The sequence below is a fragment of the Apteryx mantelli genome, chromosome 1, assembly GCF_036417845.1.
Source record: "Apteryx mantelli isolate bAptMan1 chromosome 1, bAptMan1.hap1, whole genome shotgun sequence".
Taxonomy (NCBI): domain Eukaryota; kingdom Metazoa; phylum Chordata; class Aves; order Apterygiformes; family Apterygidae; genus Apteryx; species Apteryx mantelli.
Window position 1 is genome coordinate 51,609,573 of NC_089978.1, and position 72,089 is coordinate 51,681,661.

The window sequence follows — 72,089 nt, forward strand, 5'->3', positions numbered from 1 at the left end:
CAATGAAACATTTATTAAGGAAGGGGCTAGATGGAAAGATCCATTCACCTCCTTCCAGAGACTTCCCTAGTCACTAAGCACTAGTTTCTTCTTGCTCTTTGTAGCTGACACCACTAAGACATGTGGGGCCACATACACACATGAAGAAACCCCTGAACTGTCCAACATATCTAGATGGTCTGGCAAATTTTCTCTAACATCTACGAGAGATTCTCACCCCTCTGAAGCAGCAGCCAGGGCCTGGCAGAGTGCCCTAGGGTACTCGAGCTGTCCCTAGATGTCTTGTTTAAGCGCCTGGATCTCCCTCCTGCTGATGACGGCACTGGCGTGAAGACTCTGACAAAGCTCTAGAGAAGATTCAGGAAAGGACCATGAAAGTGATGATTACAAATTTGGAAAACATGCTTTTATTGTGAAGGTCTTACTGAGTGATGTGATCAATCAAGATGCTAAACACAAAAATTGCTAGACCTATGTATCAAAAAGCCTCATAAGGGAATGTGAGTGCAACTTAAGAAATTCTAAATGTGTGGGTTCAACGTCCTATCTGATGGTTTATGTACTTATATCTGGTGGGGGGAGCAGATAGAAGCTGCTTTCAATGTGACAAAAAATAGTGGTTGCATTTGGGTCTACCACTTCTCAGGTATATTTCCTCTCTATGATGAAGTCATTCCATGGCAGACTCCCAAAGGTAAAAATGTTACATATACATATATATATTAGCTTTGATTGTCATCTACTTAACTTTTGCTTCCTTACTGTTTAGAGATCTGCAAGATGCATGCCAAAAACATCATAACTGCAGAACTGAAACAAATCTTATTTCTTTTACTAGTTTGTACCACATGGGATACATCTATTTATATATATATATATGAGAATAGATAATCATATTGTAAATAAAAACACAAAGATTTAATACCTGTATTTTAATAGAAGGTATTTCAATATGTCTAAATGATAAACATGAACTGAAAAATATGGATTTATTATATTTTAGTGTATTAGAAGTACCAATAACAATAAATAGTTTTATTAGAAACTGGTTGCTTTCTTTGTAAACTCTAGACTGGCCATCTGAATCTCAAAATGAATAAGCAATATCTAGGCTTTGAAGAAGGAAATGTTAAGTCTCCACAGAGGCTATGATGAGATTTTCCTGGTGACTGCAGGACTGCTGCTCAGGGACTTCTGAGAATCCCTGAGAAAAACCAGTAAAGCAAATGGCCTTATAACAAACACTGTTTTGACATTTTGAGGGCTTTCTAGCATACCTAGTACCCTGACTGTTATAATAACTTCTGTTTAAATACTACAGATCCTATTGAGAGAAACTTATTATTGCAACAAGTGGAAGTATTTGTAAGACATAGCTTATAAAGGAATATCCCTATCTAGAGAGACATTTGGCTCAAGACCTTTACACTCTCCCTAGGACTTACCAGATATTACCAATTGATTAAAGTAATTTTTTTATTTTGCAAATCAAGTTATGATTTTTGCAGCAAACTGAGTGACTCCCTAAGCATTTTGTATCAAATTCCCCACAGAAGGTTCACTGATAGGTATCCTGTGAATTGTTCTACACATCATTCAAGAGTCTTAGGATTTACAGATGAGATTCTTGCACTTCTAGATCCTACATCCTTTACATTTTTTGTAAGAATGGTAAATATTTCATCCATAAGAACAGACATTTTTACATAAGGTAAATGCTGTGCAACTCATTATTAAAGCTTAGACTCTAGAGGTTGAAGTTGACAGTGCAAAGCAAAGTCTTTGCAATAGGTCTGTATCAGCAGTAATGTGGTAAAGCAGACTGTGTATGAATGACTGTTTAGGAGCTAATGTCTTCTGGACGTGACAGGTGTACTTGCATGGTGGTGATTTTGAGGGCAAATAACGATTCTGATCATAGTTTGTTTCTTCTCATTACAATGTGTAATGTACAAAAAGCAAACCTTATCATTTATATATATATTTTAAAATTAGCCTTTTTACAAATTTATTTATCATGACTGCTAAGAGAAAATGGTAGCTAGCAGGTTAAATAATGACTTAAATTGATAGAAAAGGAAGTAAAGGGTGCTAATTACCTCTTACTACTGCACTGACATGATTCATTCCTTTTGTCCTTCACTTGTAAATAGGACAGTCCTTATGTCGCACAACCCCTCTACCCCCAAAATGGACAAATCAGGCCTTTTATATATTTCAGCATACACCCCCCCCCCCAAAAAAAAATCAAACTTTCAGATCCATTTTCTATTTTATCTTAGACACGTTCCTACCTGCAGACTGATATTATAATGGCCTGAAGAAGTATGTAATAACTGTTGCTAATACAGAGTGGCAGAATGAAGCTTATATATGCTATACAAATATACATATACCCATATATGTGAAAGCAATTATGGTTGACAAAACTATCTTCAAAATAATTAAAAAAAATAAAATAACTGTATAACTTAATTTACCTCAGTGCTTTAGACAGATTGGAAGAATAAGAATGCTTCTCCTTGTAAAGCTTCAGACATAATGCTTTGATCCTCGTCACCTTCATTCATGCTTAAACTACCTTAAACTCATAAGGCTCTCATGAGAATTGATGCAACTGAGTGTTCGGTTAAGTTTAGCCTACACCAAGCCATAAAAAACAAGGTCTACCACTCCATAAGTAACATTATACTGTCTCCCTCAGACAAATCTGAGACAGTTCCTTGACTTCTGGTCCATATACTGTTAAGCAATATGTAGATTTTGCTTGAAGAGTAACATTTATAAGTCAAAATAATCTGTAAAGAAGGGATAAAACACTCTGCCAGACTGAGTATCAGATTGTTAAGCATCCATCTTAACCTCCAACCTCTTTATTTATTCACTTAATTTGCTATTTACTTATTTTGGCTATAAAGATTGGCAAAGGTAGGAAGAACTGAGGGTTACAGAAATAAAAAATGACGTGTATAGAAGAAGGAAATGAGTAATTTAGGGGGAAAAAAGGAGATCATACAATTTCCTATCATTTCCAAAACCTAGTATACTGAAGAACTGCAATACAATATTATTTCTTTCAGAGACTGGGAGACAATAGCATAATAAAACAATATGAAGAAAGACTGAAGCAATTGTAGCTGCTTAGGCTGCAAAAGAGAAGAGTTATGATAACAAATCTCCAAATAGATGAAAAGTTGTTGTGAAGTTGAAGGGAATAAGCTGTTTTCCAAGTCTTTTGTAAATAGCTTGTAGAAGTAATGGACTTAAACTGTGGTAAGGGAGGATTAAGAAAAACAAAACAAAACAAAAACTAACAAAATTCCTAACTGTAGCTGATAGTTGCTTCCTAATTGATATTTAACATGAGAATTAATTGCCTACAAAGTCTGTGGCACACTCTGAAAAAGGTGTTTTATGTAAAGCTGTGCAGTTTCATTAACTGCAAAGCTTTTTTCTCCCTTCATATCTCTACTTTGTATGTTCTTTATAGATAAAGATTGCCAATGTCATGTCATTGAAATAACTGACACTTACACACAGGTAATAAACATCTTTTTTTGAGCCAGAGAATGTTAATGTAGAACGAAAAAAAAAACAACTGCCACCATCTTTGACCTGTTTCTCTGATGTAGCTGTTTTATTTGCATGTTGCCTTTTCACATAAGCAGAGGACAGTTATGTAAAACAGTTTAGTCATGTATCAGTGACATAAGTTGTTAGAAGTGAATTTTGCTTTATTGTTGCTAGTGAACCTTCAACAACCATCTGGACTGAAGTTGGAATGCTCTTCAGTGTGCCTTTTCTATATTCTTCTCAGGGTATGTTGGAGTTACCACCATGAGCTTATTTGTTCTAGATATTACACAGTTTTATTTGGTTTTCACTGCATTTATTTCAAGATGTCATCTTTCAGAATGCAAAGCAAACAACAGTGGGTTCTCTGCCCACCTCTTCTTGAGATGAAAAATACTATGCTAGTAGATAGGCTAATTTTATGCCCAATAAGATATCTAATTTATTGTCATCTGGGATTGGGAATGGATGAAAAGACAGTTTAACTCTTAAAATAAGGAAATATAGTCATAATATAATGCCATAAATGTAATAATGTCATTAATATAATAGCCATACTATATAATTGATTAATATAATATTCTGATTTCCTACATTGATACTACCATGGTACAGGAAAGGTTGCACTAAATTACCCATGTATCAGTTTTGCATTGCAGAGGTACAGCTCATTGTTCAAGTTAGAAAACTTTCCAGGTGAAATCAGGCTGAGCAGATTCGGCAATTTTTTTTCTTCCAATTTGTCACTTTTCCTAAAGAAAAAGCAGTGCCACTGCTACTAAACACTCAATAAAAATATCATGGCCAGGTATGGGCATGTATTTGCCCCACTTCTTGCAGTGTGATTGGGTTGCATCCCCAAATCTATCTGCTGCTATCTTTCTTTCATGGCAACAAGCAAGCGATAATGGTGGCCAGCCCAGTTGCTTCATTATTAACCTAGCTACTTGCCACCTCTTCTTAATAGCTTGTGACCACACATTTCCTCTTTTCATTATCATGGCCCTTACCCAGATACCAGCTTGGCACTGATAGTTCCTCCCCAGAGTCCTCTTCAATCCCAGTGATTTCTGAATTCCTGCAATCCACAGCTCTTGCTGCATTGCCTTGAATGCTAAGCGTCACACAGGTGGTCAGGGAACACTGGGAGAAGTGGGGGTAGTGTCAAATCAGTCCGAGAGCCCAAATGATAAATGTTGAGGGGACAACCAAGCAGGCACCAGCTGGGAACTATTGCACTACACCTTCTAAAATCTATTTCGTCTTTACCGCGATACAAACAATAGCTTCAGTGTTGTTACTAATTATTGTTGTGTTACTCTGCCATTGTCCTTCTTTAAATGTATTTTATTCTTTGTTTTACAGTGTCAGCTATTCTAAAGTGTTGTGTTTTTTTTCTTCTTCAGTATAAGATTAACTTCAGAATTCCCAGATACTTCAGGCATATAATAGAACACTTTCCACTGTGGGTGCATAAACTACTGAAGTCCTTATTTAGATACTTAAAAATGCTAAAAACCTTAGTATTTTTATGCTAAGCTAAAAACCTTATTATAGACATAAAAATACCTAAAACCCTTACTCTTTTTGTAATATTACTTTGTAGTCAGTGTGACCACTAAATGCAGAAATACAACCAAAGACTGTGCTGTTCATTCAAGCTCTTAAATGTAAGCTGCACAAGACTTAGTTTAAACATTAAGACATGAAAGTATGCCTTATTCTTATCAGTCAGTAGTGGTTGATTGAGACAGCTGATAAAATTCAGGAAAAGACTTCTCATTTGTGGTAGATGTAACAATTCCCCCCCCCCCTTCTATCATGTTCTCAAAGAAGATATATTAATCCTCACATTTCAGAGCAAAGAATAAAAGCTGAGTTAGCTGGATCACACCTTTAGTCTAGTATTACATTAATGCCTACTGCTTGCTGTGGCAGTATAAAAGTTGTGTATTACCTCTATCATTAATTTACCAAACTAAGGTCAGGTTCAATTGCTGTTGAATTTAAATGTTCACAATCATTACCTTCCTAGAAATGCTGATGCAACTTCTCTGTTCATGAATGGTGTACAATGGCTTTGATAACAGAAAATTATTACTCAGGGGCAATTTTTCAGGTTCTCCAATAAGTGGGGACTAATTTTTACATAGTCTCCTGCAATAAAATCCTGAAAGTGTTCCAGCCTGACTAACTGCATAGAGCTTTTGTTTGCTTGCCTGTTTTTTTTTCTTCACTTGCTTGTTGTCATGGCCACCTGAAATTGTGATATGGGGGAAAAAAAACAGTTTTTCTTCCCTATATTTTACACTGTCTTACAGTCAACTGAAATTCACTTTACCCCTTGCTTTTTTGATCTCTGGCATTTCACACGAATTCTAAGAAAGTCATTATAGTAGCTATGCCAAGTTAAGCATACATAAACCTGAACTTCAGCTTCTATTGTAAAATCTCTGTTTCTGAAACCTGGTTTTGGATAAACAGAGTGCTAGTAGTGGTATTTAATGAAACACTGAAAAAAGTAATAGTTTAACAGGAATAGACTGTCTTTATTTTAAACTAGCAAATCCCTAAAAACAAACCACAGGAAATTAGCTGAATAAAAATTAAAAAAAAAAAGATAAGAAACAATAAACAGAAAAATTACAATAAAACCCTGTAGTTTTATCCATGTGTTTCTTCATGGGCTTTCTGTGAGCCAGATTCACACAATCAATAACACCTTATTCTGTGACCAATAGTATTATTCATAGAAAAATGTTAAAAAAAGTATCACAGACTGACCCATAGCCCAGAGTTCAAAATGCCATGTATCTAAGAAAATATATCTAATGATTAGATGATCATAACACTGGCTTCTAGAAATGCAATGATTAAATTCAGAAAACTTTACATGGAATATTATTATGACTATCTAAATTAAGAGTTAGGTTAACTTTTTCTGTGTTTTTAACTGAAGACATATCTACATGATTTAGATTTACCCTGTTTCACACTGTCCCTAGCGCAACCTATATTTATCCTGTGACCCAATCTGGAATGGAATTTGGATACCTAAATATAGGTATCCCATTTGGCCTGCAGCTGCAGGATACAGGTCACTCTTAGGTCCTATGTCATATTTACCAGCTGCATGTGGATGTCTTGGATGCCTTCGGTAGTCAAAAGATTATACTAGACATGTATGCTTAGCCACCAGAACGATGCCTTTAGACTTTGATGTCTAAATCCAGTAGCCATCCACAAGATGTTCAAAGGTCCATAGACATTTAAATTACCTACCTTGTATCTCTTTCTCCTCTGTCTCCCACGTGGACATCTAAGTTTGGGATTCAGCACCAGTAACTCATTTCCTTTCTGCCAGAAGGCCAAATCCCATACTCACTATCTATATACAAAGTTCTGAAATGTAGGCAAACCTGGAATGTCACAGAGTCATGTAGACCGAAAGGCACAATGCACTCCAAGCCCCTTCTCAGAGCAGGTCCAATTGGAGTAGGTTGCTCAGGGCCTTCTAGTGGAGTTGACTGTCTCCAAGGACAATGATCCCAAAGCCTCTCCAGGCAACTTGCTCCAGTGTTTGATAACCCTCACGGTAAAGAAGTTTTTTTCTGTATAGTGAGTCAGAATTTCCCACATTCCAGTTTGTGTCCATTGCCTCTCATCCTTCCACTGTCCACCTCTGAGACAAGTTTGACTCAGTCTTCTCTATGCCCTTCCATTAGCTAGTTGGAGACAGCAGTAAGATCTCCCTTAGTCTTCTTAAGGTTGAAAAAAAAACAGTTTTCTCAGCCTCCCCTTGTATATCACAGGCTCCAGGTTCCTACCCACCTTGTCAGCCCTCTTCTGGACTTCAGGAAATTGATGGAAGCTGGGAACTGGAGGTCCATGTCCTCCTAGATTGTTCAACCATAGTTTTCCCTTGAATATTCTATAGCCATGACTACTTTGAGAAGTCAGAGAGAAAACAGATGTAATATATTTCTAGGGGTTTGTTTTGTTAAGATGTTATGCAACATTCTAAATGAGCTGCAGTTTCGTAAGCTCACAGAGCTTCATGTTTAGGTAAATTGATTTGTAAGAGCTAATGTAGGTGTGAATAAACAATTATCATCTGCCAAAATGACAACTTGTCTCTCAACAGCTTGAGGAGATGTCACTTGGCAACACAGTTACACGAGGGCCTAGGCCTGAATTCATCCCTCTCTAATTGTAGATGCTATAGGAGAAAAGGAAATGTTAGGATACAGTAAAAGTGGAGCTGTTCTGCAAGGGAAGACAAGCCAGGAGCTGAGGGTGACAACAATACAGGCAGGAAAAGTCTCCTCACTAACAAGGGCACTTGTTGTCCCACAGTATTCAGACTAGACAAGCAGAACAGATCCCATAGCAGTTACAGGATCAGCCAATACACCAGTAATCAAGAGGCAAGTCCAAAATAATGAGGCAAGTCCAAGGTCAATCCAGAAGTCCAGTTAGCAGCTCAGGCCCATCAAGGAATAGGGCTGGACTCAGCCTTACCAACAGCAGCTCTCAGGCAAGGAGTGGGCTCCTGGGTCTGAGCTTAGATGGAGCTCCTGGCCAATGCCAGAGGGAGCATGGGTAGAGGTCCCAGGTGACACTGGCCAGGGCAGTTCAGGCCTACTGCTGTACTCAGGGCCCAGAGAGTAAACATTTCCCATCTAAGACCTGGATCCACACTTGGAAGTGCATAACTCTTTTTACTGAATGTGGAGGGGATCAAGAATGAGTAGACTCCTAATTTAGGAACCTCACCCAAGTTTGTGAAGTAAACTTGAACATAAGAATATGATGAACATGAAGTAAAAAAGTTCATGAAATAAAATGAAGGAAAAACATGAGACTGAAGGAATCACAGCAAAATTAGATGTTTAAATGGCCATGTAAAACAGGAAACCGCCACTGGCAGAAGGGTGAACTGTGACCTCCTCCTCTTCACAAAGACAGTTCTTTCTTAAGTATGATCAGAGATAAGTTTCTAGATTTTGGTGTTTAGAATTTAGAATTCTGACTTTAACATAATCCTTAGGTTTGTGGTCAGGAAGCTAAATAAATGAGAGAGCATCTGCAAACCAGAGAACAATTAAAGTCACAGCTGCTGTTAATTACATCAATTTTCTTCCTGTTTAGGCAATTATCTTAGTTCAGGGGGTATTTTCCCTAACAAAAGAAAAAAAAAGAAAAGAAAAAAAAAGTTTCTTCTTTACTCCCTTTTTACAGAATGCTATTTTAGGTAATAATGATTTGTGAGGATTTTTGTTTGTTTGCTTCTGGAACAGAAAATAAACTTGTTATTGCATCATTGCATCATATCCAGAGATACAGCAAATCATATTCATCAAAACTGTAATCCAAAATCAATTAAATAATAATCTGTGTACACAAATTTTAAACTCTCAAACATACAGGTTATATAAGGCAAAACTGAGATGGCTTTTCTAGCTAGTTATGAATATAAAGATTAAGAATATGAGTGGTAATGAAGTCCATCACCAACCCCATTGCCACCTATTTGAGCAGTCCAAAGTACTTAAACCTAGGTTTACTTCTATAGGTGCATTCAACATACATGTATCTGTATAGGTATGTGCAAGAATATCTGTAGAACTGTGTGTAGCAGATATATCAGCACCTCCAAATGGGAAAACACTTTTCTTGCTGAGGATAAGAGAACAGATGCGAGAGCTATGTAAATCATATGACTTCTTGCATTGCAAGAAATGATCTGGATACCATGGGGCAATCACAGTATATGAATCTAGATAGAATGGATTAGATCAGTCACACAGCAGATTTCCAAAGGAAGCAGTATGTTCACCACATGTGCAACACATATTTACTCAAAATAGCATATCTACTATAAATTCTGTTGTATCCAGAAAATTATTCTGTGTATTTAGTTACTGATCCGTATACAAATCTCTCAGTTTCATCTCCAGATATCCTATGTGTTTGATTTGCAAGTAAATACATAGTGAAGAAAAAAAAAAAAGGCGTCCTCTAATTAAAGGGCAGTTTGCAGCATGTTCCATCTCCATTCAGTGTATGTTTTGGAAATCTCAAATTTACAGGCAAAAGTATCTACATCTAAGCCCCAGAACTGGCCGCCAAGTTTTTCAATCTAAATACCTTCATAACTGAGTCTTTATGATACTATATTTTTGCAGCTATGAAAATATCAATCATTTACTTCAGAATAATAATAGCTTATGTAATATTACATTTCATACAATCTTATGAAACAGTTGAACAATGAGAATAACTAGATATAACTCTGTTTTGGTTATTACAGGTAGTTGTTACAGTAGGCACAAACAAAAGCATAAATTTTACCAATCAAGACCTAAGAGATACCTGAGTCATCATCTATCCCCTACTGTCTACTTATTTCCTGAAAACATCATTGAACTATTATTTAGCTGTGCTTGCTAAGTCACTTTAAACAGATAGCCAAGGATGCATTTAGTCCTTTTGATCTGATAATAGAGACAGGAATGGGCCTTCTTGTTAAAAGGGTCCATGAGCTTGTGCATGTAGTGTCTGGGGAGCAGGGAAGTAAATGTGAAGAACATTTCAGTCATTCTTATATTATAATATAGAGGGAGTCATAATTTGGCTCTAAATTGTTGCTTCTCATTAGGCAATGATAATACAGGAAATATCTGTAATAAATCCAGAACTGATTTTAAACAAAAAATCAGAGACAGTGGCATTAAGGCAAGAACCTGATTGCTTTATTCCTTACTTTTGCTCCAAGTTTTACAAGGGCCAGCTTCTCCCTCTGGGTATACACCTATTATAAGAGCTCAGCAAAAATGTTCAAGGGCAACAGTTTGGGGTTTTTTTTTTTTGCTTGTTTGGTTGTTTTGTTTTGTTTTTTTTTGAAAAAAGAAACATGATTATTGAATATATGGCACTATTTCTGCCATTTTGTAACAAGTATAACAAATAAATGTAAGTGCTGTGCACAATCATACTGCAGTAGAAGGCTATAAAACATTTGCAGACTGCTGCTTATGTCAAAGGAGTATAAAATTAATGCCTTTGATCAGAGAAATGCTTTTGCAGTTTTTGCTAACTTACGTGTTAATTCTGTGGATGCTTTAGTCCACATAATCTGAAATGACCTTCTTCAACACTAGTTTGAATAAAATATATTAACAACAGTAAAACTGCAGTCCCAAGACTGGTGATGCAGTAATTTTCCAGCCTAATTATACTGAACTTCAAACATATTCATAGCAATTCTACTGAAGTTACAGTCTCAGGAGTATTTTTGCAACGTGTGTGAATTACATATGAAGGCACAACTGTTACAGAAGTGTTTGTCCAGTTCCTTGGTAGTGAAACAGAGGAAGGTACATCTCTAAGATAAAAGCTCATGTGAACCTTGTCCCCATCTTTGACATTATAAGACTTAACTCATAGACTTAACTTGAGAGTAAACTAAAAAAAGAAAAAATCTAAACAAATGAAATTTAACTCTTTTCCAATCACCAGTAAAGCTAATAAATTTTACACCTGCTTTCTTTGCACCAAAATTTCCTAAAGATGATAGGCTTCAAATCCAATAAATGACACAGAAAAGCACAGATGAACTCTCAACAACTTCACATCCTTATCACATATTTGAGATTGAAAGTCAAAAGGTGAGAGCGACCTTGGAAAAAACAGTTTATTGGCTTTAGTTAAGCAGAACTCACAGAGATTGTCCTGGGGTGATGTGACAAACGAGGCCATTGGTGTCTTATGCTGACTATCTAAATTACAAAGCAGTAAATAGTTAAAATAATTCCTCTCCCCTGCACCCCTAGGGGTGGGAAAGGGAACACATCCACTGGCATCTGATACACTGCTGAAGGGTGAGTCTGAGGTGGAGCTGCGGTCCATCAGCACTTGGACACCTCAACCAGCTGAAGTGAAAGTCCTCTTCCCCCAGGTCCCTGGTGCCAGTCACAACTGGGCTGAAAACCTCAACTAATGTTTGTTTTCTACTCTGTGTGTGTATGTGAGTGTGTGTGTGTGCGTGTGTGTGAAAATTGAAATTATTATCCATCTGCTATACCCATCCCACTTAGTGAACAGAACTTAGATTACATCACAGAGTGGTGTAGCTCTTTTCTTGAGGCTATCTCACCCTAAATTCCTCTGTGACAATAATAACCACTATAATAGTCATGATCTTTTCATCATTGTGGATCACAGAACCATGGAATTACTGAAGTTGGACAGGACATGTGGCAATCATCCAGTCTCACCCTCCCACTCAGAGCAGGGTCAACTATAGCGGGTTGCTCAGGGCTACATCCTTACAGGTTTGAATATCCAAACCTCACTGGGCAACTAGCCTCAGGGTTCAGTAATGAAGCTTTTTTTTTCCCCTGATTTTTAAGTGAAATTTCCTATATTCCCATTTGTGCCCATTGCCTCTTGTCCTTTCACTGGACACCACTGGAAAGAGTCTGGCTCTGTCCTCTTTAGTCCTCTCCCCCCCCCCCCCAAATCAGGTATTTATACTTTTTGATAAGATCCCCCCTGAGTCTTCTCTTCTCCAGCCTAAACAGACAAGAGAAGACAGATGCTCCAAGCTCTTAATCATCTTCCTGGCCATTCACTGGACTTGCTCTAGTAGGCCCATGTGTCCCTCTTTTACTGGTGAGCCTAGAGCTGGACATAGCACTCCAGACGTGGCCTCATGAGCGCTAAGTAGAGGAGAAGGATCACCTCCCTCAACCTACTGGTGACACTCTTCCTAATGCAGCCCATGAAGCCTTTGGCTGTCTTTGCTGCAAGCACACATTGCTGGCTTATGTTCAAATTGGTGTCTACCAGGACACCCACATCATTCTCTGCAAAGCTTCTCTCCAGCTGGGTGGCCCCCAGCCTGTCCTCATGCATGGTGTTATTTCTCCCCAGGTGCAGGACTTGGCATTTCCCTTTGTTGAACTTCATGAGGGTCATCTCTGTTCATCTCCCCAGCCTCTTGAGGTCCCACTGAATGGTAACACAACCATCCGGTGTACCAACCTCTCCTTCCAATTTTGTATTGTCTGCAAACTTGCAGAGGGTGCACTATGTCCTGTTATCCAGGATGAATAAGTTGAACAGTATTGACTCCTGTGGCACATCACTGAAGACTGGCCTCCATCTGGACTTTGTTGCTGATCGCAACCCTCTGAATCCAGCAGTTCAGCCAGTTTTCAATCCACCTTACAGTCCACTTACTTAGTCTGGACTTCATCAGTTCATCTAAGAGCGTGTTATGGGAGACAGTGTAAAAAGCCTTACTAAAGTCGAGATAAAGAGCTTCCACTGCTCTCCCCTCATCCACCAAGACAGTCATCTCATCATAGAAGTCTATCAGGTTGTCAAGCATGATTTTCCCTTCATAAATTCATGCTGACTACTCCCATTCACTTTCTTGTCCTTCGTATGTTTGGAAATGGCTTCCAGGAGGTTTTGCTCCATCACCTTTCTAGGAATCAAGGTGAGACTGTCTGGTTTGTAGTTCTCTGGATCCTTCTTCTTGCCCTTCTGGAAGACAGGGGTAACATTTTCTTTCCTCCAGTCCTCAGGATTCTCCCCTGATTGCCATAACCTTTCTGTAAGGGTCCAGCGGGGGCGACGCCTGGACTCCCGTCAGGAACAGATACACAAACACAAGGCACACTAAGGTCAATGCTGAGCGTTTATTACCTCTGCGTCTGAGCGGGGGTTCCCCAGCGATTTCCCAATCGAGGCAATAAAGGAGCGGGAGAGTCCCTGGCACCGCTGAGCGTCGGTCCATGGCGAGGAACACCGGGGGGGCACTTACGTGTTTTTTGTGTACTACACATGCGCAGTGGGCACATTGAGCTCATCGCTAATCTCGAGTCAAAGCCCAGGTGCACACCACACTGGCATAGGCCCAGCTACATGGCTATGGGTCAACATGTCCTGTTGATGCTCCTTTTCCCACGGAACGGTCTGGCTAGCTTCCATCACCTATCTCCTCGACATTCTTCCGCACTTTCCCATACACTTTCAAAGATAATCAACAGTGGCCTCACAATGGCATCTCCCTCACCAATCCTGGGTACATCCCACAAGGTCCCATGGACTTGTGTATGTCCAGTTTGTTTAAATGTTCCCTAACCGTGACCCAAGGAGTACCTTGGCCTTTTCCATATACTTTGGCACCAGGCTCCTCACCCCATTCAGCAGCAGGTCCACATTTCCCCTAGCCTACTTTTTGCTGCTGATATACCTACAGAAGCTCTCTTATTGCCTTCCACGTCCCACATCAGATTCAACTCCAGGTGGGCTTTGGCTTTCCTAACCAAATCCCTGCATCCTCAGTCAGTGACTCTATATTCCTCACATAACCTTACCCTACATTCTTGCATTTAGCCCCTTGTGTAATTATGTGGCCCTGTAATACAGTATTGTCATTGCTAGTCAAGGGCCATACGCTTTGTACTGAATTTACAAGGCCTCAGGACTGAGGCTTGTCAGGCTTGCTCTGTCTGGACTTTTCCTGACCTGTCTGCAGCTTTGTTTTGCTTGGCTTAGCTGCGACAACAATTTCTCTGATTGACCAGGTGTCTAAGGCCAAATTGCTTTACTTCTGTTTATCTTTGTATGGTACAACCATAGTTTATTATATAGATGGTCGTAACAAGCAGCTATTCTGTGTAGACTGAGATATTTACAACTCTAACAGAATGATGTTATGTAGAGAAAGACAGGCCTGGTATGATAGCAGAGTTCTTCAGCAGAGTACAAGCCTGGGATGGTAAGAGATGGGGCAAATGCTTGGCACTGGAGACCCCACAACTATGAAGAACTCATCCATGGTCAGTTAAAGAACGAAGGCTGGTTTTAGGTATAAGAGAGACCAAAAATATTATCTAACGTACATAAAAGGAACCATCAATAGCAAATTTGGATGTAAAATGGAGCTGCAGACCAGTGAAGAAAGGTGTAAAAGCATGTTAGCAAAATGTAAAAATGATCCCAAATAGATCTTAGAGCAAGGAAGGAGAAACCATCAACGTAAATATCATATTTCTCCCAGAGGAGGACTCCAGATGCTGACAACTCACTGCAACACCCCTCCTCACAGACCTGAATGAAACCACCAACCTTAGGACCTAAAGGAGCAGTGGAAGACCAAGACAACATCAAGAAAAAAGGTGGAAACTAAGAAGTGTGTATGTAACTATGTTAACTGTATTATTATTCTTCCATTTTCTGGAACAATTGGATCTGAACTAATAGTGACTAGACTCTTAAGATTTCAATTATACTAAAAATAAATTCTTGACTTTCCTTGCACATAAGGTGTACTTCTTTGCCCATAAACAAGATTTTGAATGTAACATTTGCTGATCCATGCAGGTTTCCTGCTACCTTTGCTTGACTTCTTGCACATAGGAATGGATCACCCCTGAGCTTGCAGGAAGTGATCCTTGAAAGTCAATCAGCTTTCCTGGACCCCTCTTCTCTCCAGTACCGTCTCCCATGGGATTCTTCCCTGCAGGTCCCTGAACAGGCCGAAGTCTGCTCTCCTGAAGTCCAGGGTTGTGATCCTGCTATTTGCCCTTGTTACTTCCACTCAGGATCCTGAACTCCACCATCCCATGGTCACTGCAGCCAAAGCTGCCCCACATTTATATCTCCAGCATATGTAGTCATTGGATTAGTGATGTCAGAATCCTTATCCCTGCCTAGTCCCTTTACTCTCCATATGTGCACATTTTATCCATATATGCACCTAATCCCATCTTGAATTTGCCACTGTATCTGCCTCACTGATTCCTGTCAAAACCAGCTCCACAAGTTCTCCACTCACTGGGGAAAAAGAGGTAATTTTTCTTCTCTGTTTTAAGATGATCTCTTAACAGATTTAATGAGTGATCCTTAGTTCCTTATTATTGTGTAACTTGGTGAATAATAATTCTGTGTTTGCTGTGTGCACTACTTCCGTGATTTCATAAATCTGTTATGTCTGATTTCAGACAACAGAACCACAGAACAGTTGAGGCTGGAAGGAATCTCTGGGAGATTCCTCCAAAGCAGGACCAACTTAGATCAGATTGCTCCCTGCTCTCCAGTCGAGTTTTGAACATCTCCAAAGATAAAGACTCCGCAACCTTTGCGGGCAACCAGTTCCAGTGTCTGAACATCCTTGTGGTGAGTTTTTTTCTGAAATATCTGTTGAGGATTTCCTGTTTTCTTGCAACTTGTGATCATTGCCTCTCATCCTACTGCTGTGCATCTCTGAGATAATGACTCTAATACTTTTTTCCTGAGTTTTAACTGTCAGCTCTGTGCTCAGCATCATGAAAACTTTTTTTTTTAAATAAAGCAGCTCTTTGTTAACAGCAGACATTTCTGTGAGATTTTCTTGAACTTCCTATCTCTCAATATCATATCCAAAGGAACTTAGTATCCTCTCCAAACCTGGAAACTTTACCCCACATGCTTTTTCCAGAAAGAAAATGAAGACATTGAATAAAACTGGTCATACCAGCCATCCCTGAGGGGCCCCACTGCTGACTTTTCTCTATTATCAAAGGTCACCATAAAAGCCTACCTTTTTTTCCCCAACCCTTTAAACAATTTCCAGCCGCTAATAAGACCTTTCCTCCAGTTTCCAAGCAGCATTCTTCAATAGGTTTTGCTGTTGGAGTTTGTGAAAGGCTTTATGGCAGAGCTCCTTTACTGCCAGCCCCCAACTGCTTCACCGACACAGGGGAGCTCCGCCCACCGCCGCCAGCCGGGGGGCAATGGCCCCGCAGGCCCCGCCCTCCCTGCGGGGAACAACGGCCCTTTGTGGGGCGGGGGCGGGTCCCCAGGAGCAGCCGGGGCGGTGCCGGGGGCAGAAACAGCCCCGGAGCCCCGAGCGGGCCCGGGCCTAGGGGGGAAGCGGCTCCTGCCGCCGCCTCCCCGCCCCGCCCGGTGGCGCCACGGCACCGACACCTGCCGCCGGCCTGCGGGGGTGCGGGCAGCGCCGCCAAGCGCCGGAGGGGGCTAAATACTGGGGGCTGTTTTGTGTAGCAGTTTTGGCTGTGTTATTAATGAGGCTTTTCTGTATTATTTAGAAAACTCGGAGATTAGACTGTTAAAATACTAATCGGATCAAAAGATTCTTCGTTCCATACATGTGGCTCCTTTCTGCCTATAGTAAGATTTTGAATATATCATAATGAATGTATATCACCAAAGTACATTCTATATATTCATCTTAAATTGGACAATTTGCTTTCACCTATCTGCTACAAATAATGCCTTATGTGTAGGAATAGTCCCAACATATTCAGTAACAAAGACTGATGCAAATAATTCATTCAGCTTCTCTATCCTTGTTGGTCTACCATTCTTACAAAAAATGGTGCCCTTCCTACTGTGGACACTGAGTGGCTCCAGCAATTCCCCGTCTCGGTTCCTGCTTTTGCTGTATTTTGATTTATGTTTTTTATCAGTTTGAGCATCCTTTATAACGTGTACTTCAATTCTTCAACTTCTGCTCTTTTTTTTTTCTTTCTTTCTTTTTTTGGCTTTCCTAATTTTCTTTTTACATTTGCTCTGACAGGTTTCATAGGTTTTCTTGTTCTTCTCATTTGGGCAAGTTTTATGCTTCTTTAAATGTCAACTTTGACGGCTTCCTTATGAACCTCCCTATGATAGCTTCTCTAACTTTTCTGTTGTACTTTGTAGGTTTTTGAGCAGACTTTTTTTTTTTAATCTTTTTTTCATTTGTAACACACAGCTTTTCCTGGGCTTTTAATTCAGTATTTTTGAACAGTTTTCATATTGATTGCAAGTTTCTTGCTTTTTGTACTGTTCTTATCAGTATTTTTGACATTTTTCTAGTTTTTGTGTAGATCCGTACCTTAAAACTGAAAGTTTGTGTGCCAGATTCATTTTGGTGTTAATCTATCATTATAATGTTAAATTTAATTGTATTGTGACCACTACTATATAATGGTTCTCCCACTAACACCCTGAGCGAGGTCATGCATGCCACTCAAGAGTAAATCCAGACTAGCAGTTCTTCTAGTAGGTCCTAGGACTAATTGTTCTAGGAAGAAATCTTTTATTGTATCCAAACATTTTGTCTTTACAGATGGTCCTGCCAAGGGATTGATTCAATCTACATATGTGTAGTTGAAATCTCCTGTAAATGCCTAGTCAAATTTTGAAGCTTCTCAAATCTCCCTTTGCATTTCTTGATCATTCGCATTATCTTGATCAGGGGATCATTAGTACAATCCTAATACTACAGTTTTCATTAAAGTATGGAACCTTCATCTACAAAGATCCTACAGTATTTTTCTTTTCCAGAAATAGTTGGGGGTTTTTTCTTTTTCTTTTTTTTTCTTTTTTTTGTGTTTTGTAATATCCTTCACATACAGTGCTACTCACCTACCAATACTTCATACTCTGTCATTCCTGCTGAGTTGTTACCTTAGTAATAATCTTGGCAACACTGGTATCCGCCTAAATATCCACTTCCACCAGGTTTCTGAAATGGCTGTTAAATCAAGCTTGATGTTTGATGCCAAGCATTCTAGTTCTGCCATTTTACTTTTTTTAGTTTTCTAGAATTGGTGTAAAAGAATTTGTCAATTTGTTGTTTTGTTGCCCCGTACAGTCAGTTGGCATTGTAGGCAGTCTGATTTGCCTTACGTATTTATTGTGGTTGTGCAGTTTGTTTTCATCCTGGCCTTTTCAGAAGCTCACTGGACATTAGCCACATCACCCTGATGCATTACATCAAGCCAAAAAAAAGTACTTTTCCATAACTGTTGGCATTTCCTCTGCTTTTACTGAAGCAATATTCTTCCAATATATGTTTATTCTCAGTGCCAGCAGATTGGCTCTGTTCTAGTTAAAGCCAAGCCCGTCCTTCCTGTACAGAGTCTTCAGGTCCTGCATGTGTAACCAGCAGTGTTACAGAGAGTACTGGCATGAGATCTGGCCTTCCTGCTAGGGGGAACCCCAGCAACCTGAATTTCACCCCTAAAATGTTCCTCCTGCATTCTTCTATGCTATTGCTACCAGCATGGATTAGGAGAATTCGTTCTGCTCGTTCACCTCAAATATCATTATTTGGTGATCTTTAGTATCACAAACTCAGCAAGCAATGTGACTAATAACCAAATTACCACTACCAGCTCAAACTTCTTCCACCCTTAAAAATTCCCTCTGCTGCAGGTGTATCTTCTGGGTCAGTGAACATTGACATAACCTGGAAGGTGGATCTTGTAACAGAGCTTAGATTTCTTCTTCTCAGCTGGATCGCCTCCTTTCCTGAGACTTATATCCTCCTTAGCAACACGAGAGCTCAGCAGCACAAGAAGGCGGGGCTGCTCTGTGACATCCCTGTTGACCTTACTTGCAAACCTTTTTGTTTCTCAGATGGTCCAGTTCATCACTCTCATCTCAGAGAGCGAAACTCTTCTTACAGGGTCAGGAGTTCTTTGAATTGCATACGCTTTCAAAATATACCCCTCTGGTAGGAAATCAAAACTGTTGCACTGCATGCAATAGACTGTTAAAACAAGCCCCCAGTGTGTTTCTAGGCATCTACTTGCATCTTCAGCTTAAAATGTGGTTAGCTTTTGAAAGTTTACACCAGTGTAGCTTCTTCTTTGATTAAAAGATTAAGATCACACTGTCCTCTTACCACACCCTACCTCTTAAATAAGTCAACAAAAAAGGAGGCCTGGTCTGGCTGATACATCAGGTTCAGATATACCTAAAACTGGGGAGAAGAGTGCAAAGAAAAGTGAGCTTCATACTCTTATAGATTCCCATCCCCAATGCAAACTAACCTCATTTACTGCACTCTCTTGGTTGCTCAGCAGCTGCCTTTTTATTCTCTCAGGACAAAGGAAGCTCTGCCTCTTCGTCAGGATTCACAAGGACCACCCTGACAAGCCAATCTTTTTCATACCCAGAGGAAACCAAACACTAACCAAACACTGACTCAAACACTGACCCACAATGCAATTCCACCACCAAAATAGCATCCAAACCTGAAACTCACCAAGCTTATTGGCTTCCAGGAGTCATCCTCAGTTCTTCTGCCCATCCTTCCCATGAGAAACTGCCATGAACACTTTATTGTGTTCTGTCTCCTATTCACTACTCTTTTTGAAGAGCTAAGGGAAAACTGAATGTCAAAAAATGGAGCAGCTATAAATTTAAACCATGTCCGGGACTAGGAAGGAACTGAACATAGATTTTTAGCATTTCACTCCCATAGCCAAGGAAATAAAACCTACATAAGTCCTACTTTGAGTATTATCAGTTCTGGCCTAAAGGATATTTGGAGAAGAAGGTAATGAGAACTGACATAAATAAGTTAGATTTTCCAGTGCAGAACTGCAACTGGATAGTAGCTGTAAAGAGTTTTGAAGAAGTAGAGTGTAATGCCAAAATTTGTAGTGATAACTTTGCATTTTGGTTAGTGCTTTGTTTCCTCTTTTTCCAGTCTAGCCAGTTTCACTCATCATTAGGTATCTTGTCTACAGCTCATCTCAGACACAATACTCACAATATTTCTACTTACATCTTCCCACTCAAGTCCTTCTGTTATTGAATTCATAGGCCCTGCTATCAGTGAGTGTCTGCTCAGTAGGATTAAACAGCATTATTCTATCAAAAGTTCAAGTCAGCAGCTATTCAGAAAAGAGTGTATAAGGCCTCATGATTTTATTACAAAAAAAAATTAGAGTCACAAACACACTGCTGGAGACATTAAATCCCCAGTGAAATGTGAAATGTGAAATGGAGTGCTTGAAGAGATGAAGCTGGGAGAAGGGAAAGGAAGAAATTGGCTCATGGGAAAGAGGGGAAGGTAGCCAGAAGTCTGAAACATAGCAGCAGAACTTATTTCAAGAGAATTAGAATGCTGCAGGAAATCAATCAATGGATTTCGATGTTATATGTATAGTTATGTTGTCCATGAATGCTAACTAAAAAAAAGTAAGCTACTATAAGTAGATTTACATTTAATATGCATGTTTACTGAAATATTTTGGAAGGCTCCCAAATAAAAATAAAAAAAATGAAAACCACTTAGTAGATAAAGTTGATCAGCCTCTGCCCTGGATGCTGTGCAGCGAACCTCAGAGTTCAATGCCAGATCTCCTTTTATCATAGGATCACAAATATAAAGCAATATAAATACAAATATTGCAAGAAAATGCAATTAATTTTGTTATTCTGAAGTTAAACTTGTGTTAACTGGTCCAATTTTATCACTCTATGTTTAAATTCATCCAAATGTCAGCTGTGGGGTATTTAGCACCTTTAAAGTATCCTCACCTATGATTATTTCCTTTTTCAAATATCTCCTTATAGTATTATTTCTTGATCCAACTTATGCTGTTATGCTAACTTACACTAACTAACACAGTTTAAGACCTACGTAAAGTTCTACCTGTTTGAAAATAAGAAGATGTATCAGGATTTCTACTGAAACAAAGTACTTCAGCATTTTGTTGATCTGCATTTGGATATTTCATATTTGGTAAGTCGTTGCAGTATTTCAGTGAAAATTAACCTGAAATGTAATGCAGATTCAAAGAATATGGCTAAAACATGTAGAATATTTAAGACTGTGCTTTATTTTGAAGTACATCTCTTAAAATAAAAGCAAGCTTGTGTAGCTGTGAGTGAGCAAGGCACTGTAAAAGTGTATGTGAAAGTGTATGCTGACTCAGAATCTATATGTAAGATCATGATCTGTAAGATCATGACTGCATGACTCATATATATTGACAGCTCCTACTGTAAGAAGTTATTCTTGTCAAAAGCTTTTTCTAAAAAAGTGATTTTTTGTGTCTACTCAGTGCGACTCACTGTCATGCATCACTTACTTAGTAAAATAATAGATATGTTCAACTTAGTCCTCAAAGGGCCTTTGTGAAGACGGCAGTGCAAACAAGCATCAATTGTCATGTTTCAGGTCAAGACCAATGCCACTTAATAAATAAAGGTTCAGTCAGTAACCCCTCTCTCCCCCCGCCCCCCCCCCCCCAAAAAAAGTGCACAGTTCCAAATAGGCTATTAATGCTATACTGTAGACACCCCAAGTTCTGGTGTCTGAATCTGAGGCTGAATGTCATTTTGAGAGCCCTATATTTTAAAGGCATTTATGAGTCAGGAATACAAGTTCATTAAGCTAAATTACAAGAAATATAGTTTTTGTGGGGGGGTTTTATGATCTTTTATACCAGAAAATGTTAACCATCTACTTACTAATTTTTAAAATCATTTTGTACTAGGTTTTGTAAGAGAAGTGTATGCCCTCATATACAGTTCCTTCTTGTAAGCTGTGATTTCCAACTATCATTGCCAGCAATGATTCTTATGAAGTGGTAATGATAGATTTAATTTTAAAGAAATTGTAGTAGGTATGGATGTATAAGTGTACACGTAACCCAAATACTTAGTATGTATATATCTACCTATTGGATACCTTCTGAAGTATAATCTACCTCTCTATTACGTATTCTTAAACAAACAGGAGTTTTTGAAATTAAACAGAAAGGAATTAAACTTCATTTGCTCTGGAAACCACCCCTTATTGCTCAGACATACAAGATATCCCAGTACTTCTGTACTGGAAAACAAACAAACATATTTTATACAAAGCATTTGTTTTATTCACAAAGCAACCTGGAAGGAAATTCTATTCAGTGTTTGTGGATTCTTTAAAACACATTCCTTTCCCCACTATTCTTCATTATGAGTTAGACTGCTTTTTCAGCATTGCCCAGCACAGGAGACAAAGAAGCACCAGAGTACCAATGAGAGCATCAGAAAGAAGCTTGCAGGAATGTACTGTATTTTGGAGGGTTTTTTGTTTTTCTTTTGAAGTACCATATCTTTTCACCCAGAATATGGTTTGATGCTGAAAAGCAAACAGTTCTGCAACTCCAAATTCTATGTGCCCATTTCATCAGCACAGAACATAGGTATAACATGCTGTACAAGAAAGGCTTTCATTACCTTTCCTACTACCAAGCTTCACTGTCCTTCTAGGTACTGTTTTGGCACACTATTGCCGTAAGCTAATGAAAGAAGAGCAGTATAACTAAAGTCTGCCACTATTCCACCATTTTTCCATCTTTATCTTTCCTTATATTATTGTCTTACCTGTGATTTTGGGCATGTTAGAGATTTGAGAAATGTTCCCATTCTCATTTTCTTCTCATCTTCAAGATATCCCAGTCTTATTACCTGCAGTATTATCTGTTCCTGAGATCTTGACAGTATTCACTCATTTCTGATTGCCTAATCTAATGACTGCTGCTGTCATTGGTCCTTCTGTGAAAATACCGTTCATCTTCCTGGCTACATTTAAGGATGTGATAGATCCAGTCCTGAAATTTTATCTGTTATCAAAAACTACTTCAAATAATAAGATGCCACACGCTTTTTTCCAGTGCTTTACAACTACAATACACCATTTTATAAGCAATATAAATATAGAAAGCTGTAGCGAGAAATTCAGGAGATAAGCTATTTGTGTTTCTATTTTTAATAAATTGCATTTTGGTGGTTGAAATGTCTGAAACAAAAACAACTAAATGAAAGACAAAAACAATAAAAAAATAAACATTTAAGACTAGAGCATGTTGTTGCAGATTTGATATTAAGAAAACTAGGCTCCACTGTTTGGATATAATTTGTGATTATGTATGGAGCATTGCAGAACCAGCTTCAAATGAGTAAGTCCAGGAGAGAGAGATACCCTATTCTAAATAAGAGACTGAAAGAGAATGATGTGTGAAGTGTGAAATCTAATTTAATGACAGATCCAAAAAAAACCCAACTTGCCTTCCCACAGGCAAGGAGCTACAACATTAAAAAAAAAAAAAAGTGAGTGGAATATAAAGTTCAGAGTTAAGCATTGAGCTTTGCTGGACAGAACCTAGACTGTAATACAAAAAGTAGCCACCACTGCCAAAAAGGAGGCATTTCTTCTGTCAAAGGAAAGTATACAAGAATGGACTTGGTACTTTTTGTATGGGTCATGTATGCATAAGGTATATGTGCTTTTTAGCACTTTCTGAAGTTCAGTAGATCTTTTAAAAATAAGAGGACACCATAAATAGACTGCTTGGGCTAAGGCAATTCTAAGAATGCAGAAACAGAAAATTTAAGGTTTCTAGAGAATTTGCAGGGGAAATGGAAGAAAGATTCATCTTGAATTTTAAGCTTTTTCAATATGAAGTTATAGCTAGATTGAATTTTTGAAAATTTGATTTGGATTTAGTCTGAATGCCCACATAAATTTGTTTTAGGTCCATACATTCATTTCTGGATCTGTTCCCGTACTGTCTAGTGCTGGGATTATAAAGGGAGATTCACAAAAGGGTTTGCAATACATGATAAATTACAAATACTTTACAGAATTGGTGGGAGGTATTGTCAGTCAGGTAGTACTGAGAGCCTTGTAAAGCCATCTGTCAAGATAAAATTACGAGGGAGGAAGTCATGAATAGCTGATCTTGTAACCACAAATGTGCTATTTATCTCTAACCTAGTTTAGCAATAACATAAACTAGATTTAGGAAGTTCTGAAGATTATCACAAGTAAATAGGACTGTGAAATGAAGGCTGACTCTTTGCAGTGGACGTGATGACATCTGTGATTAAAAAGAAGTAATTAGTTTTGCACAGCCCCTAGAAGATTACAGAGAGCTTGCAAAGAGTGATTGCTGGTGTAGTATAGTGCAGAGAAAAGATAACAGACAAGGAGGTCCTGGCCTAACATCATCCAGGAACAGCACCAGGACCCAAGAAGCAGCACCAGATCAAGACTGCTCTATGAGGATGTGGAAGATGCAATCAAGAGTCTCTTAGCCATAATATAGGTTGTTTGTAATAGACACAGAGTTAAGCTGACATACCTTGCAGTTGTTGAGAGAGAGGGAGAGAGGGAGACACAGAGAGAGTCACACCATAGGTTGCAGGTTGTACTACTCTGTGCTTGGAACGTGTATTATGGTAAGCCAGAATACCTATTTGTTCCTATTGTAGGCTTCTTTCACCCACCTTTTTAAAGAACCAGCTGGTAGGTGCACCCAAAATATCCCTTCAGTCTGCTGACTCCATGAATGACAGCAGTCCTCACATGGTATGCAGCAGGACAACATACCATGCTCTAGCCAGACATGATAAAAGAGAAGCTTTTGGAGGGACTCAGGAATGGGAGGATTTCCTAGCTTTTCCAGAGAGTGTTGACCCCTGTGTAGGTTGCATGCTGCAAGAATGATCAGAATATACTGTACACAACCAGTGACAAAATGCAGAGAATAGTAATGTCTTGAATACTCTTCAGTTTCAAGGTTAGTATTAACTGGAAAGCAAATATGCCTGATTAGAGGCAAATGACATAACAGCTCAAACTACAAAGGTTAAATCTGTGCAGAGTTCCAAAGCTGTTTATGGTATGGGAAAAAATGAAACAAATCTGCACAGTCAAGATAAGGAAAGAATTTTAACTGTTACAGTCACGTTACCTCAACAAATTCAATGCCATGTCATGTAGACTGTTAAGAAACAATTCCAACACATGACTGACAAAGAAGTTATTGGGCATGTTGGCCCAAACTGGATGCCATCTCAAAAAGTAATCATGGAACAAAATGTTCGTGGAATCTCCATCTTTGGAGATATTCAGAACAAGACTGGACAAGGCTCTGACCAACCTTATCTAGCTTTAAAGTTAGACAGGCTTTAAACAGAAAGTTTAACTAGATGAACTCTAGGGGTCCCTTGCAAACCAATCTTTTTAATGATTCTCTGGGTGTTCAGAACTGATCTACTCCAAAACAGAGTGAATATGGAGACTGATGTATAAGAAAGTAATCAGTAAGATCAAGTGGATGCCTAATATTGTTTGTGAGAAAACATCATTTTCTTCACTAATGCAATTTATTGTATAGGATGGGAACTGTGGTTTATGTCAGAAATAGAAAATGATGGTGAGGCTTTAAGTATATATGTTATTTGTGAGATCTAGAGCTGTCTGAGGAGGAGAAAAAGGAAAAAAAATAATGGAACAATAACAAGAAGCATAAAAATAGAAGATGAAGCTCTGATGATCAGTGAGCATGTGAATTCTTTTGCAGTTTTTGTAGTTTTTATTTCAGGCCCAGATATATCCACTGGGAGCAAACTGTTTTTTGTTTGTTTGTTTGTTTGTTTTTTGTACAAACATCCTGACTTCCCCCTGCTGTTTTGTAGTACGTTAAGATTTACATTATGAAGTACTCACTTATAATCCCTTCTACCCACACTAAGGACCTTAAAAAATGCATTGTTTGAGACAAATGATCAAGAGCTGGTTGAAAAATTGCTGCACATTTACAACTGACTATGACATTATTACTAGTAACAGACTGTACAATACCTAAAATACGGTCAGCACAGCAACTTGACAAGGAACACAGTGAAAGCTGCTTTGCAGAAGTAAGATGAAACCAGACTATATATCCTTCTGTGAAAATAAAAATTTTCACTACAAGATGGATTACAGGTGAAGATGATCTGAGCATCTCAGTGGCTACAGTTTTCCAAAGGTTGCATAATGAAATTTATTCTGTCAGGAAACCATGACTTTGCACACCAAACTGTCTAGCTTTTCATAGTGACTCACACATCTTGTTAGATTTTACTTGATAAATCTGCAAAAGACAGACATGAACTAGTTCTACCATAAGCCTTCTCTGTATACCAGTGGCAATACATAGAAACTGGCTATTTGACCTCAGCAGTGTGTATCTCATTACTATTCATGCTGTGTAGGCCTGAACATCTTTCCTTGAACAGTATTAGCCACAGCACAAGTCCATCTTCACAAGATACTGTCTACAGCTAGTTTAAAGTGCCCAGGAGCATTTTCCAGTTCAAACTGCAGCCTTACTCACTTCCCCACTCCACATCATGGAGAGAACTGAATGCACAGTAGCTTTCCACCCCCTGTGCCCTGGTTTTCATACAAAGGGAAACTCAGGCTGCAGACCAGATGCAATGGCCATCTCCACCATCTAATCTAGACCAGTTAATGGACAAGAACCCTGAGCTGTTTTGCAACACATCTATAGATAATTAGTCTAAGTGCATCAGGAAAGCACAAATAATGAACCTGAATGATTTAGGTTGACTCTTCCAAGAGTTCTTTATTTATTAGCTGGCTTCACTTACATCACCTCAAGAACTTGTTATCAAAAGAGCAATGGCTGTAGTAATGTTAATGAAAGAACACATAAAGCAGATTGAAGACATGTAGGGTTTAAGTCCACTCTCCTTCATAACTGCACTTTTCTAGAAATAGAAGGTAAATTTTTGGAATATCAAAAGAAAAATCATAACAGGCATCCCAAGTATGAAAATCTTCTGTTCTCTAATTATAATCACTGGCATGTACACTCATGGGCTGGTCACAGTAATTCATGCTTAGTCCTGATCACACATCATAAATTCACCATATTGGCTGTTCTGTAGGAACATTTTCTTTCCATACCCTCCCAACTCTCACAGCTAAGAAAATAACATATACCATTGAACATGACTCCACCAGTGCATTTGTATTGGTTCTCTGCTTGGCATTGGTTCTTGTGGCATTATCATCAAAAAGGACAGCCCATGCTTCTTCTGTTACGAGCTAAACTTGGAGGTTTAGATGTTTAAAAAACTTTGCCAGACCCCAGATGTCTAAATTCGCATTATTTTATTTCCATGTTTAATTTGGCTTTTTAAAGGAAAAGATATGTGATAATTTAATTTATATACATTGTAGCCATAGGGCACTCCTGTTCACTGGGAGGTTGCTGCTTTTTTCTTCCCTTGGGCGCTCTCAGCAAGCTCTTGACTCCATGCAGCTGGCTTGCTGAGAACTGAATAAACCCACGCTGCAGAGCAGAGAGTTCTGTGGGTAGTTTTCGTTTAAACAAAAGAATCATTATTGTGTCCTTACGCTAATAGTTATTCCCTGAGGATCATTCCATGTGTGAGCCTTGTTAATCTGTTCACTGCATACAGATAGATAGTGTTCAGTTACATAAGGACTGAAGTCATTTACATATTCTAGTCTTAGACCAATAAGTGAGATCAGAATCCAGCATTTTATCCTTGGAAAAGCCTAATTATTGTTAAATGAAAAATGAATATTAGACATAGACCTTGCAAACATGAAACCAGATCCTCAGTTATGATAAATTAGCACAGCTCCATTGAATTAAATTGAGTTATACAAATTAACCTCACCTGAGAATTGTCCAAACTTCTGTTATAATTAGGAGTATAATCTCCAGTCACTAGCAGGATAGTGTGCAAACAGTGGGAAGCAGTAAGGAGGAGGTGATTTATTTATTTATTTTAGGAAACTATATGTGGACTTCCAAATAGACAGACTCACATGTCTTTGAACACAGTATTGAACTGTGACTATAATAGAATTTAAAATAAATGTGAGAAGAATTATTTAAATAGTCTGCATATTCAATTATTGTTAGAAGAATATCCATATAGATGATACAACAAAGTTATCGTTTTCTTCTTTGCATTAGAATATTCTACTGTGCAAACATTGATTTAAAAAAAAAAATCGTCTTTTAAAGAGAGAGAGTTGCATTAGGATACATGCTGAACACAGTGAAAGTAAGAAATGTCCTTTTTAAAATAAAGTTATATAAACAATGTTTGATGAAAATGTTGACAGGCACATTATTATTAGATGATGGAAGGAAAAATGGTTTTCCTGAGGTTAGTTTTAGAAATATATTCTGGTTCTGATCTAGTTGCCAGATTATAATAAAAATAAATTAACAAGGGGATTGCAACTTTTCTGTGAATATTTTCCATAATTCTCTGCTGATGAATGATGATGCCAAAGAAGAGGAAGAAGAGATACTTCAGGGCAGCTTAAGAATCTCATTTAAACTTGGAACAGGTTGTATGATCCAACAATGCTCAGCAAATAGTGACTCTACTCATTCTGTTGGAGAACTATTAATGTAAAAAATAGTCTTTCTCTGCATCTATTTTTGAATTTTTGCAGTCCTTTGCCTTGTTATGATAATCTAGAAGTGTAAAGTAAGGCAAAAAGAAGAAGAGATGAAAGCTACTCTACAATTTTCCCCTAAAGAGTTATTTGTGGCCTTTTTGTAGTAAACATGGGATTGTCTGTGAGACCACATGAAAAAGATGCACAACCATTAGAAGACTAACCACCAAGTTATCTTTCCTGCTTCTGACTATATTTAACAGTGATGTTTAAAAATAGTCCTTCCTTAACTATTCCTTTTCATTCTCCTCTACTTAGATTGTTACTTTGTAATACAGAGGCTAGTTAATAACCTTTGATATCAATAATTTGTCCAATACTTCTTAAAACCTATTATACTCTACCTCCACAACATCCTTTTGTGCAACAAATTCCGCTACTTAATTATGCCTTTCATAAGTCTGCATATAGCAGGTATTGCTCAAAACAGGCAAGCACTATGCAGATAATAAATTTCTCATTTAAGACTTTATTCCTTTTAATAAGTCTTCACACAAACCTCACAATTATTATTGCTTTCTCTGCCAATGGCAACCTCCTCACAGCAGGCCCCAGACTGAAAAAGGATAAAATATCATCTGTTTTTCTTTTGCTGTTGTCTGTTCTGGATCTGAAGAAGACTCATAAAAGCCAGGAGACAAAACTCCCACCAAGAACTGCTAATAAAGGCTACTCCTGCAGTTTGCTACAAAGAGGTTCTACACACATTTCTGAAAATCTGAAAAGAATGAGACGAGAACAAAGAAAATACAGTGCTGGCATGCAGTCTGCAAACACCTGTATAGATGAGGAAATTCCTGCTCAGAAGTTACCACATGGTGCAGTAAGTCCTTCTCCTAAAGGCTTCAGGTTAGTCTCAAGCCCTGTGTTTAGCCATATACCAGCATCATGCTTAGGGCTTATAGTACTTCATGCAAACAGATGTGATAGTTGTATACAGGGCTCATGGTAGTTTCCTACAGAAGTTCATCTTTAGTCTCACAGATTGAATGTCTTTCTTTGTGATGCATCTGACATGTTTCCTGAGAATGACATCCCTGAAACACAGTGTGGTATCATCACCAATTCTGAGTGACTAATGTCCTACTGTGTCTGAGCATCCTATGTCCAGAAATAGTGATTTATAAAGAATCCTGAATCCTGATGTGATTTCAATGTTAACCTCCCCCAAAACAACCAATCAAACAAAAACGTAGGAGAAAATAGCATAACTCCCTTATAAGTTTCAGGATTTCTAAGAGATTTCTCCTTTCTTTTTTTTTTTTTTTTCAATTAATTCTGTAAATCTTTCCAAAGCACATTTACTGATCCATAGTTTTTTAACCTGAAAATTGTTTAACACCCATTAGGGACCCCCAGGATATTATTCTTGGGATGCAGAGTTAAGTCCAGAAACAATCAGTTAAATTAAATTAAGGCTATTTTATACAATTCCATTTTTATGCCTTGTAGTAAGGTTTACACAAAACTTTAATTCAGCAATTTATTTGTTTATTAGAAGTGGTAACAAAGTGAGACAGATCGTTACATCTTTCCCTGTTTTTCAATATGAAACTTAAAGTTTAGTTTCTTTATCAATATGCTTTTACACTCTCTTAAGAAGTGTTATAATTTTTTTGAAAACCTTAAATATGTCATTTACGTTTACTTTAAGTTATCCAACCTGTGTTGCTTGAGGTTATAATCATACACAAAAGCTGAGCCAGGTCCTTAAGTGTTCTTCTCTATGAACTGGTTTTCAGATAACAATGGCAATACTAGGCTCTTTTATGTGATTTTGTTGTTTCTTTCAAAACATACCATTCCTTTAATACACATGGTAAGTTCGAGACAATAATAAAGGCAAATCATCTGAAAAATGAAAGCACTGCACTCAACTACAGATCATTTAAATGTAAACATTACCTTACCCTTCTAAAAGAAGAATGCAGCCCTTAGAGCAGCCCTTACAGACTGGATTCCTAAATACTAAGGTGGAGGGGGGGAAAAAAAACAACAAAAACCTATAATTTTGCCTGTCTTTTTTGGTCTGTCTTTTTTGCCTTCTCTTTGACACATGCAAAATCCTTCTCTCTTTCATCATTGCCTCTTGTCTTTCCACTATGCATGTCTGAGAAGACTTTGGCTCTGTCTTCTCCATGCCCTGCCACTAGATAGTTGTAGACTGCAATAAGATCCCCTCTGTAGCCCTCTCTTCTTAAGGCTGCACAAATCCCATCATCTCAGCCTCTCTTCATATTGTATGGTCTTCTGTGGCAGTTGGCATGGGTTGGGCCTGGCTGAACATCAGTTGTAAGGGAGCAGACAAGAAAAGGGGGGTAATTTGGGGGTAAACAATCCATCAAACCCTGTGAGAGCTGCAGAGGACCTTGGAGAGGGGCAGACTGTGAGCACCCACAGCGGTGACAGCCAGTTGTTCAGCACCATGTGAATCTGAAGGAAACAATCAGAATCAGGTATTCTTCACCCAACACTCTAACTGACAGGGTCCGGGGTAACTCAGGGAGAGACCCAGAAGAAATGCCAAGGGAGACCACAGAGAGAAAATCAAGGAGAACCCATGGCCCAGACCCAGGACCACACTGCACATCTAGGACTGCTGTGCTGACCCACTTGACCTTCCTACTGGATCCCGCCATCTCCTCCATGTGACAAGGAGGTTGTTTCAGGAACTGCTGTGCTGATCCGCCTGGCTTCTTTTCTGGATGGTGCCATCTCTCCTGCAAGATAGGGAAGTAGTATGTCCCTTGTTAACATTAAATATATCTGGGACTAAAAGTGTTTTGGTATCCAAGTCCATTTAGCCTCTGCACTGTCAATTTGGTCTTAACCCCCAGCAGTGAATGTTGGTGTCAGAAGTGGGATACTATTATACAAAACACAGATATCTGTATTGTGGAGAAGCACAGGCATTAGGACCTGGGAGTTGAGGCTGCAGCAGGACCTCACCCTGGGTAAGGGGCTGGGGTAGCATGGGGTACATGGCAGTCTAGATCTACAGTTTGGTTGGTGAAGTCTGATATTTGTTTGGTAAGGCCTAAAGCCCAAAATGTGAGTGAGTATAATGTGTGGATATATGTGGGCAAGACTTGGTAAAATGTTTCAGTGCAAAAATAAGGGGAACAAGAAAGATGAACCCCCAATACCCAGATGGTAGGATGCCTGGGACGCTGAGTGCATGTCCTTGTTGCTTGGGATTACTGGAATGAAGAAAGAGATTTAACTTCACAAAGAGTTCAATCTGTATAAGGGGAACAGGGAGAAAAGCACCCGTGGTGTTATGTCTTTGAATACAGGTTTTGGTGGAAACAGCATGGAAATTGAGGAAAGAAAAGGATGTTTTGGAAAACAGAGCAAGTGCATTAGAACATAGCCATGGGTTGTTAAAAGAAGCTCTGAGAACTACCTAGCATGATCAGGACAGCACAGAAAAATGCAGAGACAGCAGCGGTGGAGCTGGCTCCCTGAAAAGCAGAAGAGCTGCATCACTGTCAAAGAGTCTCTAAGGTCACCATAGCAAGTGCTCTTGATTGGGACCTGGAGCACTCAAGAGGGAGACATCTGGTCTTCCTTCTTCTCCTCTGAGGATGAGGGGGGCTTGTTCCCTCCATGGAAGAGGGCAGCCCTTATCACAGTCATTAAAGAACAAGAGCAGGAGAAGGCCAGAAGGGTCTGCACCAGAGGCTGGCCAAGGCATGCAGCTGGGCAATCAGGACAAGGCCATCAGGGTGCTGCTGCAGAACCTGAGCAGCTGCAGCGATGCATCATGCCTAGCCCCTGTACCCTGCCGGGATTGTGCAATCCTGGAGAAGCATACAGGGCAAACAGGGGAAAGAGTGGTTGTGTGGCTGCTGCCATGCTGGCATGGTGGAGCCACAGGGGTAGAATTAACTGAGGGTGAAGGGCATCAGTTAGCAGTGCTGGTGAGGGGTTGCCACAATAGTTGGGGTCATTCAGCATAGGGAAAGCTTCTGGGATGTGCTGAAGCTGGGAGTGAGGGCCCAGTACCCACAAAAGGAAAGTTTGCCAGAACAGTGGGACCAGAGCCAACAGTATCAGTGACCAGTGGCACAAAGTCTAGTTGGAGGCCTGTAGCTAGCGGTGTCCCCCAGGGGTCAGTACTGGGTCCAGTCTTGTTCAACTTCTTCATCAATGACCTGGATGAAGGGACAGAGTGCACCCTCAGCAAGTTTGCTGATGATACAAAACTGGGAGGAGTGGTGGATACACCAGAGGGCTGTGCTGCCATTCAGAGGGACCTGGACAGGCTGGAGAGCTGGGCAGAGAGGAACCCCATGAAGTTCAACAAAGGGAAGTGCAGGGTCCTGCACCTGGGGAGGAATAACCCCATGCACCAGTACAGGTTGGGGGTTGACCTGCTGGAAAGCAGCTCTGCGGAGAAGGACCTGGGAGTGCTGGTGGACACCAAGTTGACCATGAGGCAGCAATGTGCCCTTGTGGCCAAGAAGGCCAGTGGTATCCTGGGGTGCATGAGGAAGAGTGTTGCCAGCAGGTGGAGGGAGGTGATCCTCCCCCTCTCCTCAGCCCTGGTGAGGCCACATCTGGAGTACTGTGTCCAGTTCTGGGCTCCCCAGTACAAGAGGGACGTGGCACTACTGGAGCCAGTCCAGCGAAGGGCTACAAAGATGATTAGGGGACTGGAGCATCTCTCTTGTGAGGAAAGACTGAGAGAGCTGGGCCTGTTTAGCCTGGAGAAGAGAAGGCTGAGAGGAGATCTTATCAACGTGTACAAGTATCTGAAGGGAGGGTGTCGAGAGGATGGGGCCAGACTCTTTTCAGTGGTGCCCAGTGACAGGACACGAGGCAACGGGCACAAACTGAAGCACAGGAAGTTCCATCTGAACATGAGAAAAAACTTTTTCACTGTGAGGGTGACAGAGCACTGGAACAGGTTGCCCAGAGAGGTGGTGGAGTCTCCTTCTCTGGAGATATTCAAAACCCACCTGGACATGATCCTGTGCAATGTGCTCTAGGTGACCCTAATCTGAGCAGGGGAGTTGGACTAGATGATCTTCAGAGGTCCCTTCCAACCTCAACCATTCTGTGATTCTGTGATACGCAAAGACTAATGAAAGAAACAGCAGTAGTAGTGGTATATGGCCTCAACCTGAACCCAAATACGGACCGTCAACCAGTAATGGGACAAACGAACGGTGAAGAAATTAGGGATAAAGGGACCCATGCAGTCGGAAGCTGCCCTTTACGGTGCCCATGTCTCTGAACTAACAGTAGAAAAGGCCACTCAAGCGATCCATTGTACAAGCAAAACTTACTGATGGTAAAGGGTGGGAGGACAAAGATATGTCACTGCAATAACCTAAAAAAGGATGGAAAAAGAAATGAAAAATGGATGAAAAATGGACCTCATCAGAGGTCAATTTTGGAGATGACTCAAAGACCATGGAGAATGGCACAAGTGCTTGACTGCCAAGCTAGCAGCCTGAGCCAAGGAGTTAGGTGAACAGGTCAAAGAACAGTAGAAAACAGATGCAGCTGCCAAAGGAAGCTGCAAGTGAACCATTCCTTCAAAAGAATATTACCAAACACTGCTTAGTGAGCTGTGTGAAATGGACTCCCTGTGATAAGGGTGCCCTGCCTCTGCAGGAAGAGGAAGAGGTGGCCAATCCTATTTATTGGTCAGTTTGTGTATGGTGGCCCAGCAAATCTCATCCCATCAAGCACAAAGCCCTTGTAGATACTAGTGCCCAATGCACTATTCTCAAACCAGACAGAAGTTATGCCTATTGTCATCAGGGGAGTGACTGTGCGCACAACTGAAGTAGTTGTGATGCGTGAACAAATTAGTCTTTATAGCAGCTGGTGGGAACAGATACCATTGTGACAGGCCCAGAAGCCCAAAGAATTTTAGGAATAGATTTTCTGGGGAGTGGATTCCACAAAGATCCGTGGGGACACTAGTGGGCTTTTGACACTGCTGCTGGCAATGGGTGCCTTGTCTTCATGAACTCTCCAGACCAGCTGAACAGTCAGATGCAGTGGGACAGAGGGCAGACCTTAACAGTAAAAATCAAGGCCAAAAAAGATTTGTGGAAAACAAGGAATTGTCCCAGCCCCATGTCTCCATGTCCTTTGTTACCAGGTCCCCATTAACCACCTGGCTTACATTTTCCTTATCCTTTCTTTTGCTGACAATGTACTTACAGAAGCCGTTCTTGTTGCCCTTCACAACTGTCACTAGTTTCAGCTGCAGCTGAGCTTCTATATTCCTATCTCCATCCTTGTGTGCTTAGCCAGTGTCTCTATACAGCTCCTGTAATGCTTCTGAAAATGAATGGAGTCAAGTTCCTATATTATTCTTCTTATGTACTGTAATTATATTAAGACTATAGTCTATCATGCTATCATTCTGTTACTTAAAAACTGCACAGCTTACCAGTGAGAACTTTCAGTAAGCTTAACTTGTTTCAGTTTTACAAGCTGGTTTAGTCTGCCTTTTTATCTCATTTAGAAATCCTAGTCCACTCTTTGAGATCTAAGTAATAATAAATATTAACCTATGAATATAAAATTTTCCTTTCAGTACTTCTGTGAATGTGCAACTGACATGACATACAGTATTTCTGAAATTCTTACAAAAAAAGTTCAAAGTTTGACTTATTTTCCCCCAAAAGGAATATATTTTCAGGGCTTTTAAAGTATGCTTTTTAAAATATATATTTCTTGTCTGCGTATTTATGCATCCAGAATTGATGAACCAAATCTTTTCACTATAAATTAATTTTGTGTTTACTGTAAAGACAGTTTTGGTTACTATTAATATAGCAAACTCATTTATATAAATTTGTTAAAAATATATGGGTGAATACATTGAGAGTTTGACCACCTTTTATTTTTATATTACTGTATGTAACATACATTTAAGCTGGAGTGGATATAATGGTAGAAGTTTATTTAAAGGGAACCATTTGCTAACGTGAAAAGGGTACATCTGTTTAACTATAATTCCAGCTAAGGGTTTTCTGATCTAAAAGCCACAGCGTAATCACTTGTCCAAGGGAGGAACACTTGTATCTGTTACAATGCTTACGCTGAGTGTGGAAAACAGCAGACACCGTTTTGCTTGTATAAACATAAATATCCAGGTGATTATTTCAAGTTTTTATATTGAACTGGATTTATTTTAGAGTTGCGGACAGGCCAAAAAATATGACTTTAAACATCAATTGTAACCATATGTTTTTTCTTGAGATTCACCTTACTCCAGACAAAAAAACCAAAAAACAAAAAACAAAAAAACAGTTTTTCCATTATGTACTCAGTTCTTCCTCACCATGACAAAGAATTAACAACACTGCAACTCTTTTCAGCCTTTAAACTTCCTTTGCTTTGAACTGCTATTAATTTTGGGAGAAAGCCCTAAGAAATATGATTGTTTGAGACACTTGGGTATTCTACGTTATCTCCTGCTGCCATTTCAGAAGGGCCCAAGTCTAACAGAAGCGCTGTGTTACCTGTTATCCCCTATGGATGTCCCAGATACCCTACAGCATCTTCAATGGCACTGGACATCTATGTTTAGGCAACTAAAATTTAATCCTAGATGTTCCAAAACTATAGCTGTTTTTTGTTGTTGTTGTTTTTGTTTTTTTTTCTAATGCAAGTTAGCAAGTCAGGAGAACTTCATTCCATACTTGAGGTCAAAAGCATAGGCTGGCATTCAGCCTGACAAAATGTATGAATATAAGATCTGGTGGTTTGAACATTCACCTAGGATGCAGGACACTGCAGTCCAGTGCTGAACCCGTGTATGCATTTTATACAATGTAAGAAAATAAAATCAGCAGAAAGAATATGAGAATACTTTTAACATAATGTTAAAATAAAGCATCTTCTGAATTAGGCAGATTCCAGAAGAATGTAAAAGACTTAAATGGCTCTGCCAGCTACAAAAGTAGAAAAGCAGAGAGGTTGGAAGAGGAAAGACATGGAGGAGGGAAGATAAGAAACCTGATTTCTGCTGCTTTTTTCTGAATGCTGCTCATGCACTCTTTTGACTCTAGCCCTTGGGATTTTACTTAAAAGAGCTCCAAACCAGCATTATTAAAAATATATCAGCTATCATAATGGGTGGGTCAGATCAAAGATCCATCTGTCTTTGGTCTGTATTTCACATTAGCCACAACTAGATACTTTGGAAGTACTACAGGAAACTATAAAAGTTTACAGTATCTCTTCCCTATCTTACTCTTCTAGTGTCTAACCATCAGCAATTCAGCAAACTGGAGGCTGCTAGAAATTTATAGCAATTTCCAGTAGTCTCCAACAGGCGCTGTCTCCCTGAATTTATCTCATGATCAAACCTAAAATTATTTTGATTTGATAAAACTAAAAAAATGATATGGGATATACCTCAATGTCGTTTTACTTCAATCAGTGCATATTTTAATCTGTAGTTTGCACAGCCCGAATCTTGAGGTGTTTAAAACAGTCTTGCCCACAGCACAAGATCTGAACTCATGTCTCCTACATCCCATTGTATATCATGATGACATCAATAACTTAAGCAGTTGTTACCTACTGGGCGTATGTCTGATAATGTTTTGTCAGTCTCATGTTAACCTCCTTTATTTAACCATTTAACATCCTCCAATATTTAATTCCTTAAATTTCTTTTGCTTCTGCAGCAAAACTTCTAAGCTATAGGATGGGGGTCTGTTGTCTCTAAAGAGGATTAGAGAATGACTTGCATCCCACTGAGATCATGAGATTTCTTATTTTCTTCAATGGGGAAAGCCCTGAAAGATCTATTTTACTTGTACAGATAGAAGACAATTCCATATATAGGTTGGCAGCTTTCAACTTCTGCAAGGACACCTCCAAATTTACCTGAATAATGTGGAAGTAAGATTCATCTGCACTAGATAAAGTCAATAAACATATTGAAGCATGGGGGAATTCAGCTACAGTTCAGTTTATGCTGATACTTTGTTCAGAATGGTACATTTATGTTGAGATCTCATGCATATAAAACCCTTATGTTTCTTCATCTTCATAATTCAACGTAATTCAACAGATAAAGCTACACATGGATTAGACATATACAAAAGGCCATTATGAGGGCATTTTATAAGAGTGTTTTACTTCTGCTAATAGCATCCATGCTTTTGATCCCCTCCTGCCATTATATTTGATTTTGCAAGAGTCATCTGAGGGTACTGGTTATCTGAGAACTTATTTTTCAAATATTGGTTCACTTAAAGTGCAATGTATTCATCTAGTAGTGGATTATACATGTGAAAGTGTACTAATTATTTTTTAGTTGTTCATCCTTTTTGTTTCGTCATGTTTTTTAAAACTTTCTCTTTGAGAAATGGCATAAACATTACCTCTAAAGAACAGATTAAGTTAAAAAAAGAAAACATAAACCATTTATTTTAGACATATACCAGAGTCAGTGTTTCAGTTGCATGCGATCAACATCAAATTCATAATAATATCCGCTGTATTAAGAATATTCATAAGGTATGTTTGACAAATTTTCTGTATTTCATTAATAACTATGAAAACTATGGAAATTACAACACAAGCCTTTCCAAAGTCCTGTCTAATTCATTAATAGATAGGTTTTACTAGAACAGATATAACATTTTCCTACATTGTTATATTGCTGAGAGGTTTTGTTTGTTTGTTTGTTTTTTTGTGATGCTGACATATCTGCTAAGCATACAAGTTTATTATGATTTGCAAGCATAATATTGCCTGAAGTGTCCAATAAAGTGTAATATGCTTTTTGAGACTCTGGCCAGTAATAAAGTACAATGCAAGAGCATAAGATGAAACTGCACAGCCTTCAACTTTAAGAAATCATGGATTAGGGACTTCCTAAGCAAAAAGATAAAACTTGATGTTTTAGAGCCCTGATGATTTTTTTCTTGGATTAATTCCTCTTTCCTCTCTCCCCTGGCACTTTCCCACAGAAGTTACCACTATTTTGGTTCAGTAAAATGAAGATCAGTGATACAAACAAATTGTGTAGACAATGAAAAACTGTAGGTGACTAAAAAGAAATCTGTTCAAACCAAGAATGCTGTCCTCTTTTTTTTTTTTTTAATGTTTATAAATGTATTTTCTTCCTAGATTTATGTTAAGAATTTTTCCACTGAGCTCTACTAACAGTGGGGTAGTGTCTCTGACTTACCACCCACCCCTGGCCTTCAGATAATATTTTGTGCAGCTTCTGCAGGTTATATGCAATAAATCATTTCAACCTCATGGAACAGAATTTAGCAGACATTTTGAGGGTAGATTTGGTGGGGAAATAGCCATGGATGTTGTTAGAAGTTATCCTAAAACTGTGAAGTGACTCCACTGATTTTTCTCTAAGTGGAAGTCCTAGGCTGAAAACAACATTCTGTCATTTCAAATACTCTAAGGTTTGTGAGACATCTGCAAGGAATCAACTTTCTTTTGTATGGACATCAGAGAATTGGAAGGGGTATGAAATACACTCAGATTGCATCCTAACATGAACTCAGGACTGTCGCAGGGAAAACTCACTCATTTCACATAGTTTAAACAAAAATCAGGATCAATGAAGTTTATTAATTTATTAAAACACATAATTAACCAATGATCTGTAGCAACTCAGGATCAGTATCAGTAATATAAGATAAACTGCAACACCAGGCACTTATAAAACATTAATAAATGCCTAAAATAACCTAAACACCTTCTATAACTAATTCCTCTCCCCACACAAATATTCACAGTTATCTGCATACCCCTCTCCACAGAAGTGTGGATTGCAAGCACATGTCCCCTCTTCTGGGAGTGGGTTCCCCTACTTGCTCACCCCTCCTGTAGGAGATGTGGGTACTCCACCTTAGTGAGCACCTGCTGCTTCCTCCAACCTGCTGATCCACACACAGGTGAGAAAGCACCCTGCAAGGTCCCCATTGCACACCCGCAGTGGGGGCCCTGCCTGTTGCACCCCAGTCTGACAGTCCAGGTGCAGGTTGCCCCTGTTGTCCCCAAAGAAGGCTGCTCTGCCTGGCCCAGGCTGAGGCCGTGATGCCAGCGGGTGACTTCTGGCATTGTCAAACCAGGTTTGGACTGCTGCTGTTTCCTATCTGAGGTCTTCACCAACCTGTTACACAACTTCATGCTTCCTTTATCCTTCTTTTCATACTGACTCCTTCTTTGTTTCAAAAGTCTTTTTGTAATCCTCTGGCTTCTGTTTAATCCAGGTGCTGGATGTCTTCCTCTTAACAAGGAGAAAAGACAAACACTAAACATAACTCTTCTAATAGACAAGCTCTTGAAGACTTTTTCCTCACCCTACATCAAATTTTGTATCCCATTCCTAGATATCTCTTGTATCCATACCTACATAACTCTTCCCAGGCACTGTACAGGAAGGTTAAACAGGCATGTAGCATAGTGTGTTAGCTCAAAGGCCAAGCTGTGGCCTTATTAAATCTAGCTTGTAGAAAACACCATATGACTGAAGTGTAAGGCCCATTTCTTGTATTCTCACTCTGATGGAACAGCCCCAGCTGTCCTACGGTGAAAGAAGATGAAAGAATACTCTAGAGTCCGATATGGAGGAAAGTCTAAAGCCCAGAATTTAACCCAGACCCCTAAAAATTAGACAAAAATTTAGGGCCTATTAATAGGAAATACGAATAAAGGAAACATGAAAATGTGTAACAGGTTGGGGAAAGACCTAGGACAGGAAACAGCAGCAGTCCAAACCAAGTCTGGACTGCTGCTTTCTCATTAGATTATTTTCTAGCTACTTGCAATAAAAAACTGTATGGCTAATATAATTTTTTCTTGAAGTTTAAACTTTTATCCTTAGAGACTTCTATGGCAAAACTTTCCACAATGAACTATTCAGTACTAACTTCTGATTGGCTTTAAAATTTTCAGTTTTCAATTTCAGTGTATGTTCCTTTGTTTATATGCTAAGATAAGAAGTTCTTGATCTATTTTCTCCAAACCATTCATTATTTTATAGGCTTATCATATCCTCTCTGATTTTATTTTCCTTTGTAACATAAACAGCAACAGTTTCTTCAGTCTTTCTTCATCTAAAAGTTTCTCTTTGCCTTTGATTGTTCTCATTACTCATACATAAGGCCCCTCAAATTCTGCAGTATCCTTTTTGAGATGGATGACTAATATTCAAATGAGACTTCACCATTGTTACATACGTGTATATAATACATAGTATTATAACTATATAGTTATTTATATTTATAAATAATACAGTCTAAGCAATATCTATATCTAATACAGTATAATGCACAGGATAAATATGCATTAAAGTTTATCTATGAATAATAAATTCAATAAGCATAGTGCACACTACAAAATATTGTTTGCATTATTTACCATCAGAGTTCTTTTGCATTATAACATCTTACTCAGAGTTTAGCAGGCAACAGATTTTCTTTTATATTTGGTTTTCTTTTTCTGTTTCTACTTTTGTTTGTTTAATGCTTTTCATTTGCAGTAAGGTTTAATGGGTATTTGGGAGAACCAGAGTGGGAAGAAGCAAAAGGATAAGAATAAGGAACATATGGAGGATTTGGGGATTGGAGGCTAGACTGACTAAGCAGTAAGAAATTATATGAATTAACAAAAATTGTAGAAAATTGGCACTGCCACAGCTAGGATACTGAGACAAGAAGAGATAAAACTGTGAAAAGAACTGAGTGATCCAGAGGGACTGAAGGAGTCAAAGTAAAATCAGGGGATAATGGAAGAACTGGATGGACAGAATCTAGTGCTTTCCTGATAGCTGAGAAAAGTTACTCCTTTACAGATGCTGGAGTAGAATCTAAGACAACGATGTCTCATCATTTTTATGCAGTCAGTGAACATATGTAAATCTACTAAGAAAATGAATCTTATTGTTCATGAGCCTTGGTTACGTGAATAAAATGACAAAATTTCAGGTGTATCAGATTTTGTGGCTGATAAATGTTTAAAAAGCGACAAAAAAAAAAGGGGGAAAAAATCATGGAAGGCAACCCCCCTGAGGGCTGTTAAATACAAAGATAACACTGCAGCTGCACACCAGAAATTGCTGTAAGTAGGACAACCTACTGGGAGAAGTACTGCTATGTGCTTGCCATGTCTTTACTCTTCCCTAGACATTTGCTGTATGCAACTGTCAAAAGACAGAATATGGACTACACAGATCTTTGATCTGATCTTATATGATTATTCTTATATCCTCATATTCATTTTCTCTGCTATCTGAAGAAGAGAAGTCTGTGCCTTCAACCTAAAGTGTCTAGTCCTCTAACATTTGTTGCTGATGTCACTATGTCATATCATAGACTTTTTGCTTGACAAGGGAATTTCAATTGATTTAAAAAGAAAGAAGTTAAATTAATAAACTGTTTCAAAAGAATTTTATTGTGGCTGTAAAGTCAACCTTCCAACAGAAGGACTGATAAAATTACGATTCTCTGCGGAATTGTAAATTGGATCATTCATGTGTATGTTTCTACCTGCATGACCATAGGAGTTCCAGGCAGTCTGTTCTTTACTCTGTGCGTAGCTAACAGTGCTCCTGTCATTTACTACTTTGTTGTCTGTTTATTGTTCATTAAGAAGCACTTGACTTTATTAATTGCATACTTTTCAAAACCTACTCTAAAAATAGAATTATTAATTACCTCACCAACATTTGTGCAGCACTTATTCCTCTAGTATCCAAGTGTCATACTGGTTATTTTCATAACAACCCTACAATGTTACTGTCACAAATGGAAAACTGAGATGAGATCCATGCTTAACTTTCAGACTCAGAGAGTGATTCAGCTACCTAAGCATAGGCATTTAATGCCACTTAAACAGCCTCGACTATTCAACACAGCCAGGTAAGTTCCACAGAAATGACACAGGACTCATGGAAGACTCACATTTCTGGAGCCGTAATGTCGTATATGCAGCATTCAAATGGTACTGCACATCTATGTGTGGGCAACTGAATCAAGCCAAAGTACCTCAGATTAGTTAGATTAGCCTAAAATTAGGAAGAATGAGGTTGTCCTGGATACCTAAGGATATATTTACAGGGAAGGTTGCAGACAGTCCAAAGTTTGGCTGAGCTTCAGTCAGAGAGAGTGAAGTTCAGCCATGTCAGCAGGATATGTTCTTGGAAGTAATATTTCCTGCCACCAAGAACAATGTATTAGCTTATACAACACTACATGTCTCTGTTGTCTTTCCATTGGCTTGTGTTTGGTTAGCTGAAAATACAGTGTGAGAATTCTCTTTGAAGTTCTTTAAATAAGCCCAGTTTATGTCAGATGAGGAGCCATAGCCCAAAATCTCTTCTTACAAATTAGGTACCTAAGTCATATGTTTGGATATGGATGACTGTCTCTCTCTTTTATTTTAAAAACTGCCAGAATTGCTGCTCACTTGTCATATTACATAAGTGTAACATTAGGCCAGGAACAGTGATACTGAGGTTTATTATTATTCTCAGCTTGAAATCCTTTGAACTCACACCTACTAGAAGAGTGTCCCAATCACTAGGGTTGAAGCTTGGAGCAAGGACATTCAATAATCTTCCAATTAAATACAGTCATAACACACAGAAAAGTAATAGGAATAAACAGGTGGAATTTGGATTCTATAATCTAGCAGAGTTCATTTCAGACGTGAAAGTAGTAGATTTCAGTTCGTACTTCTAGGAGCGTCTATGCAACTGGCGTAAAAGTGATTTGGAAAAAGGAAAATACCATACCTGCTGTATAAATATCAAAAGGGCAAAGGTATGAGATAAATGCCAATGTGCTTAATTCACTATAAGGTTGTCTCCTGCACTGCAATAGGCACTAAACTGCTTGTTTATGGAGATCAGTACGTGTGACGCCACCAGAGGGGTGTCCGGGATTCTTTCGGATTCCGGTGTTAGTTGTACTGAACTCGAGAGATCATCATTTGTCATGTGTGAGAATTTATTACAGCCAAGAGGTTATAACAAAGCTAACAGTATACCAAAGCTAGAAATATAACAGAATTGAAAATATATATATATATATATATATATATATATCAGAGCTCCACAGTTCAATCAAGGGTGCACATTACCATGACCACTCTTGCCCCTTATGGGCCACCCCTCCAGTATAGTTTTCCCTGGATTTTCTAACAACGGGTACATGGTACAGTGACTGCTCTCGCCCCTTATGAGCCACCCTTCCAGTCTAATTTTCCTCAGTTTCCCCTCACCATGTCATTGACATCAGGGGTGTCCCTGCTGATGGGTGGGTCCTCAAGTCCACAGGCCAGCTGACCGTGGGTCCGAGTCCACACCAGGAGTATGTGGCTTACACCCTTTTATACCCAGTAAGAACAATGCCAGCCCCCAGCCATACCAAGGCCGCAGGGCTCTAGTCAATACCAGCGCACACATCAGCAGGTGACCTTGTGCTCAGCCCCAACACTGCTCAGTGGGTAGCAATGCGCTCATTAGCAGGTCATTCTGAGGGGAATGGCTCCACAGCAGCCAAGATGTCTGTGGTGTGGGTCTGCGGTGTCACTTTTGCTTTGTCTGGACTTGTCAATCATGGGGTCATTGGAGGGTGTGCCCCCAGGCCACAGCAACCACACAGTGTGGTGGCTCCAGCCCTGGTGCAGCCAGGGTTTGTTTACTCTTGGGGAGTGCCCTAGAGCAAACCCCTCTTCTATGGGCTGCACCATCCGGAGCCCCACGCTTGCCTGTGTGGTGTGTGTCAGTATGCAAGCTTCTAGCAGTCTAAAGGTAACTGTAGTGCTTCAGATAGACCAAGAGGGATTCCAGAAATCTTTCTTCACCTACAGATTCCCAGGGTGGTCTATTCCTCCATTTTGAGTGGTTTGCAGCAGTGCATAAAGCAACAACATAATCTGTCATGCATCTGCTCTTCTGAGCTCCTAACAATGTGTGCTGTGGGAAGCAGCTCAGCAGGAGTACAAAGTGCTTGAAGAGATATCAAAGGTTTGGGCCATAAGATACATCAGAAAAAAAAAAAAAAAGCCTAACTATCCATAAAGTTACTTGCATGAGTTCAGGCACACAGTGCTGAATGTACTTTCTTAATAGCATAGGGAAAACAATAATGTTTTGCTTTTGTTAGAAATATGACTAATTCGGTTACTCAAATATAAATATTCCATCTACCTGATTTTTAAAGAATAGAACAGAATGTGCTTGTTCACAGTATTAAACTTTTTTTGTTTCTTGAAAATATAAAGAAAAACTCCTGTGCCATCACTTGTTCATTAAAACATATCTAATCTGTTTTGCTGCTATGGTTACTGTCAAATACAGTCTTTCAGAGACTGGGACAAAGCATATGTGAAACAGGTGTCAAATCATCTTACTATATCCATCCCTCAACTACTACCTGCAAAAGATGCTAGGGTGGTATTTCTAAACTGCCAGTTGCTGAGTCCCTATCTACTCTTTTACGTAACTGTATGCTAACCTACTATTTCATTGTCCCAGTAATCACTGGCAATCTCCCTTTCCTGACCACTCACGTTTTCATGACCTAATTTGCAACTTGGAAGGCTACTAGGAGGAAATGACTCTATCCATTGGAAATAAACATACATGCCATACCAAACCCCTGTAGCTCAGTCTTGGCACTCCATTCCTGGTCTATCCAGATGAAAGGTAAGTCCCCCGCCCCCCCCCCCCCCGAAAAAACGGGGGACATCCTTATGACAGAATACATCATATGAAATGCCCATAAAAGATCAGTTTGAGACAACAGAATGGACTTGGAAACTGAAGGGAAGAACTTCACAGGGTCATTTCATCACCTGGTTAGTCCACCACATTGAATTTATTTGTTCTGTTCTGCAAAAATCCTCAGAGACTGCCTTTTTACAAAATACGTTAGCAAATATTTGACTGCATATTTACTAAACTCTTGAGAATGCAAGAAAACAAATATATTTCAAAAACTGTACTGAACGCTATAGCCTGTTTCCAATGCACTGTATTTTACATTACAACCTTTAACAAATTTGCCAACCAAGCCTCAGTGAAGTGGAAGAAATATTACACTTATTTTTTTACAGAGGAAAACTGAGGCACATATCTTAAGTGATTTTTCAAGACTCCACAAGAAATCTAAAGCAGAACAAACAGAATAGGAAGTTGCAGATGCATTAAAGGGAAAAGTAACTTTGCAGCTGAGCTGTTAGTAAAAAAATAGCTCCAAAGAAGAAATCACAGGTCTTCAGTTTACTGTAGTTTAGGGCTTTTTGTTGTAATGATATGCCCTCTGTACTTCACAAGTGTGATTCATAGAACCAGTAATTATAGTAAGCTCCTTCCTGTGAGAAAAGGGGCTTCAAAAATAAGAGCTCTGAGAATAAATAAAAAATAAATAAATAAAAACAGTAATAGTGGAGTAGCAAGGGAAAAGTACTGATACAACAACTTCTAAGCTGTGATTTCTACAGACCTATGAATCTTACTGAATGCCAAAGGATAGACCAAAAAACAAAGCTTTAAGATACTTGTCAGGAGGATAATCTCAGTAACAGGTGGCTACATCCTTAAAAAACAGCGAAGGCTTGTAGCACAGCCAGAAGCCGAGCCATTCAAAGGTGTGCTATGAATAAGCCTACGTACATTTTCAAATCCTTCTTGCTTCTAAACAACTTCAAGGTAAAAATGTATTTTCTGCATTTCCCTCCAATGTCTTTTTTTCTTTTCTTTTTTCATATGGACTGAAATTACAGCACACCTTAGATAGCAATTTATACACTCAAACCAACTTGAAATATAAACTCAACAACCTGAGGGTACCAAAGTCCCTCTACAATGTCAGTGTCAAGTACAATAATTATCCACTTACATCCTAGAATATTTAAATGGATATGCCTTTTAACAAATCTACAGAAATGGAGAAAAAGCTTTGTTCTCTCAGAGACCAAAGCTAACCAGCAGGAAATGCTGAGGAGAAGGGCAGTACAGAACCATCTAATTGAGCCGCAGGAAAAAGCCTTTCTCCATTTGTGATACATATTTCTAAGCCCTATACCAGAACCAGGGGGACTAGGAAATCCTATCTGACCAGATACACTCAGTGAAGCAGACAGCATTTGCCACTTGTCCCTGGTATCTTTTTAGAATAAAGTTAATGGTCACGAAGATCAGTGACAAATACTGTCTTCCTTCTCATTTTTTATTACAGTGTTGGAATTATTAGAGCATGAGCGGAAGCAACAAAGAGCACATTTTTAATAACTTGATATATAGTTTTTTGTTAATTTCAGCAGTAAGAAATTAATTTTAAAAGAAGGAGAGAAGAAAGGGAAAAAAAAACCCTGATTCTGTATCAGAAGGATTTAGTATTCCTTTTAATTTGGAACCTTGCCTCTTTGTAAATATACTAGATGCCTGAGTGTGGTTAATTTATTGCACTCTGCATTAAAGTTATTGGAAGGATCGCTATTGCTGTATATAAATTACAGCTAGCATTTCATGGGCCTGAATCCAGACTCAGTCACACTGCTCCAATGGCACTGATTCCAATAGTCACTTTTGTTCATGAAACTTAAGGAAGCTCAGAATCAGGCTTTTCACTTTTCAGTGCTCTTTTTGATGACTGTCAATTTCTGCCATCTGTCTAAAATATGGCTGTGACTTCTGCAAAACAGTCTACAGCATTAGGGTCCTTAGTAAACATCTGAACTGTCAAAATTGCCAGTATCCTCTCTTAACTTCACTGGATTTCTTTGAAGCATTTGGCAGCCAGGCATTCTCAAAGGACCTTTACTTGCACAGAATACCACCGTCCTCCACTGACTTTCATCAGCTGGGAAAAACCTTGCACTGAGCATAGAACATAACGTAACTAATCCAAAAGTTTCTTGGATGTCAGGATGTAGGAGGCAAAAAGATGTTGGAATATATCCAAAAAAAAAAAAAAAAGGGGGGGGGGCTAGGTAGTTTGTTGTGCCTACTGGGTTAACTGAACAAGTTCTGCTACAGCCTCTGGCTGTGTTTGTTCTCTCCTTATGTCTAAGGTTACATGCACATTCACAAATAGACTTTAAGAGCTACAAAGATAGTTACTGCATGCTATACAATCTTATCAGAAAGGCATTATACCTTTTCCAGTTATGTAGCTGATCACAGCAACCTTTTGGGCAAGGAGGGTATGGGGTAATACTGCTGACCTTGCCTCACGACATCAGAGTCACAATTCTCAATTTCTATCGGCAGCAATTTTACAGTGAGATAAATAATACATATGAATAGCTTATCTTGCTGCAAACTCACTTTAGGTTTGGGCAGTGAAAAGATACCTAGGTTAAGTCACTCAGAGTATCACCTTGCCTTTGCTCATGGAGAAACAATAATTTATTTAATAAAGCCTATTTTCAACCCTAATAAGCAAAACAGCACTAAAAAAAAAGAGAGAGAGAGATTTCAATACATTTTCAGCAATGACCTGTCCTCAAAGAAAGGTTGAAGGGAAACAACCTCACTTTAAACATTTCTGTGAGCAATTCAGTGTCAAAAGTTTCATTAAATGACTCTCAAGTTAGTTAAGATCCCTCTTTAAGAAGACAGATCCTTTAAAAAGTATCTCAGAAACTAAATTCTAATCAATGTCATTGTGATCATATGCCACTGCATACATTATAACTTTAATTTTGTATCTTTGCAAGGTATCCTGACCTTGTAAGATTGTCTGCCATTTTAGTAAATATATGCAGCTGTAACATTGTGTTTGCTAACTACTTCCCACCTGTTTGTTCACTGGAGGAAGCTGAAAAAGACTGTTTAGACTGGAAAATACAATCCAGTTCAAATCATCAAATATGCATAATTCCCCTCACAATAACCTTCTTTTCTCCTAACTTATTACTCAGTTATTAGGGGAAAAAGTTACTGTACTGCACACACATTTCAACAGCTGTTTAGTCATCCTAAGTAAATTTGAACGATAACCATTAAGTATCCAGAGTCAGACTCGTCTCAGTAGAAGACACCAAATGGACAAAAGACAATGGGCACAAACTGAAATATGGAAAATTCAATTTAAACAGCAGAAAAACTTTTTTTTACTGTGAGGATGACTGGACACTAGAACAGATTGCCCAGGGAGGTTGTGGTTCCTCCATCCTCAGATATTTCAAAACCCAACTAGAGAAGATCTAGAGCTATCTGCTCTAATTGACCCTGCTTTTGAGCAGGGCGGTTAGACTAGATGATCTGCAGAGGTGCCTTCCAATCTCAGCTGTTCTGTAATCTTGTGAAATCCTGTATTAATTAGACTGTGTAAGAACAGACAGCAAATCACCACCATTCAGAAAGCAGAGCTGGTATGTTGGACAGAAGTTGACACAGGCATGCACTGTGAAATCCTGATTTCCTACTGCCTGTGTGCTTTAGCAAAACATAAGCATATGAACGTACTATTGTATACCAGGAATAACTTCTAAGAATTTATTCAGTCTCCCTGTTTCATTTATCTTGAATTCTGTTTCTCCCCATGTATATATGCTAGAAACAAAAGGTAACACAGTTACTTTGCTGATGGGAAGAGGACCTATTCAGAGAGAAGGCATAATCTATTTTTCCCTCAAATGAAAATAATAGGAGGTCTGCATAGTACAGTCTGTGGCACTGACCATAACCAAAGGGATGACTTCTAGAAAAAAGATAAACTGAAAAGGCTGTGTTTAAAGAGAATTTTCTACAGCAATTTCAAAGGCCCACTAAAGCACATTCATCACCACAGAAACTCTGAGAATGGGCACTGTATTTTTATGAAGTGTTCAGGATAATCAAGAATAACATTCAAGCTGAGCTGGATTTGTATGTATCTGGTAGCTGAGAACATGCAGCTGAATTAACCACACGTGAAAATGATCAATAGCAAGACCACAGGAGATTCTGAGATTTTATCTTTTGGCAGGCATTCCTACATATAGTTTGCATTACAGTGTCCTCACAACTCAAGTGAGAACTTGTCAGCACTATCTAAACTCTTGCATCCAAATCCAGGTTTTTCTCTCACAGTAGCTTGAATGAAATTGCAAGCAATAACCTTGGGCTGATTTGTCACAGATTTGGGTTAAAGTGGCTAGACGGGGCAATTAAGATGCTCCGAATTTCAGCACTAAAAATGAATATGTGTAGTCAAGTCATAATTGCCTACTACTGGATTCTAATTATTGGGAAACACTGGAAAATCTTTGCTTACTTTTGAATGAAGATCTTTATTCATAGTGCAGTAATATATAAAAATGACACAATATTAAGTAGGAAGAGGTGGAAAATAGCAGAACTTATCAATTAATAGAGTATTACTTAATAACAGTATTAGTTAATAACAGTAATTAACAGAGTAGATGGAGATTGTTAAATATTTCTGTGGTGCATGGTAAATAATAAATGCTTACAGAATCAGTGTAAGGCACTGTCATGTATGTAATATTGGGAGCCTTGTAACACCATCTGACCAGATAAAGTTATGCAGGAGGAACTGAAGTATAGCTGAACTTTTAACCACAAAATTGTTGTTTATCTCTAATCTAGTTTAGCACTAATATAAACTAGATTTAAGAAGTTCTGAAGATTAGCACAAGTAAAAAGGAAAGTGAAATGAAGGCTGACTTTCTGTGCTGGACATGATGAGGCCAGAAAGAAATAATTAGCTTTGCACAGCCCCTAGAAGGCTACAGAGAGCTTGCACAGAGTGACCACTCGGGTAGGAGAGTGCAGAAATCAACAGGCAAGGAGGTCCTGGCCTAACATCATCCAGGAAGAGCACCAGGACCCAAGAAGAAGCATCAGATCTGCTCCACTACGGGGATGTGGAATAGGTGATAAACAGTCTCTTAGCCATAAAATAGCTCATTTGTAATAGACACAGAATTAAAGAAACTTTCCATGCAGTTATTGATAATAGTCACACCACTGCTAATGGGATGTGCCCTTTCGTGCTTCGTTCTGCGCTGATGCTGTGAATGTGTGGCATGATCAGCCCTGAAATAAGCTATTTGTCTTCACCGCAGCGATTCCCTTGCCAGCCTGCCGAAAGAACCAACTGGCGATTGAACCAAAAATACTCCTTCAGTCTGGTGGCACAGTTGTGTGGCAGAAGTCCTCAAGTGGTATGTTGCAGCTATGATACAAGTGTGAAGACAGTTTTTGTAGTTAGTCATCTCATGCGACAGAGCCCAGTGGGAAAGGAGGAAATGTCCCCTGATATCTCCTATTAATCTGTTCCTGGTGTAGTCCAACATGAAATAGGTTGTTCTTTTCCCATTAATTCAACTAAACAATATGTATTATTAATAAATGGAAAGGTCAAGGCAGTGACTACACTGAGTACAAATGTACAGGGACTGTTTATACAAAAGACTTGCTATTAATAAGACATATAAGAGTAAAGGGAAAATATTTAAAAAGTGGTTGTATTCACTGTAAGAGGAGGCATTTAGTGGAATTAAAAATCTGAACATGCTAAAAAGAAACAGCTGTCATACTCAGAATTGTGTTGTGGGCAAAAGGGAACACACCGCATATGTATGGAGCTAAAGATCGACTAAGGAATACAGAAAAACTTTAGTAGTAATACAGAAGAAACTGTTACAGCAGCCTCACACACAGGCACACCTCGGGGTACCGACTCCTTTGCTCTGGTGTTGCAGTCACCCACCCTGCCGAGCTCCCCCTGGACCCAAAGGCAACAGCCTCCATCGCCCTTCGGGGCCCCGGCCTGGGCCCCAGCCCGTCACCACAACGCACCAGTGCCCGCGGCGCCACCGGGCGGGGCAGGGAGGCGGCGGCAGGAGCCGCTTCCCCCCTAGGCCCGGGCCCGCTCGGGGCTCTGCGGCCGTTTCTGCCCCCGGCACCGCCCCAGCTGCTCCTGGGGACCCGCCCCCGCCTCGCCCCGCCCCACCCCGCCCCACAAAGGGCCGTTGTCGTGCCCTTCCCCCCCCCCCCGCGCTGTCACGTGAGCTTGGGGGGAACTGGCTGTGACCAGCTGCGACCGGCTCCCACCGACCCCCAGCGAGGGAGTGTTTATAGGAGAGTTTGCCCAAAAGGATCCGTGATGTTGGGGGGAACCATCTCCACTTCGGAGAGTGCAAGGAGGATTATAATACCATTTATTGTTTAGCTTTAAGTATGCCTGTGGTATAAATCCAGCTAAAGGTGTTAGAGGAAAATTTTCCTCTTGCAAGTTAATGTATAAATTTATATTGTGTCTATCATCACCACTAAAGTCAGTGACTTAGAGTTCAAATTAACTTTCTTCCTTGACATAGGGCTAGTCTCTAACTGTTTTTTCTCAGCTATTTTATCCTGTCCCAATATAAGTTAATTGCCAGGCTCTTAGGGGGGAAAAAAAAAAAACTCACCAAAGAACAGGCTTTTTGCATAATTTGTATGCTTGTAAACAGCAAGAGCTGCAGAAAGATCTACACAGTCTGACAGTACAGCATAAAAGCATATTGGTCATGGCTGACCAGTTTGTAAGCAAATGTTATAAAATGATTTGTGTAGCTGAGCAACACTTTTTCTCCCCCCTCCCCCCATCATAATAGACTGATAAGACTTAGAAATTGGTTGACAGCTGACAAGTTACTATGGGCAACTTTTATTATTTCTTCACTTACCTGCTGGGTGTACTCAAGCAGTTAAAGGGCCTGATCTCTGAGGATCCAGATAAGGCACTTTAAACTCACTTAGACCCTAGTTGAGGGTTTGCACCATTCTCATCCTGTGGAAGTCAGGTTATGGAGGTGGGGACATGGAAGCCCTCCAACATGTCATCAGACTGCTAAATGCAGAGAAAGAGCTTAGGGAGTGGGCTTTCAAACACTGCTTTTTTCACAGCAAGCAGTAAGTAGAGAGAAAAGGGGAATTGCTGCAGGTGTGGTTTGAGCTTCACATATCCCAACTCATTTAAATTCTGCTTCTGGAGCAGTGTAACTATTACCAAGTTTGGGACATAAAACCATAGTCCTATTTATTGGAGCAGAGCTAGACTAATTCACTGACTTAATCTCACTCTCATGTTCATTTTGTATGTAATTTTAATCCACAAACAAACCTATTATCTCAAAGGGACCATGAGTACTTACCAAGAAAAGCACCAATTGACAAAAGGGAGGAAGAACTGGAGCTTTAAGCACAAATTACTGAAACACAGATAATGTCAAAAAAAAAAAAATGCTGGCCTTTCTTAATAGAGGAGTTAATTAGATGAACAAAGTGAGCAAACTGAAAGTGCATGATTTGACATTCCTTATGAGACATGATGCAGTACAGGTCTTACAAGAGAAATCAAAGAATTGATCAGAATGCTTAGCTAAGAGGGAGAGAATTGTCCTAACATTCAGAATTAGTGCAGCAAAACTTCATCAGATGAAAGGAGATAGGCAGAACGTCCTAGAGACAGTTACTGTAAGCATCTATTAAATATGCACTAAATATGTGGAAAACAAAGGAAAAATTAGGTTCAAGTTAAAGTGCATTTTGTTTTATATATATATATATATATAAAAAATAGTAAAATCTTTCATTGCATGATGTCATACTAATTTTTTTGCCTTTTACAACATTTCTGCTGCATTCAGTGCACAGGATAGAAAACACTAAATAGGAAACAATTCAATACTCCTTTTCATCCTACTTCTACGTGTGACCCCACAGCCTTTTTTTTTTTTTAACACTATTTAATAAATTTGTATTCAATGTAGAGTTTAAGTTCCTCTTAGACTTTTCTGTGACATGCCTCATAGATGAACTGCTTCATAAATATCAAGGCGTTTGTCTTTACAATATATTTACTAGATAAGACAGAATTATGCCCATATTACAGATAGAGAAAGAGAATTACCATCATGTTAGAGATCAAAATTTGAAATAAAATAGACCAGATTCTGGGTATTCAATAAATGATGGCTCAGGCTCTAGTTTACTGTGTTTTTTTGGGGGGGGAGCGTTGTTTTGTTTTTCTGAGAACCAGCATTCTAAGGCTATGTAGTATTTTCCAATGACACTTCTCATTTATAGTTGCAAATGCTCAGTGTTTTTTCAGTGTTTTTGCTAGTGGGAACCCTCTTTTTAAGTGTGTGCACCAAGGAATAAGAAATGCACAATTAATGATCACCTGTAAACAGTTGCATTGAAGTAACTTTTTAACATCACATTAAAAATCTACAGACAAATCAAGGAAATAATGCAACTCTCAATGCTGGCACTCAGATGTCTCAACCATTTCCTTCTTAGTCATCTCATTCATTTACTTTCCAACTTTCCACCTTTGGCAACAAAAGGAGTCTGGGGACTTGTAGCACTGATAGCTTTGCTCCACTGACAGTCCAAAAGGAATTTTTACTTATGCTAACACATAGTTTCTAATGTTTGTTTTGGCAAGATTATCAGTATTTTTTTTTCAAAATATATCTTAAAAACCTATTAAAGAATATAAATACTGTTATATGAAAGCACCCTGGTTACTTGCAGGGTTGAAACTTTAAAATTACTACAAACACCAGCTGTATTAATAAGGCAACTGGGAGCCATAAAAGACTATAACTCAAGAGTAATGAAACACTTTGCTAGTGGAGTGCAAAAATGGCAGGGGAATGTCTTGGATTTTATCCGTGTCCCATCTGTGACAGTATTATTTATTTATTTATTTATTTATTTTTACAGGTATCACCCACACTTGATAGGTAAAGAAAGAAAGATGATACAATACTTGGCCTTACCATAGAATCATTGAATCATAGAATCATTCTGTGGAAAGTGTCTCATTCAACCTCCTGCTCAAAGCATAGTTAACATTAATTTCAGACCAAGTTGCTCAGGGATTTGTCCAGCTGAGTCCAGAAATCCTCCAAGGACATGCTCTCCACCACTTTTCTGGGCAACCTGTTCTAGTGCTTAATTACCATGATAGTGAGGGATTTTTCCATATATCCAGTCAGAACCTCCTGTTTCAATATATGACTGTTGTCTCTCATTCTTCCAGTGTGCACCTGCATGCAGAGACTGGCTCCATCTTCTTGGTAATCTCCTCCTACTTACTGGAAGGTTGTTATTAGGTCCCCTGTAGGCCTTCTCAAAGCTAAAGAAGCCCACTTCCCTCAGCCTCTCCTCACAGGGTTCTAGTCCTGAGCATCTTCTGGCCTTCCACTAAGCTTACTATGTTTATCAGTATGGCCTCAAACTGGATGCAGTATTCCAAACGTTATCTAACAAGACCGAATAAAGAGAAATGATCATTCCCCTTGGTATGCTGGCTATATTTCTGTTGTTACAGCCCAGTATACTGTTAGCCTTCAGCACTGCAAGAACACACTACTGACTCATGGTTTGCCTGCTGTCCCCCAGGACTTCTAGGTCCTTTGCACAGAATTGCTACCTAGCCAGTCAGTCCCCAGCCTGTACTAGTGAAGAGGTTAGTCTGTCACAAATGCAGGACTTTACATATGTCCTTGTTAAATTTCGTGAGGAACTTGTTAGTCTATTCTTCTAGCCTGTCTAGGTCTCTTTGAACGGCAGCCCCACCCTCAAGTGGACTGACAGCACCCCTCAATTTGGTGTCATCCACAAACTCGATGAGGGCAGTCTCCTCCTCCTGATCACTTGTAAAGATATTAAACAGGATGGTACCCACAGAAATTCTAAAGGAATTTCCTTTCTAACCGGACTTCCAGAAGAAGAACCATTAACTCCTTTACTCTGACAATCCTTTTTTTTTTTTTTTTTTCATCCATCTGGTAGTCCACCTATCTGTATCAAGGTCCCAACTTGGAAACAAGCAAGTTGTGGGAGACTGTGTCAAAGGCCTTGCTAAAATTAAGGTAGAGAACATCCACTGGTCTCCCCTTATCCACAGATCTATTCATTTCATCATACAAGTCAACCAGGTTGGCCAAGGATGGATTTACCAAGAGCAAATATCTCTTTCCAGTCACCTTTCTCTCTTCCCAGACACCTTCTTCTCCTTCATGGGCTCAGAAATGGCTTCCAAGAAGACTTCACGATTTTCTCAGGGACTGAAGTGAGCCTGACCATCCTTTAGTTCCCTGTTAGTCCTTCTTGCTCTTCTTTAAGTGGTGTTACATTTCCCTTCCTCCAGTCATTGGGGGCCCCCACTGATCTTCATAACCTTTCAAAAATGATAGAGAACAGCCCAGAAATAACATTTGTAGCTTGCTCAACACCATCAGAGGCATCCCATCCAATACCATGGACTTGTACGTGTAAAGATTTTTCAAGAGATCCCCGGCCCAATCCTCTTACACTACTGGTTGTCCCTGCCCTCCTTGAACCCTGCCTCTAGGCACAAAGATCTGGGAGATCTTGCTGGTGAAGATGAAGGCAAAGAAGATATGGAGTACTGCAACGTTGTCTGTGTTAGCTTCTAAAAGTAATACACAAGAAACATGAAGCAAGTCATTTATATGACTTCAAGTTCAAAAAAAGCCACCAAAGGATACAAAGATGTCCTTTAATATCCACTACTACCCCTATTTGTAACAGAACACTTTCAGAACAGATATTCTGAAGGAAATGACAGTTGCAGTTGCTATCACAAAGTCAGGAAGACTTGTTGAGTCTTTGCCTGATATTTTCAGTACATTAATGTAGCATCTATTTGGTCTTCAAAAGACTGTCCAGAAATATTATTTGTTTGGATGATATACAGTCATTGTCATTCATTTACTCCTGTAGTATTTATGTTATTTCATTGTTGCAGTTGAACTATAGTCAAACTATAAAAAAAGCAGTCATAAGGAATTTCTCCAAACTTTGCATTTCTGTATTCTACTCAGATTTTGTGTACTTTGTAAGGTATGCAGATGCATAGACAGAACTCTATATATTACTGACCTGAGCAAACATGATGTCTTCAGTTTAAAAGTGTTAGGTGTTTTAAGTGCTCAGTCTGGTTGTAGTTATGTTCCTGGAAACCGGTGAACCAAAGAAATACATCATCTGTGATTTTGGCTTTGTTTTCATTAATGTGATAGCAGGAACAATACTTCTGCAGTGCAATGTGTGCAATAATTTATTTTTTTCCTTCTAATTGTAGTGGCATGTTACAATGGACATCAACTATCATTAGCCTGCTGAGAAGCAGTTGAGGAAGTTACCGTAGAACTTCCACTGAATGTCCTATAAATAAAGGTGAACATCTGTATTTTAGCCCATAACGTAGATAAGGTCTTTCTGATGAACAAACCTAGCATGGCTCAGAATCTGCCCAAAGAGAAAAAATTTCAGTGAAGAAGCAGAAACAGGCTTCTCAGGCAATTATTGTTTCATGTCTTTTAAGTATTCACAGATATCAGAAATGTATGCAAGTAAACTTGAAAAACTTTTGAATATTATGCAGATGAAGCGACTTGCAAAATAATGTCACTTAAAACATAGAACAAAGTATATTTTGATAGAATTTTGCTTATTTGTAATTTTATTTAGTCATGTGAGAGTTATTTGCAGTAAAAATTACAACTTTTAAATACAAGTATAAACGTGACAATTTTCTGAGGTAAACTTTGTTACATGGAATTCCATAACTTTCATGTTATGTTTAAAGAATAAAAACATAAAACAGGATGGAACATTTGAAAGTTCTTTTACTTTATATGATGGCAGTTTTGTTCTCTCCAATCCTGCAATTTTGATTAACAGATTATTTCACTTTCCACTTTAATTGTCTCTTCAACTTCTATTTTGTTTGTTTTCTTTGCTATGCTTAGAATAGAAGGTCTCTCTGTAGAATTTGTTCTGAGCAGTGCACTTAGTTGTTTGAGGGTTTTTTGTTTCCTTAATAATGACTTGTGTGTATAAAAATGCATTCCCCCAAGTACGTGTAATTTAGGGATATACATGTATAAAATTGGTTTTGTTAAGACACTTCTGTTCAAAATTGTTGCTGTTGCTGAGGTTGATTCAGCATGTGTTTATTGTAGAAAAGATGGTGCTTGTTTTTTTATCAGGAAGCCATGTTAAACATCACCTTTTATAAATGTTGAAATGGATCAAAGTAGTCTGTGTCTGACCTTTCAAGAAGATTGTTTAAACTTAAAAGACTGCATGGGAAATGACGTGCTTGAAGAAATAAATAGAAGTTTCAGGATGGTTGTCTGAAGAAAAATGGTAATTTTATATGTTATTGTAGAATGAATAGTGGCATATAAGCTGTTCTGAGTGGGATTCATCTGCTCAGATGTAGTGAGCTATGATTTAGGTTTATACAGTGGAGTTAAACCTATAGATTTCCTGCATAATGAATGGAGAACATTAGGTTACATATGTACTGCTGAATTAATCTGCAATAAGAAGGGACGCTTGGCTCTGTGGTTGGTTGCACCAGAGTGATTCATGTTCCTTTCCAGGCCAGCCCCTCTAAAGCTGACTGGCTACACCCACACTACTGAATCTCATTTCCGAGCTTTAATTCAGCTCCAAATTTAGACATCTAGATTCAGGTATCTGAACAAAGGGGTTCAATGCAGTTGCTACCAAGTAGGTAGCTTGTGCTATTTGAGATACTTTAGGGCATTTCCCCTGACCTTCAGCTGCCAACCTGGGTGCAGACCTTCTGTGAGTCTTGTATCTACTACCCTTGTGCATATCTTGAACACCAATGGGAGACCTATGCCTTTTCTGAGCAGCAGCTGAAGCTGAGGCAAGATCCCAAAGGGAATATTAAATGTCACTAGCTGCCCATATAAGGGCAACCAAATTGGGACTGTTGTACATCCTGTGCCATATCTTCCAGGCCTGAGTAGACATCTTGGATAAGGTTTCCTAAATGGCATTAGATACATATGTTTAAGCAACTGAATCCCACATCTGGTCTTCACTGACTCTAAAGAGATACCTAGATCATATGTAGAAACCTACATTAGACACCTGCAATCTATAACTTATTTCCACCCTTACACTGTAAATATGCAAATTGAAGTGTAATGAATACCATTCTTTCTGTTTGTTTATTGCACTTACAGCTTTCACATTTATTAATAACTTTACCTTGGGACAGTGTCATCTTATATTCTATAGCTATAAGCAGAAACCCTTGCAAGGGGATGAAAAGAAGAGTGAAGTAATGTCAAGACTAGTAATGTACTGTGCAACAAGCTTTAAATGATATATTCATGAATCATAGTTCTAAAAGAAACAGAATAATTCTGAGAAATGTCCCAGAATAATAGAAAAGCTACATGACTGTTCCTGTACCTGAATTGGAAACCCTTCATATGTAGCAACCACTATAAATACAATAAAGGGTTAAGTGCTTAATGCTTAAAAGCTAATTGCAGGAGAACAGTTTGTAGCTGCTGCTGGGTAAGTAACAGCTCAAACAATGGTGTTTTTAGAAACTTACTGAGTTGTACAGCAGTGACTTAGGTCCTAATACTAGTTAGCCTTTCTAACTGTGTCAGTGATAAGCTATATGGTGCTGAACTTAATCTTTATCAAAACTAAATACATACTTTACCAAGCATGATTAGTTTTGTCCTTAATTGCTATCTTCCTAACCCCTCTATAGTATTCTTTGTTTCCTCAGGTTGTTTCCCAGAACAAGGTTCTTGCTGACACCATTTTAAATATTTATAATGGTTATTGTCCACAGAGCTCAAAGCATGTACAACTATATTACTATTATATTATCATTAGTTGAACAGCAAACTGACTCTGTTTCAAACTCATCCCTTTAAAAAGGCTGATTAGAAAAGGTTATTCTTCCTGAGAGATGACTATTACTGGCAGCTGTGTACCTTCTTACAATATTGCAAATAGTTTCAGCTTCATAGACACAGGTTCTATATGCCTGTCCCTGAGATAATTCATCAAGCAATCGCAAAATACAGTGCTAGATAGGTGAAGTTAAAAGCAGAATAAGCTTTTCATTTCTAGAAGAGCATGAAGTAAGGATGTATTTTGCCAGTTCTAAAAGTCAGAGAAGAAGCAGGGGCTAGTGATGAAAGCTATGCTCAGTTGATTGAGAAATTCAAATGAGCTCAGTGGTATATGAAATAAAGAATGATATTCCAGGCATACTTAGGAAAAAAAAAAAAGATTTTAAAGTTCTGGAAGCACTCTCTGATTCCTCTTTACCTGTAAAGAAACTTATTATTCTGTTTGGCTCGTTACAGAGAGAATGTTCTCTGATGAGAAGATACTCTTGCAGTTACAGCAGAAGACCCATTTTTTCCTCCTGACCACTTTGGTGACTTCAAGTAAATCACTCTTTTTTTTTTTTTTTTTAATCTGCATTTAATCAGCTCACTAGAATATACTTAATATGTTGCACAACATTACATGTAGGGTATCTACATTAAGAAAAATGTCAGTGTGCTTAAAAAGCATACAAAAAATATATAACATATATATAGAAATATATAACGTATAGCTATAAAGATATTTGATATGTATGACATCTAAAGTTTTTTAGCTTTTGTTCACAGATAATATTCAAATGTTTTTATATTCTCCTTGGACTACCTTTTAGAAAAAAAAGCAATGAGTTCCAAACCTTCACTTGCTTAAAACTGGAAAAACTGGATGAGGAATGAGGATGACATTGAAGGCACAACTGGATGTGCACACAGAACCCAATTCACATGCTTGAGAAGAAAAATAAATAAATACAACAAAGCTGATTTACTCTCATGTGATCATTCAAATATGATAGCATTTGCTTTGCTTTTCTTGTCTATATTTGACAGAAGAAAATCCTGTGCTTGTAAATATATATGTTTATTTTAATTCACGCAGAGTGTAAATATGAACTAGTAGGCTATCAGGATGTAGGGATTTCTTTCTTCCTTTTGTATACATATTAATTTTTCAATACAGTTCTTAGTTCTCAGGTTGAACATCCTCAGTAGTAAGAAACTGTTAAAATTTTCTGGCTTTATCTACACTAGTAAGTTAAAAATGCTCAGGGCTGTTCCCAGACACTGAAGGAACTGGCATGTTACAGCCTGTTTCTATATTGGTAAACTGCCTTGGCCTCCCAAGCACTATGGTTTCATGAAAACTGCTTAGTGGGCAAGAACAATCTAACAAGTAAACCATTTCCAAGAACAGCTGGGGCGAGTGCTGTTTGGAATGAGTCAGATCTGTGCCAGAAAATATAGTTTATTAGCGTACACAGTGATGTCCTAGTGCCCAGGCATGCTTGAATTTAATAGTATACATACACATTTTTCTATTAACTGTAACCTCCAAGATTTTGGTACATTCATCTTGTCTCTGAATTGCTAAGCTGATGTCTTGTAAGCAAATGCAAAAACTATACTATTGTAATTCCCAATAAAGCTATAATAAATCATAATACCAAGTTTAAATGCCTAAATGTCTGTTTTGCAAATATGAGCAATATAAAAGAAAACTAGACAGCATAATCCTGAAGCTGGATTCTAGGATTTACACCAATATTAATACCAATAGCATGTTTTACCCTCTGACAGACCAGTTCCTTGGGATTCCATTTCTCTCTTCAATAGAAGAATAATCAAAGAATTGGAACAAACAATAGAGGGAGATTAAAGTGGTTTCTCTAAGCCTACACAAGGAAACAGTAGAGATGAGATTCAAAAACAAATATTCTGCCCTAGGGAGTCCTTCATCGGTACCTTATCCATTAGACTCTTCTAACTGCTATTGAAAGGGACTGACTGTGAACAAAGATAAGATATGCTTGGATCATGTCCTAGCTGTTATGTTAGTCTCACATTTTGAATGTTTTAACACATGTGGAGTCCCGTGAGCTAGATATCATGAAGTATAATAAGTAATGTTTGATTGATACCATTAGTTTAACAGCTTAAATAGTAGTATTCTGTATATCTATTTTTGTCAGTGCAGTTTACTCGTCTGCATTTATGAGATTTTTAACTTTGTCACTTAGTCCCAATTGTCAGTCATAACCTTTCAGCAAAAGCTATGAAGTCTTGCAGCCTAAAATTACCTGCTTTAGAAAACAATTGTTATAGCTAGTATATGACAGATTTTTAGGTAATTGTATTCATCTACAGAAAATGAGAAAGCAGGATGAAAACTGTAGTTCAGTTTCGTGATAAGGTAGATGAGGTAAACTTTGTCCTGTTCTTCAAAAAGGAAAATGTTTTATTGTTTAACTCTAGAACATGTTTTTGTCATTCATTATTGTTCACCCGTGTTAAACTGTCAAAAGCAATTTGCCTGCAGCTTCCCTGGAAAAGCAGACAAACTCTCTAGGATCAGATGAATGAATTGGTTCCATTCTCTGGATGACTAGTCTGCAATCATGTCAACAAGTGAAGACAGCTACAAGCAGTCTTTCCTATAGCAGGCATTAACTTGTTTTGGTTTGGAATTCCCCTGAGGTGGCCGTGCTTCCAGTAATCTAACTACATCATGAAATGAGGATTCCCTGGTGTGCACTGGAGCAAACACCTTTCAGTATTATGCTTAAACAGAAATAATGATCAATTCAGAAAGGCATGTCCAGGACTAGGTAAGAAAGATAAAATGGAAGACTCCACATTTTTCTATTAAAAACATTTAAAAATCCTTTTTTTTTTTAATGCAACTTCTGAAAAAAGTCTCAAAAAATAACTGATGTAACAAAGGTAGATAATAACTGCAAACCTATGGATGTACCACAGTAAGCACATTATTGATAATGATCATACAGCATCATATTAAGGTAACATGCACTCTAGGATGTTAAGGATATTATTACTAATGAATAAAAATACTTTTCCAAAATCATGGGAAAATAGGTATATGCCAAGTATAAGACAAGTATTTGATATAGTATAGCACTGGAGTGGAAGTTATTATGTTCTTTTTACTTAAATTCCTCTTCTAAGGTACAGATGGCAGAAAAAATAAATGTTCCTGACGCTACAATTAAATTGTTGAAAGTCTTGCTGCTGGCCAAAATTATTATGTAACAATGATTTTAAAAAGCACAAATAAAATTACTCTTGTATTATTATTTATTATTCTATGGATCTAGTAATTTCCTAGTAATTATTTCACACCGTGAAGAGTACATGGAGAACAGGAAAACAGTATCTAGAAAATAAGATTCCATTTTAAAAGTCCTACCTATACAAGGCTAAATGTTAATTAAGACTGGCCTTTTGATTATATAGGTATGAGAAGGCAGTAAGCCACAGATGACTAGGAATTACTCCCATTGCTACGTGTATACTGCAATTCACACAGAGCTGTGTTCCTACAGCTGTGTTCCTTTCCAGCTGCTTGGTCGCATATTGTGTATCGTGATCAGCATGCTGATGCATGAGGGGACATTTTATTTAATCAGTGGTCACATAATCACTTAGTACAGTGAGCATGAGCAGAAATAATTTGAGGGAAGGAGATAAAGAGTGGGAAGAAGACTTCAGAAAACAAATGTAATTATTACTACAAGAGTTTCCAGTTTGTTAAGTATAATTTCAGAGCAAGATCCAGCAGTGTATTACTTCTGTCTGGTCAAAGCGCTGGATAAGCAAAAGGTCCCGGCATAGAAAGGGAGAGAGACTGCATCTGTGTTGTTGTGTTAGTGACACGACACTGAATGGTGACTGCATTTTGGCATGTGTGTGGGCTTGACTCACATACATGCCTCTGGTTTTCCTCATACAGGAACTCATCCTTAGAAAATTTAGAGAAGGGTGACTGCCATCAAACGTCTGCTAATGCTCTGGGGCAATGTTACAGCTCTAGGAGGAGCAGCAGAGTGTTAAAATCTTATTACGGGCAAAAGGGAACACACCACATATATATGGAGCTAAAAATCTCCTGTTAGTCCAATTAAAAGTCTAATAGTCCCAATTATCTAATGAATACAGAAAAACTTTAGTAGTAATACAGATGAAACTGTTACAGCAGCCTCACATACAGGCACACCTCGGGGTACCAACCCCTTTGCTCTGGTGTTGCGGTCACCCCTCCTGCCGAGCTCCCCCTGGGCCCGAAAGCAGCCTCCGTCGCCCTCTGGGACCCCAGCCTCGGCCCCATCACCACAACACACAACACAAATACCAGCGCCCGCGATGCTGCTGGGCGGAGCAGAGCAGAGCGGGGAGGCGGTGGCAGGAGCTCTGGGCCCGCTGGGGGCTCTGGGGCCATTTCTGGCCCCCGGCACCGGCCCCGGCTGCCTCCTGAGGACCTGCCCCACCTCCCGGCCCGCCACACAAAGGGCCATTGTCCCCCCAACACAGGGAGGGCGGGGTCTGTGGGGTCAGCGGCGGTGGCACCCCCTGAGCAAGCAGCAGCTCCCGCCAGCCAGGCGGGTGGGAGTCACACAGCAGGGACAGAGCAGGGGCACGGGGGCGGGTGTGTTCATCTTATGGCCCTCCAGGGCTCCAAACAAGCAATTAAGAATCCTTGTTTAAACCAAAGGTCATGTAAGAAGCCCAGCCTTGTTTTTTTTTCTGCAGAAAGCACCTTTTCTGAAGATGTCCATTGCAACTGAATGTCTTTATAGCTACAAATCCATATGTCAGGGAATTAGACATGCCTGTGATGAGATTGTTTAGAAGACTGATATATCAGGTCAGGCTCAAACAGTTAAACAGCACTTGGCCAATACTGACATCAGGCTGCCAGTGGTCAGTTTGTTGCTTACTATTAGTCATGATATTAACATCAAGCTGCTAGTGGTTAGTTTCTTGCTTGCTATCAGTCATTATCACTGCATATTCAAAGTAGTTAGTCCATAACAATCATATTCTGCTTTAACTGCAAGTATGCAATACCGTGGACTGATGGAGGCCGGGTAACCAGCGCTGCTGGCTGTGGTCACTGAATGGTCCTAGCCACCAAGGCTGAGATAGCCAAACTGGAGAGCTCCTCTCTGAGGCAGGCTTGGACAGAGCTGTGAGGAATCATCATCATGTCATTGTCGTCATCATCTTGTCATTGTTGTTGTCATGTTATAGTCGTGTCATCATCCTCTTTCTTTCCCACCTCCTTCTCCGTTTTTGAAATCTTCTTTTATAAGATGACTCTCAGGCCTTGGCCTCTGCCCCTGGATTACCTTCTGCATAAAGTCTATGGGTTGTTATTTTCCTAGGCTGCAGCAGGTCCTTGTCCTATTATTAGGCTGTTTTTCCTTGCTTAGTTGCTGCTTCTTTTCCTAAACCAAAAAACAATCTTTTCCCAGCTCTCAAGGTTGGGGCTTTTCAGTACTTGACCATCAATGAGTTGTTTATGGTTTTTGGGCCTCTGCGTTCAACCCCTGCCAATATTTTCAAGGCCTTTGATCTTATCCCATGCTTAAAACGCACATTGTAACAAAGGAGACACCCAATACCAACCTCCAGTTCACACAGCCTGTGAGTGAAAATGTGGAAAAGGAACCTGGCTGCACAACATTTTGAGCGAGTGTTGTCATTCTGCCTTGGACTTTGCATTTTACTCCTGAAGAAATTATGTATGTTATTGGGTGTAATTGACAGGGTTTGGGTTGCAGGGGCTACGGTGGTGCCCTGTGCAGAGGAGGTCATGAGCTGCCCTGTGGTGGCCACAGCCATGTCCAGCCAGCTCTGACACTGGTGTGAACAACCTGTTGTGTCCAAAACCTGCAGCCAGGCAGGGGAGCACATGGCGCCCCAGCTCAGACATATTTAAGAAAGCGTGGCCTTGGCAACCCACACCAGGGCAGGGACACCCCTGAGGGACTGCAGCCCATAGGTGACCCTCGCCGGGGCAGAGAGACCCCTGAGGGGAAGAGGGAGGAAAGGTGTCTACTTAAGTGTTTGTTTACTTGCTTATGTTTTCTTTTTCTCAATACTCAAATCACTGATTAGAAGTTTACATTAACTGGCAATAAATTAAATTAAGCAAAAATTCCCCATGTCCATACTGCTTGGCCTGTGACACAAGGTCAGTCAGCATGTCTGTAGTTTGTATGGAAGGAGAGATGGTTGGAGCTGCTGGAGGGCAAACTCTCTGAGACAAGACAAAATGCCTTCAAATATTTACATTTCTTTCCTCATTTAGGTTTTGTGTTATTTACTTGTTTGGTTGTAGGAAAAAATGAATTGTCCTTTCTGGTCCTCAGCAATACTCTACTTAATGCCTTTACTTCTTCTGCGTGTTGAATTGTTCTGTTGTGTTTCCATTTGCTTGTCCTTATTCCAGTCAGTGTTCCTGTCATGGGCCTAGACATGCGATGTCTCCTAAGGGTTGTTTTATAACTGAACTTGTGCTTTATTTTTGCCTCTTAAAATTTCCTGTGCCCTTGAAGTTCCAGTTCTCTGTGACAAATAGCCATTACAACAGTATCCTAATGTGAAAAAAGGACATTTAAGTTCAGAGTTTGTAACAGGCAAACTGCATTAAGCAGCATTCCAGAAGGGTGATGAATTAATGAGGAAGATAATCATGAGAAGGGCACTGAGTTCATGAAGGGGAAACTTTATCTGGAAGGCCTGGTACCATATCTTGTGAAATCACAGTATATTATTGGCCCAGAGCTGAACTGGGAGGAAAACAGAGAAAAAAAATGGTTGTTTTGGGAAAGTCTGTGGTGGCTGATTTAGGAGAGAGGGAAAAGATTGACTTTAGGAAAGCTTTGATTCATTGTTTTGCATAATTTTACCTGGAAAATCTTGAGCTGAAAGGACACTTGTACGTAAGAAAGTGTCTGATGATAGCCAGCAGTTACTGTAAGATCTTCAGAACTCTCAAATACAAAAGTACTGTAATACAAGTTGCTGATCTTATACATTCCAGTAATTTAAGTTTACAGTCTCCATGTTAAGCTACTTAACCTCAAGGCATACTCTTAAGTAGAATACTACAAAAGGATTGTTCAAGTTAAGATAACCCCATTGTTTAAATAAACAATTTCATATTTTCCAGAGTTTTCAATAACAGCGGAATGAAGAGAAGAATAAGGACTTGCCTTGTTAAAAAAAAGTCTGCGGAAATTGCCTTCGTAGGGGAATTATCCCAAGTAACAGGTCTGTAGCTGAGATGAGAAGAGAGAGCGCACTACATGTACTTCATTCATTTAGGAGCTATTTTTAGTAGTCGTTTGAAAAATCCATATCTTCCCCCTATAAAACATTATAAGAAAATTTTATTTGAATTTTTCCATTGAATTTCTTTTCCTCAAATTTTTTTTGAAATTTTTAAGTTTTTTTTTCTCATTTGTTTTTTGAATGTCTGTCTGGATGCTTATCTGTCTAGCTATTTTCTGACATATTTTCTTTCCTCCTTCCCTGGGAAAAGAGTATGGCAGAAAAAAAAAATCAAATTCTATTTACTGTGATAGATGGATAGGTAGATGCACCTAGAGAAGCATCTGAAGCAACTGAGACCATCTCTGCTTCCAGAAATAGCTATTTCTTGTACTGTTTTCTGGAAGCTGGGATGATCTTAGTTGCTTCAGATGCTTCTCTAGGACTCTCTTTGTTCAAAGTAATCTAATTCTTTCATGAATGATTGTAACTTTTAGGCTATGCAAGAGGAGCCTGCAAGAAGCATTTTCAGGTGGTGGCAACAATGAAAGTGATGAAGACAAATTATGATTTTCATGCTTTCTCTGTAGTACAATTACACTTTTCATCAAGGCTCCCTCAAGCTCCCCAGTGGTAGTTTCTGTTTATGACTCTATTAGTGCTGGTTGGAGCAGCCTAATCAGATGTGGGTGTTGCACACTAATTTATTGTTAAGCTTTGTGCATGTATATTAATTGGGTAATATTTATCAGATATGAAAAGGGTTTACCTGGTTGTTATCTACTAGGTTCTTGTTGTAATATGAATATATAGACTAAAAGCCACAATGATGGTGAACAGCAAAGGAATCTTAGCACAGTTTTAGACTAAAGCTACAAGTGAACAAGTAAGGAGATAGGGGAAGAACAGGTGATTTAAACATCAATGGTAATCTCTCTCTAAGGGACCCAACATAACATTGATTTACGCTCTGCCAGCGCCAGGCTGTGAGAATAAGAGCCCATGGGACCCAGGATAAGGGCACTGCCACAGCAGTCCAGAATGTGTGGATGAGAAGTCGCAAGGCTACAAATGAATGGGAGGCTTCAGAATCACAGGGGGAGGACCCTTCACTTTGCAAAGGTTCAGACATCTAAAGCACCATGCAACACAGTGTATCCCAATAAGTAAACTTAGATACAAACAAAGTGAGATGTTACTATATTAGTATGAATAAAATCCAGAAAGCAGTCTCAGAGCAGGAACTGAAACTCAAGTACAAACCAGTACTTTATCTTGAGCAGATGTGGTAGATATTGTTATGTGAAAGGTGGTCAATGTCACCACAGTTTTTGAATTAAAATGGCTCTGACTGCTTGTTTTGTCCATCCTCTCTATGCATCTACCACATTCTCTGAACATGTCACATAAAAAAGTAACATTTATTACACACTTAAGCTCAAACTTTTCAGTCATACCAAGATGGAACTAGATTTCAAATGAACAAAGAGGAACTTTGGGCTTTTTAGAAATATTCTTGATGAAAACTAAATTACACAAGTAGCTAAAAAGTAATTTTGTGAATTGCGTTGTTGGACTTCGGCACATTAATCGTACCTATCTCTTGCTCAAAAATATTTTTGTACATCTGGGTGGAGAGATTTAATTCTCTTCCTACTTCCTGCATAAATATGTTACCAGCACTTTCACATTCATGGAACAGTGATCACAAGTTTTCTTAATTTTACTAATTTATCTGAACATTGGATTTTTTTGTAATATTGGGTATTACTTTACCTAGAAATTTTATATACAAATCATCAGATTTCTCTACATTTCTTGGGATAGTGATATATAGTTTCAGACTGTAATATCAGTAATAGAGAACTGAAAAAAACAAAAGTAAATTAGGACAGGTTTTTTTTTATGTGCTTTTCTTGAGGATATAATTGAAGATGGAAGAATTGTCAGTAGCAATTTTTACTCAATACATTTTATTCAGAACAGAATGATGAGACTACAAACTCCCTAAGCATCCAGTAGTTAATAGACCTCCAAATCATTAAGAAAATGGATGTATTTTAGCGAAACATGCTAGATATGCTCAGTGCTCCTCTTAATTGGTTTAGAAAATTAGAGATGTATCCCAACTGTTGACCTTAAAATGCCTAATTTTAGTACCTAAATAGCTAGTGCTGGATTCATCTGGCTTAGCTTTAGCCTAGTTAAATTTAATGCCTGTAATGTAGGTGTCTGGTCTAAGCTACTTTCATCAGTAGCTCGCATAGTCATGAAGAGAAAAGAACACTCCAAAAAAAGGGGGCTTTTTTAATCCCAGAGTTGGTAGGCAGTTCTCTAAATGAGACAATCATATGTGAAGGTGCCAGTCTCTCTATGACAGGAAAAGAGACCCCTGATTATGGCTAAACACATGCAGTCTAGAGAGACAAATTGAAAGTTGGACTTTTGATCATCACTACAACTTAACAGTTAGTTCATTCCCTGGCTGTTTGGGACCACTCCAGCTAACTCTTTCACAAAAAAAGTCTTCTCTAGAGACAACTAACCCTCAGCATTATGGAATTGAGGCATCTGGTGTAATTTTGTCTTGGGACTATGGATCAGTTGTTGGCCCTCGTTCATTTAGCAATATAGCAATAGCCTGTGTGATGGATTTAGACTAAGGGAGATTATGGTTGTAGATTAAGAAGCCTAAATGAAAATGTCAATGTGTAGATATTTAAATTTGTTTTTGAAACTCTTCTTACAGTCCAAGGAGACCTATTACAACACTAAGTGGAATATAGAGACTTAATTCAGTAGTACATGAGTGAACATCTAGTGCTTTTGAGATGTTCAGGGAATTCTGTCTGTCCTCTAGAAGAGCGTGGGTCTCCTATAACTCCTGTCTGTTAGCCCTGTGTGGAAATTTCAGGTTTCCCAGGGAATCTCAAATGTCACCTGATGTCTTTGTGTGGGTAACTTAATTGAGCCATAGCTATTTGTCTTCTGGATAATTAATGTTGGCTAAAATGAACCCTATTCTCAATTTTCATTAGTCAAAAAACAAAACAAAACAAAACAAACTGTCTCTTCCAGGAGGTAATCTGCCAGATCTATATGCTCATAAAAAAGGCCCCTTTTCTGAACTGCTTATTGTAGGCGACTGCCACACTCCACTGTCTAAATATGAAAAATAAAGGAGTGATTCAGTTCTTAAATGTAGGTGCTTGGTGCCAGTTTTGATACTACTGTCTTGCCTCCAGGTTGGTGCTGAAGAAAGCCATGGGTTTCGTATAGATTCTGTGTAATATCTGCTAGCATCATGCAGATGTTAAAATAACCTCTGCCATTTCAGGATATGTGCTTTCTAACCAAAGCACTTAAATTAGCTCTGTAAATTTTTGTTAGCTGAAATACAGTCTGACTGAAAAAGGAACATTTAGCTTTTATAATACCTTGTATTGAATGCTTTTAATACAGCACCCACACTGATATTTACAAAACTAATTCAAACTGATACCATCACATTGACCGAAAATTGGCTCAAGTGCAATCAGTGAATCTGTGTTAAATTGCAGTGGCCAAGAAGGTGTAGCCAGTGTTGGTGTTAGGTCCAGTTTTATTTAACAACTTTGTTTCTGGTTTGGAAGGAGGAGTAAATGACACATTAATTAAATTTGCAGATGATATGAAATTGAAATGTATTGCAAATATCATTGTGGATAAAGAAATAATAAAACAAGACCAAGAGAGGTTAGAATTATTGGCAGGAAATAAAATGATATTTAGTCCTGGGAAATATGCAAGCTGCACATCTGGGGAAATAACAATCCAGAAAGACCATCTGAGGGAGGGAGGGAGGGAGGGAGGAAGATGAAAAATTTTGTTGGCAATAAAGACAAGGGGTGAAGAGAACAGCAAACCAGATGTTGAAGCTTCATTGTGCTGGAGCAACCAAAAAATAAAGCAATACTGAGCTGCACAAATAAAGATGTTTGTGTAAAGATGTATGTGGAAGTAAATTCAGATACTCTTTGCTTTTTGGTGTTAGAAATTGGGCATTAGAACACTGGGCAGCCTGGGACACTTTAAAACGAAGAATAGTTTGACAAACTGGAAAACAGGGTAGAAATTAAAAACAAAATCAATTCAATGTCTGGAAGAATTAATGAGAATATTAAGAAATAAAACTCTGCATAGTATAAACTGGGTACAGGAAATTGCTAATGATAATAGCAATTTTAAATATTTGAAGGGTACAAAAACTTACTGTGAAAGAAAAGGACCTGTAGTTAGAGGAATGAGATGACATTTACTCAAAGAAAAATCAAGCTGTGAAAGTGGCCAATACATTGTAGAAACATATATCTATTTTTGAACTCTCTGTTTTTAGAGATAATTACATACACAATTCCTCTAGATAATGGTGAATTTCACCCAATAGTTATTATTCAGTATTTAGTATTATTTAGTCATTTTTATGGGGATTCATCATAACTGAATTTAGCCATCTAAAAGCTGAACAAGTAGACAAAATTATTTGTCAATGTGATGTTTGGTGATGAAAGATTTAGACATTCTAATGATGACAAGCATAAGAAAAGGTAAAGCAATTTGGAAAGACAATACTTCCATGGGATCTTTCTTCTTCTTACTCAGTTCTTCTGACCTGTGGCTAGAAATCTCTGAATTAGGAAACTTTGTAAGTCTGAGGCTATACCCATTTTTGCAGGTCTTAGTTCTACCACTCTTGGTTTGGGGCATCTGGACCCTCTCTGGTCCACACATGTGCATACCACACACACTGTTGACAGCCCAGACCATCTTGGTGGAACAGTGGCAAAGCTCAAGTTCAGAGAGCAGGCTGTCCCCTGCTGCATGAGATATTTGAACTAGGCTACCTTCCAATATGTAGGGTTTGGCAAACCACCTTTCTGTGCTCTTTCTAGAGGTGTCCCCCTGTACTTCCTCTATGCTGATATATATGATTATGCCTTGACCATTAAATATTATGACTATCCTTACACTCTGTAGAAGGTTTTTTTTATTATTCTTTAGTATCACATTGTTCTTCATTGTTGGTACTGTCTTTGTTTCACCTCATGATTTTCTGCCAGACAGATTCAGAAAGAAAGGAAAAAAAAATCTGTCTTCTCCCATTCTTCTTAATTCCCATTTCTTTAAAGAGTCTGTGATATGTATAGCCTCTGTGATTACCAGAACTGTGACTTTCCTGAAGAGAAGACATGGGGTGCCCCTAAGGGGTTCTTATTATTTGACACATGCTCAGATATTCACTTCAGATGAGGGGCCATGACCCATTCAGTGATACGGTAGGACTAGAAAACATAAACGGCAAGTGTGGTATATATTCAAGACCTGAAGGAGCAAAACTGCACAATTTAAGAAAGCTATTACACCAGAACATTTGCTATAATCCTCTTCCAGTGTTTAGATAGGA